The 70,642-nt window shown below is 34.2% G+C and overlaps 7 protein-coding genes across 14 annotated transcripts; 4 read left to right on the forward strand and 3 right to left on the reverse strand.

Annotated features, from left to right (window-relative positions):
• Window positions 1–3,090: 3,090 nt before the first annotated feature.
• Window positions 3,091–7,998, forward strand: LOC113706973 (binding partner of ACD11 1-like). Its single transcript, XM_027229093.2, has 5 exons — window positions 3,091–3,250; window positions 4,941–5,044; window positions 5,129–5,204; window positions 7,027–7,110; window positions 7,198–7,998. Exons 1-5 carry the CDS (start codon window positions 3,245–3,247, stop codon window positions 7,768–7,770), a joined length of 843 nt encoding a protein of 280 aa, XP_027084894.1. The 5' UTR covers window positions 3,091–3,244; the 3' UTR covers window positions 7,771–7,998.
• A 5,958-nt stretch (window positions 7,999–13,956) lies between these two features.
• LOC113705320 (uncharacterized) lies at window positions 13,957–15,334 on the reverse strand. Of its 2 annotated transcripts, XM_027227123.2 has the most exons (3): window positions 14,772–15,328; window positions 14,596–14,640; window positions 13,957–14,485 (listed from the first exon to the last, which is right to left on the reverse strand). In XM_027227123.2, the coding sequence occupies exons 1-3, from the start codon at window positions 15,070–15,072 to the stop codon at window positions 14,337–14,339; spliced, it is 495 nt and encodes a 164-aa protein (XP_027082924.1). In that variant the 5' UTR covers window positions 15,073–15,328; the 3' UTR covers window positions 13,957–14,336. The 2 variants fall into 2 exon arrangements, with proteins under 2 accessions (XP_027082924.1, XP_027082925.1); XM_027227124.2 differs by lacking the exon at window positions 14,596–14,640 and having other exon boundaries at window positions 14,772–15,334.
• A 3,290-nt stretch (window positions 15,335–18,624) lies between these two features.
• On the forward strand, window positions 18,625–22,431 carry LOC113706416 (uncharacterized). Its single transcript, XM_027228319.2, has 2 exons — window positions 18,625–19,015; window positions 21,606–22,431. Exons 1-2 carry the CDS (start codon window positions 18,885–18,887, stop codon window positions 22,075–22,077), a joined length of 603 nt encoding a protein of 200 aa, XP_027084120.1. The 5' UTR covers window positions 18,625–18,884; the 3' UTR covers window positions 22,078–22,431.
• Window positions 22,432–24,327: 1,896 nt separating this feature from the next.
• Window positions 24,328–28,515, forward strand: LOC113705394 (dolichol-phosphate mannose synthase subunit 2). 3 transcript variants are annotated; one of them, XM_027227241.2, is made up of 3 exons: window positions 24,328–24,462; window positions 27,905–28,033; window positions 28,129–28,515. In XM_027227241.2, the coding sequence occupies exons 2-3, from the start codon at window positions 27,944–27,946 to the stop codon at window positions 28,279–28,281; spliced, it is 243 nt and encodes an 80-aa protein (XP_027083042.1). In that variant the 5' UTR covers window positions 24,328–24,462; window positions 27,905–27,943; the 3' UTR covers window positions 28,282–28,515. The 3 variants fall into 3 exon arrangements, with proteins under 3 accessions (XP_027083042.1, XP_027083041.1, XP_071918444.1); XM_027227240.2 differs by having other exon boundaries at window positions 24,362–24,788; XM_072062343.1 differs by lacking the exon at window positions 24,328–24,462 and adding an exon at window positions 26,416–27,049.
• A 909-nt stretch (window positions 28,516–29,424) lies between these two features.
• Window positions 29,425–32,030, reverse strand: LOC113706582 (probable calcium-binding protein CML18). Its single transcript, XM_027228507.2, has 2 exons — window positions 30,894–32,030; window positions 29,425–29,830 (listed from the first exon to the last, which is right to left on the reverse strand). Exon 1 carries the CDS (start codon window positions 31,401–31,403, stop codon window positions 30,912–30,914), a length of 492 nt encoding a protein of 163 aa, XP_027084308.1. The 5' UTR covers window positions 31,404–32,030; the 3' UTR covers window positions 29,425–29,830; window positions 30,894–30,911.
• Window positions 32,031–34,013: 1,983 nt separating this feature from the next.
• On the reverse strand, window positions 34,014–35,706 carry LOC113707422 (plastoglobulin-1, chloroplastic). The gene is made up of 2 exons (XM_027229751.2): window positions 34,901–35,706; window positions 34,014–34,649 (listed from the first exon to the last, which is right to left on the reverse strand). The coding sequence occupies exons 1-2, from the start codon at window positions 35,560–35,562 to the stop codon at window positions 34,142–34,144; spliced, it is 1,170 nt and encodes a 389-aa protein (XP_027085552.2). The 5' UTR covers window positions 35,563–35,706; the 3' UTR covers window positions 34,014–34,141.
• A 25,424-nt stretch (window positions 35,707–61,130) lies between these two features.
• LOC113707415 (homeobox-leucine zipper protein HDG5-like) lies at window positions 61,131–68,107 on the forward strand. 5 transcript variants are annotated; one of them, XM_027229726.2, is made up of 12 exons: window positions 61,131–61,338; window positions 61,993–62,217; window positions 62,394–62,566; window positions 62,751–62,868; window positions 63,535–63,723; window positions 64,434–64,910; window positions 65,610–65,711; window positions 65,846–66,055; window positions 66,305–66,473; window positions 66,589–66,857; window positions 66,991–67,086; window positions 67,191–68,107. In XM_027229726.2, exons 2-12 carry the CDS (start codon window positions 62,074–62,076, stop codon window positions 67,707–67,709), a joined length of 2,466 nt encoding a protein of 821 aa, XP_027085527.1. In that variant the 5' UTR covers window positions 61,131–61,338; window positions 61,993–62,073; the 3' UTR covers window positions 67,710–68,107. The 5 variants fall into 5 exon arrangements, with proteins under 5 accessions (XP_027085527.1, XP_027085532.1, XP_027085531.1 ...); XM_027229731.2 differs by having other exon boundaries at window positions 64,443–64,910; XM_027229730.2 differs by having other exon boundaries at window positions 62,397–62,566.
• The last annotated feature ends 2,535 nt before the right edge of the window (window positions 68,108–70,642 follow it).

The raw sequence follows: 70,642 nt of genomic DNA on the forward strand, positions 1-70,642 counted from the left end.
GTTTGTTTCGGGTGAAAATATTTTTCAGGAAAATATTTTACTAATTTCCCATGTTTGGTTGCACAAAAGTTACTGAAAACATTTTCCTATGTAAAATATTTTAACTTATCTTATGGAAAACAACTTCCCTTCCAAACTTACTGAAGTTGTTTTCCGAAATGCATGCATCCCGCCTGTAGTATGTTTCAAACTTACTGAAAACATCTTGTAGTATGTTCTTTTTTTTTTTTAGTGTAAACAGGAGGATTCGAATCCAAAACCTCTTCCTTACACTCCCTCCCCCCGTACCACCCAACCCTCCCCCTAGTATATTCAAAATAAAAAAAAAAACCTCATCCTGCTCATCGTATGCTAGTAATTAATTATGTATAATAGGGACATTCTTTTCTAGAGAAACTTTCAACAGTGAGAATGCAAGATATATGTCACAATAAGCATTGCATGTGATTGATATTTGACACTAAATGACCAGTAATTTGTTTATTGCTTAAGGAGATATTTTTTATTCATATAAACATTTCTCCAAGATTTTTTAAAGTTAAACAATGAGATAAATTTTCTTATTTTGCATGGGAAGAAGTATATAGTTATAATGTGTAGAAAGTAAAGATAGAGATAAAAGTGAAAATATTTCAAAAGTTAAACAAACACCAGAAAAATGAAGTAAGAAAATATTTTCAATAAACTAACCAAACACCTAAAAATGATGAAAGAGAAATTATTTTCATGAAAAATTACTTCCACGGAAAATATTTTCCCAAGGAAAACATTTTATTTCCAACCAAACAGACCCTAAATGGGATATGTTACATTCAATAACAATCTATATTAAATTAAGTAATTTATACTAATAACAACCTACATTGAATAAGGATATTTTAGAGAAATTAAAAGATATCTACATCCTTCAATTAGAAAATGAATTATAATTTGAGATAAACAAAAAAAAATTATTAAAATGGAACGGATGAAGTAATAAGAAGGCTTTTGCCTCTAATTAACAAAAATTAAATTTGTATCGAATATACCACTTGTGTCATTGACCAATCCCAATGGTAGTCCCCTAAGATACGCCTATTGAATTTTAATCTGTTTACTAATGAGTAGAAGTTTAGAACGTGACCCTAATTGCGGAGTTACTCAACTTTCAACTTGCTTAACGCGCCTCCTTTGTTGACTTCTTGCTTTGGCGCTTCATTTAGTCGTAAACCACTTTTTAACTTACAAGCAGCTAGTCACCACTTGATTTCTTGCAATATTTTAAGAAAAAATTTTAATATTTTTCATGAATATATTTTTTAATTATTTTTTTTACTTTACTTATATCGAATCGCTTTAATGTAATTTTTCTATAAAAGAAAACTTTAAAAACAGCAAATCCAAACGAAAAGTTTCTTGAATTTCATTTAATTATACTTAATTATTGAAGTTTAATACTATTATAACGAGCTATGAGTGTTCTTAATACACGTTTAATAAGAAAAAAAATATTACACCAACTTTCAAAATTTGGCATATTGAACATACCTTTTTTCAAGTGTCTTTCAAGTATTGTTTTAATGTTTTTTTCTCTGAAATATATATCTTAATTATAAAGACATATGTATTTGTATCATATACAGGTCTTCTTTAATTTATCTTTGTTTGTTGAGCTTTTAACATTGTTAACCTTAATGATGCAATTTTTTTCCAAAGAGATCTTGATCTTGTCATCTTTTTTTCTTATTATAAGTTTTTGCATGAAAATTTTGTATTTTTCTTAACATTATTACTATATAATATTTTGGGGGTGTTTTTGTAATATTTTGGAATTTTGTATATTGTATTTTTGTAATACAATATATATTAAATTTTGGAATCTTGTTTTTTGTAATATTGGAATTATACTATATTATTACTATATAATATTTTGTAATTTCTTAAATCTTTAAGCACCTTTTTCCTTGTATTGTGAGCTTAAAAATGGATAGGAAGCGTGAATGCTTTTGACTTGCTTTTGAAGGGGTGTTATGTTTGTACGTTTTTTCTGATATATACAATGATGATACATGTTTTCTAAAACATAATAGAAAACTCTATACAATTCATTTTCTCGATTGGCCACATTACCAAAAATTGTTCCTGAACTATACAACAATGAAGAGCCAAACTAGTTAGCATGGACAAATTACACTAGACAAGAGAACTTACTAAAATTTATAATATGCTTGAAAAAGGTTCTGAATCACCAAAAAATGGCAAAAAATGTCTAGAGATCTTTTTCACATATTCGATTATAGTCATTTTCAATTTCCTCACTTTTATGACAATCAGTTTGTTTGGATTGGCATGATTTCAGACAAAATAAATTGCTTCACAAATTCCAATCACCTTTTTATCTCACATACATCACATCACAAAAAGCGCTACAGTAATTATCTCAAATAAATCATCCAAATAAACTCCTATCCAAACAAATTTAATGACTTTTAATTCAATCTCCTTACTTTTAAGACAATGACTTTTAATTATTAGAAATTTCATCTAATTTATTTCCTTTCCCTGCATTTTTTCATGAAAAATCTTATGGCCCAATAACACACACTAATAAATTTAGTTGCAAAAATGGCAAGTATACAACTTTTGTTCTTAAAAAAAAATAACAAATACACACATAGTTGCTTATCAGACGTTTGAAAAAAAATGGAAAAAATGTATGTCTATAGACAGCAAAAACTTCAGTAATTCTTTTTGAAGAGGAGTTTTCAAGCAAGAAAGTGGTAGAAAAATAGAAAATATTGCCAAATATCCTATGGGTTTGGGGCTCAAAAATGGTTATTCAAATATGAGGGGCTACAATTAGGATAATTTGCAAATATGAGAGCCATATGCCTAAAAATTCATAAAGGAAGAGACAAAGGGAGAAATCATGGAAGCAAATGAGGGGATCTCATCGGGACCAACAACGAGAAAACGTGATCAGTTGACCCCACGTCCCCACATAGAAACGTGTCGACCTTTAATATATATATAAAAAAATGTATTAAATAAAATTAAAAAAATCTTGGCGTCCACGTCAACGCCGTTACCGCCTCGTCGCCGGCTCTCCCAGCTTCTACTAAAAACCCTCTTTCTCTCATCTCATATAAATCCCCCTCCAACTAAAATCTTACCTCCAAATTCGGGGAAAACAAGAAGCAGAAAAGGAAAAAAATATTCAATTCTCGAATTCATATCATTTCTGATCTCTCCTCAGCAGATTGCGATGTCGGTGAGTATTTTCATTTCGCTTTCTACGTTGATGTGTACGTATAATTATACTCTCGTAATTGCGCGTAGTTCGTTTGACGTTGCTGAATTGCTAGTTTGCTTATTTGATTCGCTAGTTTAATTTAGGGTTTTGCTGAGCTATGGTTTTAATTTCTGAGTTGTTAAGTTGGATTATTGGACTTGTGATTTTTAATGCGGCAGTGGCTACTTGTGAAAGATTTTAAATTCATCCTCGTATGCGCATTTGCTGTGTGTTTTCACGTAGAATCGGTTTTTGCTTCGGTTTATTAATTTGTACTTGATCGTTTAATTAATGTTCGTACTTCTGGTCCAGCTGATTAAGCTTGAATCTTGCTCTTGTTACTTCGGATTTAATACTACTGTTTAAGTACAATGATTTTACCAAATTTATGCGCTGTCCTGCGTTTCTCACAAAAATAAGGTACATTATTTATGTGTATCTACAATATGCATATACGTACATAGATCCGTTAGAAACGTTTGATGGATGTACTTTCTCATGTAGCTGTATTTGATATGCAATGCATGATTTTGGTGGTGCCTTTGTGGCGAGATTGGAGAAATTGTCTCTGGAGTCAAACTATTTGCAATAAACTGGATTATGTAACTTATATTGTTGTTTCGGTTTATTAATTTATACTTAGTCGTTTAGTTGATGTTTGTACTTCTGGTCATTTTATATTCGTAAGGTGTTCAATTAAAAGGAGCAGTAGCACGTATATGCTTGCAGAAGGCAGTATTATGGATGAAGAAAGTATTCTTTTGAGCTTACTATGAAAAAGCTACAAATGACTTGTCTGCTTCCAAATTTTTGCTGTTTTCTATGAGGAAATTCTTCTGTAATCTGAAAATTGACTTTACAATTTCCCTTTCAGTTGGAACTAATTTGCTATATTTATAAATTCATGGGTTGTGATTCAGAAAGTTTAACCAAAAAGCATCTAAAATTTCACGCACAGTAATGGGTTTTTATAAACTCAAAGTGGGGCATTAGCACCTCTGCAAGAACATGTGGCTCTGTGCCTGCTTATGAAACTTGTCTATGGTAATGCTTTGAAGCATGGCTTTATTCTAATTTACAATTAGAAGACCATCAGATCAACACAACAACTTCCAGAAAATGCTATGGTGGAAAATTGTGAAAGAAAGTGGAACACTTCATTACGCATAATTAGAACTGGATAGAACTTTGGAAGACATGGTATGAAGTGCTGGAAATGGAGTGATTGCTTGGACATGTACTAGAGGCTATATTGATGCTTCAGAACTAATTTGAGTGCTTTTTTATCCTTCATTTTGATAGATAGATTCCTAAAGGCCTTAAGTGAGATACCTCAAATGATTGGGATATCTTGTCAATTGAATTAAATTAGAAAAATTTAATGCATGTATTGCCATTTTTTTTCTGCTATGGGGATCAAACAGAACATTTAATGACGACAACATATCTCCCTTTCCAAGCAACTGATATTTGGTAATGTTACTCATCCCATGCCATCCAAAGAACTTCCATAAATATGTTTATTGAACATTATCAAATGATAACCGTAATGATTACTTAACATAACTATGTAAGTAAATTATAAGAACTTCCATAACCGTAATGATCTTTTTTTGGTAGCATGTTTTAGCTACTGAATGATATCATGATAACCTGATTATCTGTGCAGATAAGAACTGTTAAAGTCAGCAATGTCTCCTTGGGAGCATCTGAGCGGGACCTCAAGGAGTTCTTTTCTTTTTCTGGTGATATTGAATATGTTGAGATGCGGAGGTTAGATCAAACTTACTTTTGCTTTAGCATTACATTGCTAAGCTTTCTGCGTATTGACACCAGTATCTTCCTATGATCATTTAGTGATACCGAGAGGTCTCAAATTGCATATGTTACTTTCAAAGACTTACAGGGAGCTGAAACTGCTGTTCTTCTTTCGGTGATTTTTCTTCTCATTGTCTCTTTTCATTTTGCTACACTTTTTTTGGGCTATTTTATTCATGTCATTGTTTACTCTGAGCACTTTTTCTGCTTGTCAACAATGTGCAAGTGTGTTGAATTAATTGCTCTAATTGAGGACATTAGGGTGTGAACCGTCGTAAACTTAGGTTGTCTTGGCCTCTGTTACTATCCTTAGGGTACAATCAATGTCAAAAGGTGAAAACTTTTGTTGTTCTTTTTTTGGTGTGTTTGGTATAGGCAAAAAAAAAAAAAGTGATCTGTTCTGAAAGTTAGTAATAGAGAAACCATTTTTGATGATTTTTTTCCCGAATTAGAATTTGGCTAAGGGACTCAAATTATGAGACTTGAAAAGTGCGAATTAAATACTGCACATGAAGATTAGAAACTTCTAGAAGGACACTGTCAGGATGGTGACGTGCTTTTACCGTAGTGAGAATCCCTTGGGATAATGAGTGATCAATCCCAGTCCGTCTAAAATTCAGAAAAATTAGGATGCAACCATATAACTTCCTGTCTATTGTTCTCTCAATGGGTATTCATTACTAGAGCATGATTATTTATCAGTACCTAGGTATAGGATTATTAAACAAATTTGTGAGATCTTTCCGGGTGGTTTAAAAAGGTGTATTGTAGCTTTTGCAGAACAGGTCCAATGCATTGCCCCACTGGTTCAGTGATTTGAGGAATTTGTAATATTCCTTCAACTACTTCAAGTCTTCTTTCTTTCATGATCCTAACCCTCTTATCCTTCACTATACTTGTCTAGTATAAGAACCTTAATGATCTGAGTTAATAACTTAAATTCAATATGGTGCGTGGGAACAAGATTGTGCTGATGCAGGTTGGTACTTGTAGAAGAATAAAGCTAAAATTGCACTAAAAGTAGGGCATTCCCTTCCTTAGATGTTCAAGTCCTCTAAAATCGTATCACTATAAAAACAGTAAAACTAGACAAGGCAGTTGAATTTCAACAAATCAAGAAGCATGGACGTGAATGAAAAGAGATGGAGTATATGTGGAATGTTTTGGTGTTATCTTTTGGAATATTGGATGTAATGGTAGCGCTAGTGAATTCTTCTAAATCTGTACCATGATTGGCTATGCCTCTCCAGATATGTGTTAGTAGCAATAACCTGAACTATTACATTAGGGCTCCTCTGCTTCTTTGGCCTATCCTGTTGTTTATTGCCTTGACTAAATAAGATATTGAATTCGTTAAGAGAGCTTTTTGTGGGAAAGCACAAATTGACTATCACCTTGGATTGGAATGTTCGTGAGCTAGAGATGCAGATTGTGGATTATTACATATTTAAAGTTCATGAAAGTACTCAATTTTGCGTACAACTTTTGAGTATTCTTGTTTCTCTTTCCTGTGGAACTATGCCATATGTTTGTCCATCGATCAAATTTTTCTCCCTTTGCTGTAAATCTAGTCATTTTGTCTTGGGTTGCTGTCATTAATGCTTAGACTTTGCTTGTTCAATATAGATCAATTAGTATGCTGTAATTGGGAATTCATGTATTTACAGATTTATATCTAAAGTAAACTGTTGTTTCCCTGCTCTTAGCATATTTGTTTTCCTCTTCCATGATTAGTGTTTGATCATTGTTTGAATAAGCTTATACTGGAATCTGGTTTTTGGAAAATTCTTTTCTTTCCTCTTTGCCGTCTTTATCTGTAGGAAGCATGTTAGGCTATTTGTAACTCTGATGCTGCAGAGTGCTTCATAGAACTCAACTTGAATTAACATCATGCTGCTGAGTAGCAATTGCATCAAACTGTTTAATTTTGATTTCAGGGTGCAACAATAGTCGATATGTCTGTCACCATAACTCCAGAGCCAGATTATCAGCTTCCTCCTGCCGCTTGTGCACCACCCATTGTGAGGATAACATTAATTAGTTTTTTTTTTTTTTTTTAAGAAACTGAGTCCAATATTTCTTGCTTAATAATTGCTTAATTACTGCAGACGGAAAGGAAAACTGCGGGTGGTGCAGAATCTGCTTTTAGGAAAGCAGAGGATGTGGTTAGTGGCATGCTGGCAAAGGGCTTTGTGTTAGGTAAAGATGCTGTCAACAAAGCCAAGACCTTTGATGAGAAGCACCAGCTGACTTCCACTGCAAGTGCCAAAGTTACTAACTTTGACAAGAAAATTGGGCTGACTGAGAAGATAGGCATCGGTACTTCAATTGTGAACGACAAAGTTCGGGAAGTGGATCAGAAACTCCAGGTTTCAGAGAAGGCAAAATCAGCTTTTGCTGCAGCTGAGCAAACTGTTAGCAATGCTGGTTCTGCCATAATGAAGAACCGATACGTTTTTCAAGGAGTTTCATGGGCAAGTGGTGCTTTTAGCAGAGTTGCTAAGGCAGCAGGGGAAGTAGGCCAAAAGACAAAAGAGAAAGTGGGAATGGCTGAAGAAGAACAGCGAAGGAAAATGGTAGATGACTTTGCTCAAGTTCACTTATCCGAGTCTCCTAAAGCCTCTGAATCAAGCGAGCATCAGCCTTCTAAGCCCCCACCTGCACAGGGTTTGATCCTCTGATTTGCTGCTTCTGTGGACCCGTTTGTAAAATGTCTGAGTTTTGCAGTCTTGGTTCTCTATTCACTAAGTCATATAATATGATGAATGTAGAACGTGTACATTATATGCCTTTGGGATGTATGATGCATTCCGCTTCTTAGTTGTCGCCTTGAGAAAATTCGTGACATGAATCTGAACTCGGATGTGGTTAATTGGTCTTTATTCAGTTTGGTCCAATTGATTGTTGCACCGGATTGATTGGCTCAGATTAGAAATCTGTTTCAACTTTGCATCATATTCTTCCCAGCAGTATTGAAGAGAGGGGGAATTTGTGCTCTGATGTCCTTGTTTCCGTTTTAACTTTATCGCGGGGGGCTGAATGCCCCCTTTTCTAAATGTAATCCCTTCTGCTCAATATTTTCTCGACAAGTCACATGCCTCGAAGATGAAACACTGTTTTCTTCTTGTCGGATTCTTGATAAAGAGTCTCCAAGAACAGGCACTCCATTGTCCAATGGTCAATTTGTTCATGAATTCCTTAATTACAGAAACTGAGTTCTTGCATTGCCTAGGCGGTCTTCTTTTCTCAAAGAAATGTTAATTCTGCAGGTAGTAAGTTCTTTTTGGACAATAAAAAGTTTGGGTTAGTTTGGGCAGGTCAGGTCACGACTCCAGACCACTAGTAATTAAAAAAAAAATTTTAATTGTTGATCACAATAATGATTTTTCATTGAAAATTAGTGGTTGCAGGATGCAGGACTTTTTTTTTTTTTTTTTTTCTTGTGATTAATGTCAGAATAACTTTTCCTGGATCCATTATAATGCTGACAGGAGCTTCACAAATATCGCATTTCCAGTTGTGTTTGACAATAATTCTTTACCATTTTTACAAGTTGCTAATGAGACGAATGGAATGAGGATTATCAGCTCTTGTGAATGGAGAGAGTTCTTGAAAGCTCATGAGCAATTCCAATTTCCAAATTATGAGATAGGAACCCCCCAGTGGATGCAGCCTCCAAGGTTTAAAGTGTGCAACCTTTATTGCTTCAAAAGGCAAAAAAAAAAAAGTCCAATTTTTGGGATATTTCAGTGTCATCATTTATGGGACTATCCTTTCCTTTCACTACAAGAATTGCTCCACATGGACAGCCTGGATTTGTATCATGCGGAGGAGTTTTGTGTATAGATAAGCCCTCCACAGGATTGCTACTGGTCCACTTCTATGAGGGGCTTTTCTTGGTGATTGGAAATTTATGCCGATAGCAAAGGTTTTCCACTTTTCCCATCCCCCCCCCCTCCCCCCCTCCCCTCCTTTTCCTCTAAATTTTGTGGGATGGGGGGATAGATCAATATGAAGGATAGTATTGGTGAAATTGGTGGCTAAAATGATTATTTTGGCACCAACTTGTATGACAAAATTTGTGTTAGATTGCTAACTCCATTATATACTTGTAAAAATGTTTAACCACCTTGGGCTCAGACAGACGAGTCACGTTTCCACAACCATTGGTCCCAATTTACAACATGACCTGAATTGCAGACAAAAAAGTAATGCAGTTGATAATTGCTTACATGAATGCCAGGAGAAAAACGTATAACTATGCACATTGGCAAGACAGCAAGCAATGGCAAATGAAAATGCATGATTCTTGTCTAATTTGAGCAATCAGAGTGGAATTGTGCCAATAACTTTATGTCAACCAAAAGAAAAAGAAGAAGGAATAGGAGGTTATTCAATCATCATATATATACCATCAAGTGATTATCAAGCAAAGTTTTTTTTTTTTTTTTTTTTTTGGAGAATATCAATCAAAGTTTTGGATTGAAATTCAATTCAAGAGTTTTTTTGGAGAATATATTGCTATTTTCAAGAGTTTTTGTTAAAAGAAAAAAAATTGTACTGTAGTCTGTCACGATTTGACGTAGATGAAATAAAAATGTGTTTACGTAAAACGTAAAAAAATTTTCTGCGGAAAACTACAATCCAACTCACTAAACAAGTAATTCCGGCAAATATCTTGAACTCGACCAAAATAAAATTTACTTCTTCTCAAGATTTTTAGGAAGAGCATTTATTGAAACGCTTGGAACTATTGCAAAACATGCTCTCCTCCATTTATAATACATACAATTTATCATGGCTGAGAAATTAAGAGACTAAATCAGTAGTGTTTTTCAGAACTTAGGGAACAAATTAATCAAGATCGAGAGAATAATATGCTAAATCAGTTTTTATCAAAACCACACAAATTGATAGGGGACTGAAATGGTGGTAATTTTTCCCTAAAAGTGTCTGCGAAATTCTTTCTTTCTTTCATTGGATACTAGTCCAGTTAAAAAGCAGGAGTTAAACTACTCTCCAATGATTGCTTTGAACTGTAAAAAGTTTTTAAACTACCACTACTTTTATGTCATGCTGACTATATATAACACCTCAAAAATTTGTACTAGAAAAGATCATATACTAGTACAAAACTAGGCCAGTGAACATCACCAAGAGGAACAACTCCAGAGCTTTTCAGTCATTCATGAGAACAACATTTTCAGTTTTGTGCTCTCAGCTCTTTTGCTTTTTGGCAAATGACCAAAATTCACTAGAGACCAAACTAAACCTCAATCTTGGGTTGGACCCCCTCCTTTTAGTTCTTGATAGGGGATGCAATTCTTTCTTTCTTTCCTTCTTTTTTTTTTTTTTCTCAACAATCTGCTTCATAAATTTGCTTTGTTGGAGGATTTTGAGTGGCCTTCAGGACACGTTACAAGTTTTGATGTTGCCACCTAATGAGTCTTTGATATTTTCTTTTGTATCATTAGCATGCTATGATGTGAGATTAAGGCACTGGATAAGATTGTAGTTGGATACATCATACTTCAATTATTAGTAGAATTACATCATACTCTTTTTTTTTTATATAAAATTTTTTTTTGGATACTAATACAACTTTCCAAACTTTATCAATCATTGTGAAGAATTTTCCCAAGTCTTCTTTTCAAGCACAAGATTACAAGTCATTTCTATGTGATAGGTTACCCAATCAATTGTTTGGAAGCATTTTTAGTAGTCTCAGAAAGTTCCAACATTTGCCTACGCGTGGAGGCTCAGCAGCCCCTGGTGGTGATGATTTAACCTTGTCATGGAAGTCCTCGAGTTTGAGTCTGATTATAACTTACCATATGTCATCGATGATAGGCGAAACATTGTGCGCCGATAATATACCTCGATCTTAAAATGAAGTAAACCTCTTCTAGGCCTAAATTTTTTTTCATGCCAAAAATGAAAAAAAAAAAGTTTTAACACTCGTTTCTTACCAAAATTTTTTTCTATAAAATTCGGGGCAATATCATTAAAAAAAAAAAATTTTCAATACAGAAAATATCCTAATCTTGCCAGACTAATCTCCCTGCGCCTGTGCACCTCGTTTTTCAAAGATACACAAGCGATAGAGAGATGACTCGAACACACGATTTCGAAACCTAATTAGACTACTCATCAATCTCAAGGGGCATATACATTTTAATCTTGCCTCTTGGGTAAATTAGTGCCACTATATAGTGGGCCAATGCCCTTAATGCAACTTTTGGACCCATGTAGCATTTCAAAGGCACCAAAAACAGGTGGATCATGGATGGTGGGGCGTTACATCAATGAGGGGGCCCTTCCCTTTTACCTCTTTTTGTATCCTCTACAATTACAAGAGCAATCCTCTAGTAAAGATTCCCAGTTTATGTATCCCTTTTTTTAAAAAAAAAAAAACTCAGAAATGCAATACACAAAAAGAAAATCAGTACAATATGGATATGTAGTTTAATACAATGCTGATTGCTGACCTATAGTAATGTGATAATACAATGATCAAATTGTCTTAGGCACAAAATCAAACTGTACAAGTATGGTCAAATTTTGAAAGATACTAATTAATCTCAATTATTTATCGTTTGGCAAACTACCCAACCAACCCTTAAAAAAAATATGACTAATGACTTGCAATTAGTCAGCTAATCCATGTTTTGGACTCTTTTAGTACGATTTTTACTTGTCCATAAATAGACAAGAATTCGATTTTCATTTTTCCCATTATCCTCCATTCTAACTTGTAATTCAAAAAAAAAGAATGATACTACTAAAATATAAGAGTTGCAGGGAATCAGGCTCCACGTCACGGAAGAAGGATGAAAAATTCTGGCTATGTTCGGTGAGGCCGTGAGGGAGGTATAATAGGGACCGCTCCTCGACAACACAAGAAGAAAGTCTTAAAGGACCACCACTTTTCGTAGCAGATTGTACTAATATTTTTTAGGATTAATTTTTATAATGTTGGTTTTATATGTGTTATAGATTTAACGGTGTATACACTACGAGTGTATATAAAATTTAATTTTTTTACTACTAATTATCTTAATCGTGCTACATTACAATTTTTCAACCAAAAAAAAGTTGCAAAATATAATGTTTGGATTGCCATTTTTCTCTTAAAATATTTTTAATATTTTTTTATGAATATATTTTCTAATTACTTTTTTAATTCACATATATCAAATCGTTACAATATAATTTTTTATAAAAATTTCAAAAAAATAATCCAAACTTTGGAGAAAAAAATAATTATAGATAGTACTTTTAAGAATGTGATGTAAAAAGATGGCGAAGAAAATTTGTAAAAAATATTTACTCTACTTTGATTAGCTGTTTTTGGAGGTATTTTTTAAAAACTTTCTTGTAGCTTTGTATACGAAAAACTTTTACTGTAAATGTTTTTGGATCGTTTTTAGAAGTATTTTTAAAATATATTTTTGAATATTTTTATAATTTAGAATTTTGTTGAGATTCGTTTTAAATATATACGGGCTTTGTTTCTATATATTAATATTTATTTATTTATATATATATATAATATTTTTATTTCAATTTTGTTTTTTAATATGTATATTATTATATATTTAATATACATATTATAAAACAAAGTTGAAATAAATATATTTACATATTTATATAAATATATAAATATATATAGATATATATATTTATATTTAAATAAATAAATATATAAAAATATATTTTAAACAAAATATTAATATTAATATATAAATATATATATAAATATATTTTTTATATATTTGGAGTTGTTTTTAAAATATTTGTTTGGATATGGTGTTTTTGAAATTATTTTTGTAAAATTTTTACTGTAGCATTGTAAGTTTTTGAAAAACTTTCAAATCCAAACGGAGCTGTAATTTTGTTTTTTACCAAAGAAAAAAAGCAATCCAAATAAGACCCTACAAGTGCACAATAAAAAAGTACAAGTGCACAATAAAAAAAATATCTTTTTTTGCGAGATAATACAGTCAGTTTCGAGCTGGCACTTGGGAAGCGGAACACGAGGGGCAGTAGTAACGGTCTCTTAACTTTCCAGCTGTTTTCCATCTCCTCGACTGGCCACTGGCAAAACTGGCACCCCCAATTTCCCGTCATTAACTACAAACCGCAAGCCTTCACCGCACCCAAGCCAAAACAAAAACATTTGGAATTTTTACCTTCTTTCTTTTTTGGTTCCAACAAAATAAGTTGAGAATCTAATTTTTAACCCATTCACACCTGAAATTCTAAGGTACACCCAACTTTTTCTAGGTTGTCTAGCATTGTTATTATTTTTTCTCCAAAGAGCAAAGAGCCCCCGTTTAACGAGCATTCATTAGATACTCGTTAAAATAGAATTCAAGTGTTAATATTTAAAAAAAATTAAAATTAAATAAAAAAAATACTATATAAAAGCGACGTTGGATAATAATTATTAATATGCATTTAGATGGTAGGTTAAATATGATTTAGGTATACCATCGAACGTCCACTCGATACTCGTTTAAAAAACCCTTCTCCAAATTATTCAAGGTTTATCCAAAGAATGCCCCTAGTCAATTAAAATCTTATGTGCTAGATTTCTGAAAATAAGGTTAAATATAGCAAGCTCTCGAAGGTAAACAAAACTGGATAGTAAGTGTGACATATTCTTTGCTGCTAAACCATTAAGCCCGTGATAGGAAGAAAAAAAAAAAGCTTACACAAAAAGAAAAAGAAAAGAAACATAACTGTTTCACAAAAAAAAAATTAATTTGTTTTAATATGGATAAGTAGGCCCCAAAACATTTTAATTTTTACCATCATATGCATAAATTTATTGTAAGACAGGTAGAAATTACGATAGAAGTAGATGCCCAATAAACCACATATTATTTGTGGGATTTACTTTCTCCAAATGAAATATGGAGAAGTCAGCAATCAATCAAAATATACAGCAGTGATTTTCAAATCTCTTTTTTTTTCTTTTATTTTTTTTTACAGTGAGAAAGCAGCACGCGCTAAGATTTGTCAACAAAACAACAAAAAAATAGTTCACGTGCTGGCACACGCGTGGTAGAAAGAATTGGCAGACGTAATATATCACTCATGACTCATCTTCTAATCGAGTTCCCAACTCAGCTCAGCTCTACCGACCGAGTCAACTCGAACCCACCGACGATTAAAGCCCAGTGACGATAGATAGACAGATATCTCCAAAGTAACGGATAAAAGCCGGGGAGACTAACTCGCCCTAAAAGTCGCCGATTTTTCTGTTTAGCCGATTTTTTGAATTCCCTCCTTCTCTATCCACTCCCTGCAGATTCCTCATGCTTCCAATCCCCAAAGCTTCGCTCTTTCCAATCTCCAATGCTCCATGAATTTGCTCAATATTTGTTGAATCTGTGAAAAAAGAAAGAAAGAAATATATAAAACAAAATGGAAAAATATATTGAAATAAACAAGAAAAAAAGAGTGAAAGAAAAGCACATGAAAATCAATGTGCATTGTACCTAGAGGATTGGACAAAGTCTTGAGCTCATTGAACTGAGCTAAATCTGAAACTCAAAAAAAATATATATATACTAAATAAAAAGCCGAGATAATATAATATAATATAACATAACAAATGAAAAAAAAAAGAGAAGAAAATATAACAAATAGGAAAATTGGGATGTTTTTGGGGTACCATTTTGAGAAGGGTCATGGGAGTTGAGGTAGAGGATGAAGATACAGAGGAGAGTGAGGAGGGGAATGAGATGAACGAGCTTTTCAGGGTGTCCAGACGGTGTCGTCTTGTGGTGGGGTTTCTTGTTCTGCTTTTCATCTTCATCATCATTGGAGATTAGTACTCCTAGCTTCTTCTTCTTCTTCTGTTGCTGTTCCGGTGATGAGGAAGAAGGCGAGGAGGAGGAGGAAGTATCTTTGACGATGACTACTCCATTGGCATGGAGCTTTGCTGCTGGTGACCCCAGCGACTGCCTGTGCATGGTTTTGGAGGAAACAAATGAACAAGAAACAGCTGTGTGTTGTTGTGTGTGTAAATGGGGAGGCACTTCTGTTGGTATATGGTTGTTTTTTTAGTAGTAGTTAGTAACTTGAACCAGTGGCAAGTACTGTGGAGTGTATTTTTTTTTTTCCCCCTTTTTTTGGGTCTTTTTTCTTCTCTATAACAGTGAATGATTTTGGTAGAAAAGGTGGCTTTGCTGACTAGGGGGATGGTGAGAGAAGAATAGAATAGAGGTGTTTTGTTGTTGAGTGGCCATATACTCCATTACTTTTAGGGATTTCTTTTGTTTCATTTGGAAAATTAATTGTTTTTTTTTTCGAGACGACGGCTATATAACCTATCTATCCTAGATTATTGGGAAGGGGGAGTCTAAAGAGATTTTATATTAGGGGCTAGTGAGCATACAAATCTTACTAGATCAAGAGAGTATTTTGGCATAATCTTTGGATTTTTTTTTACTGTAGGTGGGATTTGAACCCTCACCTACAGCTCGAGCAGGGTCTTAAGACACACCTTGGTGGCCACTGAGCTAAGCTCAGTGGTAAGCAAAGGTTTAATCTTTGCCTTCCGCCAATTTGCCACAATTAAATATGGTCTTACTTAAAAACTTCAGATGGATGTGTAGTGCACTCGTTTGATCTGGTGGTGATTCAGTTCTCTTCGAATTATTCCAAAATCTTTTTAGACCCTCCCCACCCCACAGTATAGAAAGTTATCGTATCGACAAAAAAAAAAAAAAAAAAAAAAAAGAAGTAATCAAAAGGAATTTGTGCGTGGACTTTGCTTGGGATTGGAAATGGGCCTTTTTGTGGCTTATGCTGGAAGCTGAAGCTAATGGGATTGTGCCTTTTTTGGCTTTTTAGATAGCAAGAAGAAAGTTGACATGGCTAATTGACTATGTATATGATTCTCTTGTTGCTTGTGCACAAAGAGAAAGAATATGTAAACAGATGATATGTTCAATGATGCAACTGTATGTTTGATTTGGTTTGGTTCTTTATAAAATAGCAATGGTAAAGATGTCATAACACGATTTTTAATTACCTTTTTTCGCACGTAAGCTTCAAATAATAAGTACTACTGCTTGATTTATTCAAGTATGTCACCAACTATTTGAATATTCAACTATATTGCCCATTCAAGCTCTAGCTTTGAAATCGACATCCCCTCCTCGTGAAATCATGGTCAATCCACTTTTTTGAGCTTTAAGGTTGGCTAAATTTTACAAGCATGTTTAATCAAACGTTTACGTGCATAAGCATCTTGCCTACATTAGTTGCATTTGATTTTTTCTTGAAAGTGAAAAGGACTGTGATGAACCACCAGCCTTTGGGCTGGTGGCCACCACCTAGGTTGGTCCCATCAAAAATGCCACATTTAAGTGATTTGCTTCAAAAAATTCAAGCGGGTGTGTTGTGCATCCGTTTGGTCCGGTAGTGATTCAGTCCCCTCCGGGTTATTCTTGGGTTTCCTTAGGTCCGCCCCCTCTCCCTTAGTGTATAATAGATTAGGTTATACAACTATTGTCGTTTCCGGAAAAAAAAAAAAAAAAAAAAGGACTGTGATGAGAGGTGGAATTTAACTCTTGGACTGTGTCATGTAGCTTCGATTTAATTGGTTCCTTTCGGTTGCGTCCAAATGATCCAAACACGATCACTTTTCACTTTAAGAGTCGACCCAATGGACTGAACTGGACCGGCCAGTTTGTTTCTTCTCTTTGTGGTGTTCAGACTTATTCAAGCCCAATAAACGTTCACAGCCGCATGGTTTCATATGAGGGAGATGGAATTAATGTTCCAATGGACAATGGACTTAAACTTAATTGTGCTACGAAACCCCAACACAGTTGGCTAATTATGCTACGAAAGCCCAACTTAACTAGAGTCGATCCAATGGACTGCTGGACCGGCCAGTTTGATCTCTTTGGTGTTTTAGATTTGTTCAAGCCTAAAAAACTTACAAAGCCACAGGGTTCATGAGTCGGAGTGGGAATTGCCCCTCCAATGGACACTGGACTGAAACTCAACTTGTAGATACTGAAAGCCCAACTCAACTGGTATATTCTGAAAGTTAATTGTGCTACAAAAGCCCAACTCAACAAGTAGGAATATTAATTAAGTGACTTTTTTTTTTTTTTTGTGTGTAAGTGAAATGTTTTAAATTTAGAATCTCCTAAAATTAGTTAAATTAGCTAAATTATTTTTAAAATCTAAATTAGCTGTTTAAAACATTAATCACATAACACTGAATTTTATGGTTCTACTTTAAAATTGTCCCGTTACTCTCAAATTCTCCTTTCTTTTTTTTTATTTTAAAAATTGGCATTTTCCTCTTATAGGTGCCTACATAACCCAAAAAATATGTATTTGTGTTTTTTGCATGATAATGCAATCTTATACGTATTAAATCAAGAATGTCCTTTTAGATTCCAACAATAACAAAGGCATATATCTCAAAAAAAGGATTTATATTTCGCATCAGATTTTTCTAATATCGTTATCTTGTTGTCCTCATCGATCCTTCTTCATCCTCCTTCCATTCAAGTTTTTTTTTTTACTTGGAATTCTAATTGTGGTGCAAGCTAAAATTACAAGCTAAAACAATACGAACATGTTAGAATTACTATAGGAGACATCAAATACTGAATCTCCATGTCTAAGTTTATGACTAGATACTAAAGTTTGATATGTTAAACATTTTTCCCCCCTTATCCGAACAACAAGAATATTATTTAGAATGATTATTGTATATTTTTTTGTGATGTTATATATATATGAGCTAAAATGTGGTTAATAATATAAAAAATGTTTGAAAAAATATATTCGTGACACAAACAAAATAACATTTGAAATAATTTTAGTATCCAATCAGACCAAAGTAACTACAAGCCTAAAATCCTATCAAGAAAGGGGGAAAAAAATCAAATGCGAAGGAAGGTTTCTAACCAATTGACTCCCATTAATCAAATTGCTTGCTAATAGAGTTTGCTCAACTGGTAAGGACTCATTCGCGTTCAATTCTCATTGTTGTTAGTAGTCTTGCATTAGTGGGGATGTCCAAGAATTATTTAGAATAAATTTTTGAAAATTACTATAACATTTGTTTGATATGATATATATAAAATAAAAAATAATTAAAAAATATGCTAATAAATAAATTTTTACAAATAATCTACTATCCAAACAAATTGTGCTTTAAATTTAAGGCCCTGTTTAACAAATGAGTTTTTTAGATATTTGTCTAAAACTTTACTGTAACTTACTATAGAAGTTTTTTAAAAAATTTTTGAAATTTGTAAATTTTTGAATATTTTAAAGTATATAGTTTAAAATTTTTAAATTTTTTTTTAAAATTACTATAGTTAAAATTTTTAAAAAATTTATTAAAGACAAACTTGACAAAAAACTTACCTTCCAAACAAGGCCTAAGATCGGACTAACTTTTTCGTCCTTTCAAACGGTCGAGATGACGTCTGTGCTAATCTCAGAATCCAAGAAAATAAATAAATAAATAAACAAATAAAAACAGAAAGGCGAAGGCTGCTTGTTCCGAAGGGAAGGAAGGTCCCAGCATCAGAAAATTCTGGCGGCCCCCAGTCCTTGCAAAAACCTCGGCTGGCTGACTTGGGACAAACGAAAAGCCAAAACCCCTCAATTTTTTTTTTTTCGAAATTCCCAAACAAAACCCACACAAAAACAGCATTTTCTACCAGGTGTAAAATGATTACTAGTATCTGTTTTGTAAAATAGGAACAAAGGAAAAGGAGTTGTTGTTAGGAACTTTAGTATCAGAATGGTGCTATGGGAGATGACACTGGCGACAGCTTATTTTCTGGGTCTCAGGAGAACTTACCGATTGGCTCTCAAGATCCAGCGCAGGCTAATCAGCCCCAAGTATCCCAGGATCCGCCAATTCGCTCACAGGCATGCATTTCTTCACCTTTCTCACTAAAATACCCTCCATTTATTTTTCCATTTTTCTTTCTTTAATCGCTTGTAAGTTGTCTTTATGATTATGTTTTTGACGAAAGAAATCTACTTTATTGCTGTGTTTTTGTTCTTTTTTTTTTTCGTTTTTTTTGTTGTTGATTGAGTAGTAAGCACTGTGCATTGATTATGGTGGTTCGGTCTTTTTCATTTTGGGCTCTTTCTGTTTGATTTTCTGTTTAATGATGTGTGTGGATTGTGTAAAGGTGAAATCGTATGTTAGACAAGTAATGTAGATTGAAATAGGTATAGAGTCAATTATGGAATTAGCTAATGTAGATGGAACAGTGTGTTAGGAGTCTAATTTTTGTATCTTGCATAATCTAAATGCGGGGTTTTGCTTACATCTTAAAATATCCTAAATCTGGGTTCAGGAATTGAGAATCCACTGCCCCTGCGCTTTGTTGTGCTACGCATGTTGCACTGTTGGATATGTGATGGCACCTTTCTATGGCCCACGCATTTTAGAATGAAAAATTAATCAGGGCCTTTTTTTTTCCCTTCATTTTCTCCTTTGTTTCAAAATGAATTGTTACTCCAATCTACTATTGGCGTTCTTTGTTGTTTGTGTGCTCTGGTAACAAAAAGTTAGCCGCATTTGTGCTTGGACTAGTTGCCGAATGAAGTATTGGGACCAGCCTTGTATGTTTATATAAATCGTGATACATAGAAGTTGTTGCTGCTCTACGTGGTAGGTAATAGATAATGGATGATCAATCTCGTGTTTTTTGTTTGCAAGTTCATTTATTGTTCTTAACTTTTACGGTCAATTTAGGATATTAATGATGTTATGATGCTTAGATCATGATTTTGTGTAACATTGAATGATTAAAGCTGCATGTTTGTATGTGAATGGTGATTCGCATGAAAAATGGATGGGCCCATGCTTTGCTTAAACATAGAATGTCAAGAATTGCCATCTAAAATCCAGGTACTTTGTCAAAAGAGATTAAACTCTTAATGTCTTTTATTTGGGATGTTTGTTGGTCTGCCTCTGAAATGCCCTACAGGGAATTTGGGGCAAGATTTTCTATTAGACTGTTGCTTTTATGACCTCGCACGTCTTAAGTTTGTGCTTTAAGGGAACTTGTTAGAAGTAACATTTAAACCTGAGTTGATATTGAAGAAAACCAGATTGCTATTCAGAACTTGTTGGTTATTGATGTTTGTTGCTGCTTAATTATCCTGGTGGACAATTGCTTCTGGTTGTTGTTTCTTAGAGATAAGAGTTCAGAAAATAGTCTAAACTTGTTAGTTTTGATGTTTCTTGGTTTACCTATAAAGAAACTCGGCCATAATTATCACTTCAGCATGATTATAGGTGTTCAATCAACCTTCTTTAACATAGCAGTTATCTAATGCTGCCCTGTTCTTGTTTAATGTGGACTTTGCTGGGATGATGAGTCCTCATTCTCAGGTTTAGTTCACAGTTTCGTGGATACTGTGATAGGGAACTTGTCCTGTAAACTCTCTGAATAATATATGGTGGCAATTCTGGTAAATGACTTACCTTTTCTTTTTTATGATAGACAGAAATACTGCTTGTGTGCGGTGGCATCTAGGGCATAATTAATGGGATGTCGTGTATTGCAGTACATGGGTGTTTCTCTCTTATTGCAATATATTGGTGTTTCTTTCTTAATGAAACAATTAGCAGGGGTTCAGAAAAGAGGTGATTATTTGTTGTAATGTATGGCATGCCTTGTACACCGCAATCTCATCACAGGGGCATGGATATCAAGGTGCTCAATGGAATCAAATTGAGTAAAAAATGTGTAATTCTTTTTTTTTTTTTGGTGGCTCTATCATCTTCTTTTTTCTTAACGGGTTAGTAATGTGGTGGTAGAGATGCCAACATTTGACAGTATAATTTTTCAAATCCAGATAAATTTGTTGATGTCAACATAATTTCAACTAATTTTCAATCTCATAGGAAGTCTGCTAGTTTTGATCTGCAGGCTTTCTTGTCAGTTGTCTGTTACATGATATATCAGGGATTTAAGCTGTTGAATTGTATCACAAGGCTTAGATTGTTTATAATATCTGATGTGGGAGTCTCAATTTTCTTTTAGTGCGTGGATAACCCTATTGAGCATCCAGGCTTTCTTGTCATAGGAAGTCTGCTAGTTTTGATCTGCAGGCTTTCTTGTCAGTTGTCTGTTACATGATATATCAGGGATTTAAGCTGTTGAATTGTATCACAAGGCTTAGATTGTTTATAATATCTGATGTGGGAGTCTCAATTTTCTTTTAGTGCGTGGATAACCCTATTGAGCATCCAGGCAAGACATTGATCAATGAGCGGAGAAATTTTTAATCCTAACTAATTTACTCTCATCTTTGACATAATGTTTTTTCTCATTTTTCCCTGCGGTACAGAGAAACAGTGTATACAGGACATTTCATCTACATTCCCTTTCTAGCCTTGTCTTACATGTATTGGATTCCCTATATCTTCTACTGTTAAAGAATGGAGAACGCCACGAAACAATATTGCTCATCCTCGTCTAGTTGTGTTTGATTACAGGCGGACACGTGCTGTGTTTGATGTTGCGATCAAGGTTCATCGTAATATACAGGAGAGAGATCTTGAAGTAGGAAGGAGTATTGGGAACAGGATACTAAGATGGCTTGACAGGATGAAGCCATCTGCTCAGATTCAACCAAAGCCTCCCCAGAATGGTAATGCAAGCGCAAGTGTGAAGAGGCATTTAACTGATTCAAGCCACCAGTCAACTCCCTCAAACTTCCAAAGAAATGGTGTACGAAGTGGGGCTCCTGATTCTGACAGACATTTATTTACCTCATCAAGGAATGTCTGGCCTAAATCATTCCAAAGCGTCGCTATGATGATGCGACGGACCAAGCCAGCTGGAGTTAATACTCAATACCGACATTTAAGCATCTATGGTCTGCAGGCTCTTAAGGTTAACTATGGAGGACTTGGTTCAGGTGGAGTGGTTCGAAGCGACATAATGCAGTGGATGTTACAAAACTAGTCCATACAGCAAAAGTTCTATTTTCTATATCCATCATGTCTGTGTTCATTGGTGGGTATAAGCAGTTTATGAAGGCTAACTTGACAACAGAAAGCGGATGGTTAGAGACTCCTTTCTGGCTGTGATTTCGTTCTTTGGGGATTAATAATATCTTTTTAAACTCTTTTCCCTTGATTCTGTATGTTGTTTTCATCCCTTTTACAATTTTGGAATCCTGAAGCTGTATTGTTCAGGATCATAGATACTATCACAGTTCTTTCTATTAAATTTTTCGCAGAGAACAATACATGTGAATGCTTTCTTTCTTTGGACTGGTTTGTTACTGCAATATCAAAGCTACATCTCTTTTTTTTCTTTTTGGTGGTTTCATTTTAAGGAAAGGAGAGGTTTAGGGCCTGTTCTCAGGTCATGGAATATTGTTGTATTGTATAGCAAGGCATCCCCTATTATTGTCTCAACTTTGAGAAGCCATTCGTTTTAGGGAATTTATCAGTTTATCCCCTTAAACCATACCCCAACTACCAGTTTAGTCTCTAACGTTGACTTTTAGTTACTTAAGTCCTTGGACTAACTGTTTGACCGTTAATTCAAGGACTTAAATGACTAAAAGTTAACGTTAGGGACTAAACTGATAGTTAGGGGTATAGTTTAAGGGGGTAAACTGATAAAAATTCCATTTTATAATTCATGTAAAAAGAAATGTTTAGATCCAACTTAATTATAATTGGACAAATATACCCATAAATTGCCCTGCTAACTAACTAAAGTTTGGTGAAAAATTTTATGACAAAAATACCCTCTCCTTGTGCTTTAAGTATAAAACAAGGATTAGAAAGCTTTTCTCCCCTCTATTTTCTTAAATTGTTTACAAAATTTTTTATTTTGCGTAATACCTTATCAAGACATTGCAAATATGATGATATCGAAGTGTGGAATTTTATAACTTGTTTGCACGTCATCGAGCAAAGACAATCTTAGAAGGAAAATTTTATATTTATTCTATTATAAGGTCTATTTTTTCTCAAGTGATATGTTAGTAAAAAAATTTTCCCTAGTGGTCCTTTTCTTTTCATAATTTTCCAAATTATAAGAACATGCAAATTTTGCCAAATTGAAGCAATTCTCACATATTAGCAGGGCAATTTATGGGTACATTTGTCCATTTATAATGAAGTTGGATCTAAACATGTCTTTTTATATAAATTATAAAATGCCTTCTCATTTAACCGTTAGTCCAAGGACTTAAGTGATTAAAAATTAATGTTAGGAACTAAACTGATAGTTGGGGTATAATTTAAGGGGGTAAACTGATAAAAACCCATCGTTTTATTTTAGAGTGGAAAATGATCCTACTGAAAAGGGCTGAATAGTTTTAGAATGGAAAGACTTGAGAATTCGGAATCATTTCTCATGATTTTACTTGAGACGTGAGAATAATAATGCAGCAAAATTGAAACTTTGGCTAGTGACTATCATTCCTGCATTCCAAAAAAAAAAAAAAAAGAAGTACTACATTAAATCTTTATTAGGTATTGATTATGTGATTTAGACTTTGAGGCTTTTCATTTGTTAATTCAAGATTGAAATGCAATTAAAAGTTTGACATCTTTAGTCATGGTGTAGAATTACTATTTTGTTTCTTAGTTTTGAGAAGTTGAAATACAAAATCAATTAGGGTTAAGAAAAGGAAAATGATATTTACACAACTTTAAAGTCATAGAAACTAAGTAAACAATATTTCACCTCACATTTATTTTTGATTATTACCATATTTGGATCTATTGCTTAGGCATCTTATATTTATTCCAATCACTTAATTATGATTGAACCGTTAAGAATATAGAGGAAAAGAAATTTAAAGAAAATAAGTGTGTCCGGATATTATTTTATTTGTAAAATATTTTTTACTTATATCATAAACACGTTTTTCAAACACATTTTTTATATTTTTAATTATCATTTTATTACAGTAGTGTTATTTCAAATAATTTTTCCAATAATCTTCTATCCAAAATACACTTATTAGGGTACGTTTGGTTCTCCATAGAATTGGAATTGAAACCTCAATTTCAATTCTTGTGTTTGGATATTATTTTTCCTATAGAATTAGAATTGAATTGCAATTCTAAATCCATCGAATTCCGTAGTTCCAATTCTTTGGCTGGACCAAAGAATTCCAATTCCAATTCCACGCTTGAACTCTTAAATCGGGTCAATACGCGGGTCTTTTACGGGTAAAATCTCAAAAATGGGTCAACTATAAAATTGATGGACAAAACTCAAACGTCTCTCTTCTCTTCCCATTATCGATCGCCATATCTAATGCTCTGTTGGAGCATTCCTGCCGCCGCCTCCTCCACTTGTGCTGGCCACTGCATAACACAGGTTGAAATTATGGGGTTTTAATTAGTTTCTGTCAGTCTTCCCCTTCCCTTCCAGTGAATGAATTGAGAATTGATTCGATGAGTGAAGAATGAAATTTCATTACCAATTTGGCAAAATTCATTGATCAATTCCATCTTAGCGTCCAAGGACAAACAAAAGTGCCCAACTTCTTCGTTATTTCCTTGAAGCTGATACTTGTTCAGGAGAGAACGAGGAATAGTCTCTATTATTTGCAGTCTCTCCCTAGCATCAGGAGAGAACGACATGGCTTTGTAATTTACTCCCTACTATTCCAGATTTTTCAGATAGAATTAGAGTATATAAAGGTAACTTCATAATTTTATTTTTTTCTATTAAACATTATTTTTTAAGGTATTTTTTTTGATAATTTGTGGTATTGATTGATTCTATGCGATTATTATTATTATTTTAAGCTTATAATTTACGATGTTATGAGAACAAAAGAACAAGTTGGTCTTTGGTTTCCATTTTGTTGTTTGTTTGAGTTTTAGTTAATTAGTCAAAATTTGACTTGGAACCCATTCGGGATAATGCCTGAACGCATAGGATTTGAGAGTACTTATTAGGAACTTGGACATTTTTTTATTGATTCTGAGGCTTTTGGAAAAATCAACTTTGATTAGAAGTAAACAACTTTCATGAAACTTGAGAAGAAAAAAGTTGATGGAAATTGTCCTGCCCCTGATCGTGGTGAATTCTGAGCTCTCTGTTTTTTGGTTTCTTCTTGTCGATAGTACATTGAGGAGGATAGGAGTTGAAGATAGGCATAGACTAACTTTTGTATTCCATTGTTGCTCTGATTGTCCACTGTCACTTGATTGATTATTTTCCCTTGAACTTTGATGAAAATTGGAGAGCTCATACTGTAAAAGTTGAAAGGATTAATCATGATATGAAAAGGGAACCTTTTTGTTAGTGTTTTCTTGTTGAATTTTTGGTGTTGTTTTGTCTTTAGACAAGTAAATTGTTGAATGAAATTCTGGTTGATCTGTATTTGAATGGAATTTTGTGATCCCTTTTGTTTCTTATGGTGGATGGTGTGTAATATGAAGAACATACCTAGATATTGATGAATAAAAGGTTGATCCTGGCAAAATTTTAAGTAAACAGCCTCTGCAACGACTAATTTTCTCATCAGAGAATTCATCGTCTTTGAGTTTGCTCAATATCAAGGGATGCTCATGACTGAAATGTTGGATCTGCTCCATTAATTCTCTCTTGTGTGTGTGTTGTGTGAGATTGAGGAGAGAAAATGAGGGAGTGCTGAATTTAGTTCTCTGAGCCTTAGAGCTTAATTATCAACTTTCCTGGCCAATGGCTGCTGAAATGTATATTAAGAAAAAAAGGTGAAAAATGCTTTACTTAAAGATCAACATAGCTTAAACCTTTTAGACTGCATATTCTTTGCTCTTAGTAGTAGCTAACAAATTGGAACTCACTTTCTTACCGAGGAAGTAGTCTTCATATTCACAAAAGTTTTAACACATCCTAATAAAGCATAAACAGTTTGCGTGAAAAAAAATGAAGGTTCGTTTCAGTAACACTATCTTCCTGTAGTCATAAGAAAATGAAAAATCAATTTTGCTTTTATGGTATATGATAGAATTCATCTCTTTAAAACTTGCTGTCAGGGCCTGAAAAATCTTTTATGTATCAGCTCAAGGCTGCTAAATTCTCGTCAATGGACATGGAATGTGATGAATGTTTGTAAGATACAAAACTCAAATATTTATAATAGGTACAAGTTATGACTTTCCTCCCAATTCATATCATAGAGTAGGCTTTTGATTTTCTAAAATTTAAAGTTCTTAACTTAAAAAAAGTATCAAGGTTTTAACTCGATAAATATTAACTACTTTTTAAGTTAGAATATACAATTAATTTTTATTTAATTTAATTTAATTTTAAAAAAAAAAAGAATTTTTTTTTTTTTTGCAAAAAAGGAACTAATTTTTTTTCTTTTAAAGCTTTATTAAAAATTAGTTAAATGCAAGAAAAAATAAATTATTAAAGGTACTAATTGGTTTTTTCCTTAAAGCTTTAGTAACAATTAGCTAAATATTAAAAAATTATTATATAGTAGAAAAAAGAAATTTTTTATGTAAGGAAATATTAGTTGGAAACAATTCTAATTTTTAATGAATTCTTCTCCCATCCAAACAAAGAATTTGAAATTTCAAATGAATTATGTATCAATTCTATGCATTATCCAAACAAAAGAATTCAAATGTTTTGGAATTCCAATTCATAGAATTCTAATTCTATAGAATTCCAATTCCAATGCAATTCCAATTCTGTAGAACCAAACGAACCCTTAGAAATCTCCCCAACCTTTTGACAGAGTTGGAGCAGACCAAGTCCAGGTGTCCAACTAAGCGTCGCTAGTCCACCTTACTCCAGTGGATATCAGAACACTTGAACTTAACCAAAACGTAATTGGGAAACGAAAACTTCAAAAAAAAAAAAAAAAAAAAAAAGAAGAAGAAAAGAAGAAAAAAGTAAGCAGAAGAAACTACCACTCGAAATCCTTGAATCAAACCCTAATCGAAGAATCCAAATCTTTCAGGTAACTGATTTTCCCAGTAATATTCTTTACTTTTATTCTCTGTTTTGTTTTTGGTTTCGGCATGATATGTTAATTACAGTCTTAATCGTTTTCTTTTCTGGAACAAGTAGATTCAAATTCTAGGTCTGTAAATTATGAGGACCTTGAATATTTATCCTTTTTTGGTTTATTTTTGTGAGAATCATAGCTTAGGTTGTTTGTAATTGTGAAAAGATATTGCCCAAGTGCCCTTTAATCTGCAAGTGGTGATAATTTTAATTGTTCTGGAAATGAAGATCATAAACTCACTAGGGTTCATAAAGAAAACGAAAAAGAAAAAAAAGTAATGCTGATCATTAATTGTATATTAAGAACAGTTTTATACAAAAAATAATTGGGAGTAGTATTTTGGCGTTTAAATTAAAAAACTGTTTCTATATCCTTGTGATGGAGCAATTATGTTGGAGAAATGCTTGTCTTCCTTTTTGGGGCTTGGGGGTCATGTATATGTAGTTTTTGAATTCAATGGCGGGTAATGAAGGTATGGAAAGTAGATGGATGTTTCACCAGCAGAATTTTGTGGTTTGTCGTTGAGGGAAATGGGTTATAGGTTGCTTAGCAACTACACTGGTTGGATTTTGCTTCCTACACGGAGGCACAAGGATGAATGTGTAAGAGTTTGCTTAGCAATTTCCCTGTTACTGCTTTTTTGCATCATGATCATTTGTGATTTTGTACTCTTTTTTGCAATAATTACACCTTCTAACCCTTCATTGAACTCCCTCTTTGGTAAATTAAGGTGAAAAACTATAAAAGAACAGAAATAATAATTACACCTTCTAACCCTTCATTGAACTCCCTCTTTGGTAAATTAAGGTGAAAAACTATAAAAGAACAGAAAAAAGGAAGGAGTAGATGGATTTAGCAGACAAGGCCGTGGGGCTGCTGTTATCGGGAATCAGCTTGTCAGTTTTCACTTACTATACATTCTGGGTGATCATACTGGTTAGTTTTTTCACTTCTGATCCTAAGAGCTTTTTCTTTTTGACTCTGGGTTTTTCCCTTTGTTTCTGACGTACATTTTTCTTTTGTGCTTTCAGCCGTTCGTTGATACTGATCATTTTGTGCACAAGTACTTTTTGCCTCAAGAATATGCCATTCTGATTCCGGTGTTTGCTCTTGTGGCGCTGCTTTGCTTCCTCTGCATGTTTGTTGGATATGTGATGCTCAAATCCAAAAAGAAGAAGGCATAATGCAAGATCTATAGTGTGTGCTGCAACTACCATTTTTTTGTCACATACAGATAGTTTTATTGCTGGGTTTCTCTTTTACTTGTAAATGGAGGATTTAGATGATTGCACTCAGTTCCTGTTAATTTGGTGAAACCTGAAACTGGTAATTGTCTTAGAAAAAAAGCTGACAAATTGCTGATAAAGATTATCTTCAGATATTGTTAGCCTGCTCTTGTAAGAGAGCAGTTGGTATCATTTTGTTTTGCAAGATCTAGCATTTATCTTTTAGTTGTGGAAAAACAATGCCATAATTTTGCTTATGTACACCAATGCTTGGCGCTCTGGGGTTCCATTTGTTGGTCAACTGCTTCATGCATGTTTGTTCTTTCAAATGTAGGTTGGGAGGAAATAATGATCTTCTTTAATTCGTTTTTGGTTTTCTTTGGTTAATGGCACGGCTTGGTAAGCCTGCCTGACTAAAGCTCTATCAGAGACAGGCTCACGTTGTTCGGCATTACTGGAAGAATTGCTTTTTGACCTGTACGTGTGAGGATGAAAGTTGGTATCTGCTGGAGTGATGAAGTAGCCTTTTGATGTGATTTTACCAATCAAAAGTCTTCTCATAAGATTCTTTCTTATTTCAATTGCTGGACTCGTTAATTTTGGCTGATTCTAGGGCTAAAGAGGATACCTAGATTTCATTGCTTAAGCAGTAGTTATACGAGTGACTACAGAACGAAATGATGCTGGTATCCTAGTTTGACAAGATAATATCTGAATTTACTACGTAAAATTGAAACTTTGTAACATGATTGAGATTGCTTGGTGTAACTAGCTTGTCATGCTTGACATATTCATACTTTTAGCCTCAATCCATTTGAGTTCTCTGCAGTGTTAGAAGCAAGTTTTCCTGTGACAACAGTTTGCTAGTAGGAATTCTACAGCATAAAATTTAGTAGTAGAGTTGCCTGTCTGCTGCATATCCAAACCCAAGTGTTACTGATAGCTTTGAGCTTCAGCTCCTAGTATGCAGTTATGTCTCGGCACCTACACGGCATGCAATTCCCAGGTTTTACTAGGTTTCACGCAACAGAGACATGCAGATTATATATATATATATATATATATATATTGCATTGCATTCCATGTTTATACACCAATCAATGAGCTTTCTTCAAATTTGCACTTCTTTGGCTTCAACATCTGGTAAAAATCCATTACAAACAGAACTTTTGCCAAAAGATAAGATGGATTGGTTGCTGAACATTGAAATTGCAAAATTCATACCTCTTTAGGCAAAAGCAGTAAACAAATTAAACTTTATACAAGTGCAGAAGCTTCTTATCTTATAGGAAATAGGAGAAGCACTCCATACATAAACAGAAAAGGGGAAAGAAACAGTAATGAACTGGCCTTGTTACAAAACAAAAGCCTTGCTATGCCTACGAGGCGGCCAGTGATATTCAGCTTTCAGCAAGGTTTCTACAAACTTATGACTGAAAAACTTCTTTCCGGAAGGGAACACACTCTCCTCTGAAAGCACAATCGGCCTAAGTACTTGATGTCTAACCTGCAAAACATATTTAGCCCAACATTTTACAGTCAGATTTTCAAATTCCATTGTAATAATCCACGATATTCCAATTCATAATAATTGCAATGCAAGGCTCCAAGTTTTGTTGCTATTCAGTTTGGACTAATGTCTACAAAAATAAGAAAATTGATATGCAGTAGTAGTAGAGATAAAGAAGCAGAAGCTGGATTATTGATGGGGTGAAGTTGGTAGGCACAGCAATTTTCTTGCTGGTCAACTCTGCTACCACAACCTAATGAAGTTGGCTGGATTGAATGTTCTTCCAAGTACATCCATCCACCTTACGCGTTTATACTTTATGGTTTGTTAATAACCACGAAGACTTTCTCTCCATGATTCATGATTACTACAACAACTACTCCTACTTTACTTCTTTTTTTTCGATAAATTGAGAGGATTTGAATTCAAAAATTCTTACTTACGAATCCTCCCATTTTATCACTCATCTCAACCCTCTCTCGAATCACCACGACTACTTCAATTGTCAAAAGCCAAATGTAAAAGTAGGTACAAGCCTCGAAGTGCAAAATTAAGGACATTCAAACTTGCAAAAGCACTTTGGAAGAGATGAGGAAATTTACAAAGTAAAGAAAATTGATCAAACATCATACAGTATATGCTTAAGAGCAAAATTACCAAACTGAAAAGAGCCTCGTATACAGAAAAAGAAGCCCTTTTGCATTAGGCTTTAAATAAATATGTATAGAAAATCCTAAATATACCTTTCGAATGTACAGTATTTAGCTTTTTCAGCAGACCAAAAAGTACAAATATTTAAAGAAGAAGAAGAAGAAGAAGAAGACAAGTTTCCTGTGTTTTCTAAACTGAATTTCCTTGAAGTTAAAGAGTAATCAGGCCGATATGATCAGGAAAATCACGGTGCAAGTTGACATATTAAATTGAATAACCATAGACAACATACTCGGAACAATATATAATCAAAATGCGATTATGTGGACAGAAAAAGGTTTTAGAAACAAAATCAAACACCATGCCCCTAAATATTTGACAATCTGCAACTGGAAAAGAAAGCAAATACCTGATAACATCCCAAATCTTAACTCCAAGAATTATCAAAAGCAGCAGAAGTAATCGCCTGCGAAAACTCCTGAAAACTAATCCTTCCATCTCCATCAGTATCAGCTTCTTTAATCATCCCAGTAAGCTCTTCAGCAGTCAAGGCATGTCCAAGCTTGGCCATGGAGTGAGCCAACTCTGCGGCAGTAATAAAACCATTGCCATCTCTGTCAAACATCCTGAACAACTGCTTCAACTGCTCCTCCGTGTACGGAGATTTGGCAGGTAGAAGTTCTGGCGCTACTAAAGCAATAAACTCTGAAAATTCAACTAAACCATTGTTGTTTCTGTCAGCCTTTTGGATCAAAGTTTCAAGCTGATCAGGGCTTGGTTTTAGGCCTAGCGATCTCAACAGCGATCCTAGCTCTAACTGCGTGAGGCTTCCATCGTTGTTTCTGTCGAATGATCGGAAGATTTCTCGAAGCTCTGCTAATTGCTCATCATCCAAACTTACTGGCTCTTTACTGCTCATTCTTTGCAGCAAAAGAAGGAAGAAACAAATCTAAATTTTCTCCAAAACAAAACCTGCTTTCTTGCTTCTTTCCCTATATGATCACTGCTCTTCTTGCTTTGACATCGATATTGATCAAGAAAACGGATCAGGACGTCTCTCTTCTCCTAGTAAAGCTGCACAAAAATGAGTTCTTGATTGATCACCAACATTAATCCCACCTCGGCAGTGTGTGTATGCGTGTGTGTAAAGATTTCAGACTTCAGAGCCTTAGTCAGTGATCCAAGTACAAAGGGTTTCTTGGATTTTGTTAGTGATCCAAGTCTTTCGCTGGATCCTTGGAATTCTGAGTAAAACTTTGACGAGCTAATAGGATCCTAACAAAACAGAAACTTTTGTATTGTATTTTCTTGGCAGGAAAACACGCAGTCACGCACTAGAAAGAAAAACCTGCGAGTAAATTACCATTCTACAAGCCGACTTAGGTAGGATTTGATTATATAGTAAAATAGATTACTAAGATTGTGAATAGTAATCAACTAATCATCAATAATAATGAATTATCATAATGTCCCGAATGCGTTTTTCTGAAGTTTATGCGTTTGACAATCTTTTTCATGGAAAAGGGCAAAAAGGGCGGCACAAATGGCGCGAACTTCGTGAAGACGCGCACGTCCTTTTTTGCTGATTGTGACCGTCAAGACTTTGTCAACCGTTTTTTAAATGGTCTCTAGTTTATTAAGTCTTTACACTTGGGTTGATTCATCAAATAATCTGGTGCCATGTTGGCATTTTGGGTGGGAACTTGGTCATGGTTGGTGATGTTGGCTTGTTTTGGTTGGATGGAGAGTTGGAGACCAAAAGAAGGGTTTGGGCCAGGTGAAGTACTGGCATTCTTCACTTCTTTCCTTTTATTATGGTTCTAGTAACCCTTCTTGACTTAATTTTGTTGACTTGAAGGTTTAATTTGGTAGTTTGGTGCTGGAAAGAAAGGAAATCAAGACCTTTCAAAAAAAAAAAAAACAAAAGTAAAGGTTCATGGGGTCCGTCAGACATTTTCTGGTTCCTAAAAGAACTAGGAAACTATCAACCATTTCTTCCATGGTAGACCATGCTGTTTTTGGGTCATTTTTCATTTGGAGAGGAGGGTTAAATCACACCTCTCTGTCTCACATTCACACACATCTTTATCGTAAATTCACACTTTTGATGAATTGATTGATGTCTTGTGCGGTTAATATTGAAACTTATATAATGTGCCAATTTTTTTTCATAGGATTTATGAAGAAAAATCTAATGATGTACCTCTTTTGAGGGTTGCTGATGCTGGTCCCGAATGTTCAATTATGAATGGATAAAAACACCCTTTAAATCCGGCCAAATTTATGCCTAAAGTCATCGAAAATGCTTAAAATGTGCAATTTTAATTGTTCAAAAATCAATCAGAAACAAAATTTAGATGAGAGGCCAAAAATAGATAATGACAATAGTTTAGGGTTCTCCAGGTTTGTTACTCTCAATAGTAGTGTGTCTCTGCAGTCCAATCAAGTCAAAGAACAAAAAGTCGCTGAGAAAAAGGGGGAAAAGGAAAACAAAAAGAGTAGCCAAGACTGATTCCCATTTTGGTTCCGAGGCTCGTCCTACAATCTCTTCTCCTCTAATTTTTACCTCTGCTCGGGGAAGAACAGGGTTTGTAAAAGCATTTTAGTTATTCGAATCAAAACTGTGAACGTAGACAATCTGAGCACTCCACCACATTATACTTCCAAAACCAGCACAACTGACAAAGAAAACAAATAAAACACAAGGAACAACTGATTGCAAAACTCCATAGCTTTAATTGTTCACTTCGTATAATTCAATTGGATGCAAGAAAACTACGAAGAATGTGCAGTATCTATATTCTGATACTTAAAATGTAACAAAACTATCAAACTCTGGTCGGGTTACCCTTTGAGGAGGCCAGGGCACCAATGCTAAATTGCAGAAGATATAGGTGGTGAGGTTTGAAGCAGCTTCCCAACAGCTATGAACAATGTAGGACAGGCCACCAAGTATGCTTATTCCCAAATCAAATCTTATATGCACTCAATCCACCTATGGGTAAAAACACTAACGTGGGGCCAATAAAGTGCAGCTAAACTGGAAGTGTAATAACAAAGCAGAATTGAGCACATTTTCTGAAACTATTGTGTCTTTCAGAGTAACAGAGCACACCTTCTGTTGTTAATCCAGAATCTATAGGACACCGGAGTTTCAGATATGATATAGTACTGCTGCATGTAGACATATCAACTCCTCATGCTCGCTCCCTTTTATTTCATCAAGTATGATGAAGCTGACAGCCTAATCAATGCTAGTAGCCTATGATCCTCCTAAACTCTGGTTGTTGCCATTAGAGAGCAATATCATATGGATGTAACTTGTCAAAGAGAAAAAGACACATAATGACTCAGTTGCAATGGAGAATACAGCAGTCGAAAGCACACATTACTAGAGGACGGATTAGAAGTCTTCAACTCTTCAGTGGCAAAATATAGACTTAGAAAAAAAGAAAGTATAAATTAGGGTTTGATCTCAACTTTTAAAGTGCCAGATAGCAATTGCGTATAAGTAAAAACGGAACAGCAGTGCCAGCAACGGGTGTGTCACACTCAATTATGTATAAGATGAAGTATAATAACCAAAAATTGTATCTACAAGTCTTCAAACTACAAGTCTTCAAGGAGGGAAGAACTAATGCTTAGAAGAACACCTGGCTACTGATCTAGAAGAGTACTCCCTTCCTTAGCCAGCACAAATAGACCACCATCTCCCCTTGATATACGGAGATCCTTGTCAAGGTATGTGATAAGAAGCCAAGATTTTGCCCTCTCACCAGGGATAGGAATCTTAAGAGGAGGCTGACCGGAAATAGCACGTCCAATCCCAGCCACAGCATTTTGCAAAGGATTCAGAGATTGTTGCACGGGTGATAAATTGATTTTTTGCCCGAAAATATCAACATCTTCTGGAAGATCTATGCTGGACTTGATCTCGGGAGGATTCAGGGTCCCTTCCTTAAATTGAACCTGTATTCTTGATGGACTCCTCACTTCAAAAGCAGCACTGGCACTAAAAGAGAGAGAGGCAACAGGACCTGATATTGTGGTGGAATTATCTATGGTTAAGCTGCTAGAATTAACTGATTGGGATATCTTCTCAACCTTCACCAGTGGTAAGCTGCCTGTTGCCAGAAGAGGCAGCAGCTCAGAAAATGCAGTAAACCTGACACAAGACAGAAACGATGTTCACCCTAAGCATTGATTTTTCAGAAATTAGCTGTGCTATCTGAAGAAAGCTCAATTTAACATCAAATTTCGCAGCGCAAATGGTGCTCTTTTCTGATACATTTCCCTAATTTGACTATATTGCAATGCAGAAAAGCTAAATAAATACTATTTCCTGTCTGGTATGATCAAATTCACACACCATTAGTGATTCAAGAATGACGAAAAGAACAGGGAAATAGAGCTTACAGCAGAACCCAATTGCCATCAAGCAATTCCGGGCTCTCAGTCGGAGCTGGATTGGGATTAGCAGCCTCCAGCTGGGCAATCAACTCAATAGCCTCGGCCCGAAGTTCGGACGAAGCCCGAAACCCGAAATCCGTCCCGTAGACAGTATCCACGAGAGCTCTTTTCAAGTCCCTAAGCTTCTGGCTCTCCCCATCAACCTCAACCCCAGGACTCCCATTCCCATACCTATCATCCTTAACCCCAACACCGCCCCACTCGTCGTCCGCTTCTTCTCCAGGAGGATCCGGGCCGGAAAACTTCGTCGGTGGTTCGGGTTCTGCCTCCCCTTTCTCGCCCCACTCGTCTGTAACTGTTTTGGGTTTTCTATCGGGTTCTTCGTCGTCGTTGTTGTCTTGGGGAGAAAAAGAGGGATTGGGTTTACTGGGTTCGGATGAGTCGCTGTAAGAATAAGAATATTTCGAGGAAGACAAGTAAATAGGGGAAATGGTGGGGTGGTGTTTCTTGAAGAATGGCGGGATGGAGAAAATAAGTGTTGGAAGCTGGGGTTTGAGTGCTGGAGTGGGTAGGAAGGGGAGGGTAATGGAGTGGTGGTAGAGGACAGACATTTTTGCGAGGGTCGATGGCGGTGGGTGGTGGCTTATGGCGGTGCTGGTTGCGTACATCGGTGGAGCTGGCAGAGCTGCTAAGGCGGAGGGGAGGTGGCAGTCGCCGTGGTGTTTGGACCGTCACTTGAACGACATACGTACGATAGTAGATATTGTGTTTGTGAATTGTGACTCGTGTTGGTAACTGCTACTCATATGATAAATTAGGAAATGAGAAAAATGAAAAATTCATCCATGTTGAACTTTTTTTGGCAACAATTTTTTCCCTAATTAATTAAAAAAAAGGGGGGAAGATTGCAAAATCTCAAATGTCTCCTCTACAATTTAATTGTAAGGAAAATGACACCATTTGTATATCATATATTGCTGATGTTAAATTTTAGTATGTCAAATTCAAAATAAGTCATTTTAATTACTTGCTCCACATAAAATAACACTAAAATGCTCTTTTTTTTTTTTTAAAGAAAAAAATCTTTAGTCACCACCTCACCATTCTAGTCAAATTTTAACCTTTAGCTTGCATATATTTAAACCTCCTCTACTTGGACTTGCTAACGTTTTTTTTTTTTTTTTTTTTTCCTTTTGGGTATCATTTACTCCCATTCAAGATAAAACTACCTCTCAATTATGCTGATTTTTTTTCTTTGTTCTCTTCTATTTTCTCTTTTCTTCCAAATTAGTTTTCTTTTTGCAAATTTTTATTTATGAGCAAATAAGAAATTTCACTAACAACAAATTTGTGATGTCTATTCTCTAATTTACAAAATTGAAGAAACTTATAGTTTTTCCTTCTAATTAGTCAATTACAAATTAATATCATCTATTCACCAATTTAAGAAATTAAAAACAAATTTAGATTCTATTTCTTTCAAAATCAATTATCTATTATTTAAAACCACACATTCACATGTCAATTATTTGAACATCTTTTTTTTTTCCTCTTATAAATCTTGATTATTAGGATCTTTCCTTTACCATTTCTTAAAAATAATAAATTGTTAGTATATTCCTTTATATATCTACTCCTCTCACATAAAACTTTACTATCATCAATTATAGAAGTAAAAAATGAACAGCATCTTAAAATTCATTAGAAAGAAGAAGAAGAAAATTTTAAAATAAAAACTTAGCATATAATAGAGGGGTATTTTTGTCTCTCAAGGCTTAAGTGACTCAAAATAAAAGTTAATGGGCAAGGTGAAAATTAGGGTATGTCTTAGAGAGATAAATTGTAATTAACCCCTCTTAACAGTATTTTTTTTTAAATTGACAAATGAATAAGAAAAAGATGCATATTTTTCATATGTTTCTTTGGTTTTAAATTTCTATTTTTGCTTTATTTTCTTTGGTTTTTTCTCTTTAAATGGTTTTCTCTTTTTTTTTTTTTGGGTTTGTAGAAGGTTCTTTTTATTGTTTTGCATTTCCTTTAAATTCTTTTTGTAAATTAGTTTTTGATGCATTTTCTTGGTTCAGAGCATTATTGTGGCCAATCATAGAAATGCCATTAATGAACCATATTGAGATATAACCAATCTTAAATTCTTTCCATAATCAAACTTTAAGTAAATCAAACAATTGTAATTCAAACGCTAATACCAATAAAAATATGCTCATCCAACTCAAACTAAAGCTCGTTTAGTTCGTAATTAACAATCGTTTGTTAGAAGAACAACTTTCTTTGAAAAGATAAACAAGTTTTGGTTGCACAAGTTTTGAAATAATTTCTTAATCGCGCTTTCAACTTACTAAGCATAATTTCCAGAAACATATAAACAAAAAATTTTTGGTTTCCAAAAAGGATTTTTATGTAATCAATGAAGTTCACAAGTAAATTGTTAGTTTTTAGTTTTGCACGCGAGACACTTTATTTCTATAAACACTATTTACAAATACATCACTTCTATGAGTATTATTTACACTATCTCTTTAAATTGACTAAGTAGGAAAATGATTTTATTTACTTAGTATGTTTAGACTAGTAATTTTTTCAAATAAGTATAACTTTCACTATAAAATAAACATTCATAATCAATTTGATTTTGGAATTATTCCACTGTATATTGGTGTTTGATGTTCACATAAAATTAATTATATAAATATTATATAATATTGGAATATTGGATATTAAGCAACGAAAAATAAATGATGTATCTAGTTAACGAAAGATAAAGTGAATGCAGAAGCATTCATTGCATCTAATGTTTTTTTTATTTATGTTTTTTAATCGCCATTAAACCCCCTTATAAAAGACCCACTATTGAAAATAACCTTTCTAATAAATTTTACAATCTGAGTTATTAGAAACCCAAGAAGAAAAAAGTACACCATCTGAAACTCTCTTCAAATAAAATATAGGGCAATTACTGAGCAAATATTGAATACATGATACACTAATTGGTTGAATTAAAAGAGTACCTCAAGAATTCTTTGTTTGCTATTCTTGTTTGATGTCTGAGAATTTTATCCATGTTAGCTATGTGCATTCAAGATCCAGTGTTAGTATTGTAAATGTTGTTGTTGTTTTTTTTTTTTTTTTTTTTTGCTGTAAAAAGGATAAAATTTATGTTTAAAGAATTTCTAGTTTGATTTATTGGGGCTTTCAGGCTGTTTATTTTGGAATGACTTCAAAAGTTGAAATGATTTTACGCTTTGGTAGTTTAATCATATGATAGTTGCAATAATCTTTTGATTATCCTAAATTGGAAGTATAGTTTTGGGATATTTCCAACTAATAGTTTAGTTCCCATCATCAGCACCAGTAACTTGCAAGAGGTTTGGAAGTATAGCAATGTTAATCTCTAAATCATGAACTATCAACTCTTCATTATCAAACAATCTTTTGTTGTGTTTGATTGTACTTTCTTATTACTAACATAACAAGTTAACAACGATCGTCAAAGATTTGGATTTGGATTTATGCATCATCATATAAAACCATACCCATAATTATTTCACAGGGTTTGTGTGACGGCTCAACCTTCCTTTCCTTTAGGGTGTATCCAAGAGTTTGGCGGACTACCTGTCCAACTCTCGTCAAGACTCACTATAATAAATTCTCAAAATAACCTTTCAAACCTTCAAATTTAACATCAGAGTTCTACAATTCATCCAAAGTTCAAGTTTAGTTACAAATCAAAAGTGAAATGTAAGATGCACCATTAAATATCAAAATACAATTTGTTTGCCAAAAGTACATATGCAAGAGGATCATTATACATTAGTTCAAGCTTATTTGCTCCGGTTCTCAACTCCTGTAAGGAAAATAAACTATGGGATGAGCTTATGCTCAGTGAGGTTCCCAAACAAGCATCCAAGCAAACACTAGTCAAATCACAGAAATATTTCATTTAACAATTTCACACACTTTGCACAATGATAAACAGTAATAAACAGTCTCAAGGCATTCAAGAAGTAAACACTCAATCACTTAAAGGATACGAGTTCATTTAGAGCCATTCATTTATTTATTCATTCAGTTTCTGCCCATCTCTTCCTTATAACTTCCGACATTTGAAAACAAAAACCCCTACATTGATCATTTCATTTCAGTCATTTCATTCACTGATCGGTACTCCACCTAACTTCATGGTAATACTCGAATATATCAAAATAGTGGCCCAGGGTTACCAACCTACCCGATTGAATCTGCTTCTGGCTCGAATAGGCTAGTGACGAAGGGCAAGGGCCCAATTCAGCCAATGCGATAAAGTATACATGACTTACATTCATGCACAATTAATATTCAATCATTTGACTATTGAAAATTCATATTCACTTAGGTCAAGTGCAGTAAAGTATACACTCACTTATTAATAGTAAAGTAATCATTGAAATACATTTAACAGTCAAACAAGCCAATAACAACACCATAAAGACATTTAATTCACAGAACACAAGGAACACTCACTAATGGATCACAATCATTTCACTTCAAACCCTGATTCGTCCTCTTGGACATGCTCAAATCCCGCGGTCATATAATATATCAAGAATCTAACTACTTGAGGCCAATATAAATGCAAAACTATGAGTTTTGAAACTTCACTTAACCAATAAACCGATTTGCAGGTTTGACCACCATTTAGCTTTCAAAACTGCCAAGATTTCATGTTCAAATCTAGGGAAAAACCCACGTGCATGCTAAACCAATACTTCAAGAAGAATATTAAGTACAAAGACAGTGATTGTATTAAAAAATTTAAAGAAAACATGACAAGACTTTCGAGGTACAAATTGAAAATTTCGATTAGAAAATAGTTTGGAGAAAACTCATTTCCTTTCGTTTAAACCTCTTGTTTTGGCAAAACTAACACACATACAGAGACTAAAATTGTAACAAGTGTCTCGAGTAAGATCATATGCAAAAAGGAAAGTAAAAACACCCTAAATTTACACCTCAACTCTCACTCTCTCTCACTTAATGAATAAAGGGAAAAATTTCAGCAGCATATCCCTTAATTTTTTCAAGTTAACTCTCTCATTTTCAACCCTAATTTCATGACAAAACCACTAACAATCAAGATCATATATTATGGGGTATATGGTCTTCGTTCTAGGTCAAGAAAGCTATCAACTTTGGACATATATAAATCTCTAACCAAACTACATCAAAGTTGGAAATTTGTACTTCAAAGTTGGAAGTTGCATACCAAAATTGAAAATCGCATATCGAAACTAGAAATTTCATGTCAAAGCTAGAAAACCTCATATCAAAACTATAAAATCCCATATCAAAACTGGACAAATCATTTCAAAGCTAGAAAATTCAATAAACTTAATAAAATCGTGAAATCTTCCATGAAATCCTTCATAATCAAATCATATGTCAATTAAATCGCAAAATAAGAAGAAAAGAGAGGTTTCTTAGTAATATACCTCAAAATCCCAAGATAAGATAGAAGACAAGAGCTTTCTTCTTCAAATAACTTCACTACAAGCTTACTTCCTCACTTGTTGTGACAATCCACGGAGTAGATGAAGATTTCTTGTTGGATTTCTCACTTGATCAAGCAAGATTTTGAAGTTTTTTTTCCTCCCTTCTCTCTCTCTATTTCGGCCCTCTTAGCAAGAAAATGGAAGGTTTTTGGTGTTAAATTTACAAGATAAAGACTAAGAAAGTCTTGGTCAATGAAAAATTAGATCGCCGACACTTGGCGGCCTCTTGTTCAAACTTATCTCTTTGTCTCTAATCACTAATATATTTTGTGTTTTCTAATTTACTCTTAACACTTCTAATCACATAATCCCTCTTGCACCACACCTCTTTTTCCACCGAATTTAGTACATACATTTTACTAGTTGGTTACACTACCATAATGCACTACGAAACTTAATATGCACTAAATTATAAAAGGGAAAAGATAAAAATCTTGAGTCAACCGTTCAAGTATCTAAGAAATTAAGACAAGTAAATTAAAATAAAATATAAATTAACGTATTCAAAAATAAGAGAAATATAAAATAATTTTTGAATCCTCATAGTTTGGATTATGATAAGGTCTGAGTTTAATAGTTTAGAGTCATACTGAAAGAAAAAATATGATAGGTCTGAGTTGAGTTCGGGTAATATCTCACTCATTGACAAATCTAGTCATAGACACATTATGTGCTCAATATCTACAAAGTAAATCGTGCAAAAATCGTGCAACTTGTGTAATTCTTGACTGAATTTGTTACGTGCAATTCATGCGTATTTATCAACCATCTTTAAGCATAAAAGTAATGGAGCAACCAACCTTAATCCTCTATTTTCCCCAATCTTTCTCCATTCCTAACTCTAATTAATATATATATTCAAGCATTCATAAATTAGTATATATTATCTGGCATTTATCAACGAATGGTAATGACCTTTTTCAAGACAACTTTAAAATGGTTACATCTTTTGAAAATTTTGTAAACAGTAATAAATATGTAACCAGCAAGCCATACAATTTGCTCTTAGTTAACATTCATATCTCTTGAAAATGGCACTTCGTTTTAACAAACATAATACAAAAGTGGCTAGTGATGTATACACAGTGCTAGAGGCGTTATAATAATGGCCATATTCTTTTCCTAAACATATTATCGTACTTTTGGATCATTGAAATTCAAACATATCCGAAATTAAAGGAAAAGTTTGATTTGATTTATCTTTGCAAGAAAAGATGGTTGTTAACCCAGTGCAAATGTGTTTCTTATATGCATACTCGGTAACTAAATCATAGGGAAAATGGCCATTCTGGACGATGAGCTCAAAATGGTAAAATGTTGAAAAAGCCACAACTGACATAGGCCTCTGGAATATCCTCCAATTACCGATGTCGACTGCCCACTTCAGGAAAACTCCAGCAACAATTACAGTTACTAGTTTCTCGGTCTGAATATGTTCAAGATGCTCCTCAAATGGCTTCACCATTTTAGTCTGGACTCTAGACAGCTTCCAAGGAGCTGTGCGCTGGTCGTGGGTGGTGGCGGGGGATTTGTGACCACAAGAAATGCTCTGAATTCTTGTTGACTTCCTACTATGCTCCCTTCTGTATTCTTCACCGTTCCTGCTTGGCTCCTTCACATTTGCCGCAAACTAGAGGAAGGAAGGGGAGAGGAAAGGGCGGGGGCGGCAGTGGAGGGGAGAGGGGTGGTGGTGGTCGTTGAGAGTGATGCGTAGTGTATGAAAGAAGAAAGGTGGGAGTTTCTTTTATTTAATTTTTCTTCTTGTTTTTAGGCATATTTGAGTTTGTGTATTTTTGAAATTGTTTTTAAAATTATTTTTAAAATTTATTACTGTAAATTCCACGAACAAAAATAGTTTTTGGGAAACAAAGGGAATTCATACGGAGCCTTAGATTATTAATTATAGATTATCTCATCATTTGTGAATAAGTAGACTAACTCCTTTCCAACAAGTAAAGAAAACATTATATAGGTCGTACTTCACAGTAATATGTACGTTAAGTAGTCTTAATATCTAAAGCTCTATTTTTTTATTTTTTGTTTTTTTTGTAAATGAGATGTTTTGAACCTAGTATCTAAAGCTTAATTATATATCACTTTGTATACATATGCATACATGACCCTTATCTGGAATTTATGAATAGTAACTCTAAGTTAATATAAATTAACTTAATAAATCACATGATATACTCTTTAGATATTAAACAAAAATAGTTTTTGTATTTCAATACCAAATACGAATATGGATAAAAGTGGTTAATTGATTTCAACATCAATTTTCAATCTTAATTCAATTTGATTTCAATTTGGTGAAAACAAATTCAGTTTCAATTTCAGTCGGAAGCTCAAAAGGATAAAAATATATTGAACAATTTCATTTAACCAATTAATCCACTAAATCTCACCAATAGTTAAACCACTCCTTTGTAAGGGTGAAGGTGATTAGTGATTATTGATGATCTCGATTGAGTCTTGAAGCTAGTATGTTGCGAAATTAAGGTTAGGGATAGAGAAATAGAGGATTAGCTCATTGGTCTTCTGGTTTTGTTCTTAAGGATAATTAACAAATACACGTGATTGCACGTGACAAATTGAGTCAAGAATTATGTATATTGTCAAATTTATACTTTAAATATTTAGCACGTGACGTGTCTGATAAGAGTATATTTTATGTATTTTTAGTGTGCTTTATTGGTTACTTTTAGTGTGTTTTATTTAGTTTTATAAATAATTAACTAAGATTCTAGTGAAAATATGCATTTTGTGGTTAAAGTGTGAAAATTGCATTTCTATGGATTTTTATGGTAAAAATTTCATATTTTACAGGTTTAATGATTCAATCATCAAATGGAGACCATTAAGAAGATATTTGGATGATTGATGATGATTTAGAGTGATGAAAATAAAATATGAAGTGTAAAAGGAGAAATGCAATTTGAGGACAAAAGAATCAAACAAAAGTCAGCTTTGGCATCTGTTGGTATTTTGGCTATATCTTGGGCTACATACATTGGATTGAGATGATCTTTATACCATTTTGAAGCTACGAGACGTATCTACATTTGGTACGAAGATATCAAAGTCCAATTCAGCCGTTTTCATAGTCCAAAAGTTGAAATACTGAAATCAACTCAGCTGTCCAAAGTTGAAAACAGAGCTCTGACCAGTCTTTAGTATTTTGGTCATATCTTGGTCTAGAGAGCTCGAAATGGGATGATTCTTGAGATATTGGAAAGCTAACTCAAAGGGCTACAACTTCTGTGTTTTACACAAGAGCTAGTTCGGCCTCCATCATCGAGTAAATAGTAGTTGAATTAATGTTAAATGCACAGAAGTGAAAACGTGGGTCAGTGAAAACGTGGCATGAAGCCGCGTTTTCACAAGTCGCGTAATCCTCAATTGTGGCTGCAACTTGCTCAGAAAATTATGTTTTATTCACACAAGCTTTTTGGTCCATTTTTCCTGCAAGAATATCGATGGAAACAGCCCAAGACAGCTGCAAAAGAAGCTTTACAACTCATTCTAACTTGTTTATGGGCTCAAGACATGATTTAACACCTTGTTTCTTGCAAGAAATTTCCCTATAAATAGCTGCCTTGGAGAACCATTTTGATAACTTTGGAAGCCTAGAGAAACTCCACAAAAATGTAGTTTTCACTAGTTTTTCTTAGTTCATTAGCATAGAGCAGTTAGTGTAGTTTATTCATTTTGTATTTGTAGTTAGATTTGGATGAAGATTGAGGAGCAAAGATGAAGAGGTTGATCTCATGTGACAAGGGTGATATCTCTTCTACTACTTTCTCTCTTGTATTGGATTTCATGTTTAATTATAATACAAGTTGGCTTTGTGTTTTTATTATGTTTAGTTAAAGTTTATGCCTAGAGTTATGGTTGAACTTGCTATATTTTGTTTGTGATGTTTACTTGGCTACTTGGTGATATTATTTTGAGCAAGTTATTTATCACTTTTGGTTTTCTAATCATGATTAACTGGCCATTAATTATGATAATCTTAAGGTGTTAAGTTTGCAATGAAAATTGGAATTTAACACTAGTTCAAAGAAGTGATAAGCCTAGGGAGTACACTTACGAGAGTAGAGGTGCACCTATGTGGCTTTAGTAACTTGTTTCATGTAATTTCATAGAAGAAATGAGTTTGTAATTAATATCATAACCACGAGAGTAGGTATGGTTTAGTTACAAGTATAGTTGATTCACTACGAGAGTAGGTTTCACATACATTAGGCAATTACGCCATAACTAGCCAAAATAATAGCATTTACTTAACCGGTAATCTCATTTGTAAAAGTAATAAGGAATTCCATATCTCTAGGAGCTTTCTAGTGTTATTTTCATTACTTTTATATGTTTATGGTAGTCTAGATAATAAAGAAGTCGAAAAACACTGGTAATTGCAATCTTCCTTGTGGAATCGACCCTTAATACCCCATACTTGCTCACGATTCGTATACTTGCGATAAATCATATGTGGGGTATTTAGGAGTTTATAAATGTAACACTTGATTGTGAATGAGCTAATTGTATATGTATACCCCACGCACGTCAGTGTCTTTGACTTATTATGGCTAAAATGCGAGTAAAATTGTAACTAGGAACCAAAAAGGTACATCTTTTATTCGCTAGGGATTAAAATGGCTTATTTTGAATTTGAAGGAAAAAATTTAACATTTGCAATATGTGAGCACGATTGCGTAGTTTTCCTTAATTGCATCAAATATGCATAGTCACATTTTCCTGTTTTTACATAATAAGTCAAAAGGTCACTATTAGTTAAGAACAATCAAGATCTGCTAATGTATACACTATCAGTGTATATAAGATTAATTCACTTTTTTATACCCTATTAAGTTCAGTGCTTTTCATTTGTTTAGGTCCCAAAATGTATACAAAATGTATACTTAGATTCATTTGGTTCATGGAAGTACAAATGATTGAATTTCTAATACATGTTATCCCATGTTTAGTTGTATTTTAGAAATTGAATTATACATTTCCCATTTAATCACATTAATCCCCTATTTATTAGATAAAGTATTCTATTGGAGATATGGTACTAGTTATTGCAGTATAACTAGAAGGTGGAATAGCAAAATTATGGACCAATTTACGTTTACTAATAATATAATGACCTACTCTCACAATTATATAATGCCACATTCTCAGAATAACATAAATTATTTGCCCTATTATTAAACATAACAATGTTTTGGACGAGTTTGATAGTACTAAATTAAGTAATGATTTTATAGAAGTTTAGCAGGTGGAGAGTACATTGAGCAAACAACCAAATCAAACGGTGCGAAAAAATGGAAACCACCAACTAGAAGAGTGATAAAGATCAATTCAGATGCTGCTTCTCAAATAGTATGAACAAGTGTGGAATAAAAATTGTCGTTAGAGGGATGGAAGGAAGATTGATGAAAGCTTGGGCTAGAGTTGAGATAAAATCAAGCGAACCAATAGTGGAGAAAGCTGCTGCAATCAGAATGGGAATGGTGATGGCTCTATAAGCACTAAGGAAGGAAGTGGAATTCCAATCTGATTGCAAGGAGGTGGTGGACTTGATAAAAAAGGCGAATGGGAAGGAATCTAGAATTGATATTATTCTGGAGGACATTGCCAACATCAGAGGCGTGTTTGACAAATGTAATTTTCTTTTGTGAATAAAATAGGAAACAAGTGTGCACATATTAGCAAAGTTTGTAGTCAAACTAGTTAAGAATGTTAAATGGGAAGGAAAATTTCTCATGCGACTTCATGAGAGTGTACAAAAATTGTCAATTGGGTCTTGTACACCGTGACGTTTGATAAGTTCGAGTTTGGCCCAAAAATCCTTACACGTGAGCAAAAGTCAAAAAGCTCACATGTATGAAGTCAATCTCGGCCCACTCATCTATATGAGCTTCCTGCTTGTCTTATCCACCACAAATGAATGAAAGTAAAGCCCATATGATATGTATATGAAAAGTATACTTTTAGTTCGATTGATGATTTGACAATTAATTTTTTTCTTCAATATTTATGGAGCAGTGATGTGGCAACCTTTTCTATTGAAAAAGAATAATGCTATTAAAATTTAAAATGGCCATTTATTGTTTCCAAAGTTAGGGCCTATTTGGATAGTCAGTTTTTTGACAAGTTTTTTTTTTCTATGAGTTTTTTAGTAACTCTAACTACAAAAATCTTAAAAAAATTTTGAAAGTTTTAAAAATGCACACTTCAAAACACTAACACATACAAAGTTTTTTTTTCCCTTCTTTCCTTTTTTCTTCTTCCTCCCCCATCTCAACCTAACATTGCCACCACCACTGCTAGACCACGACCGTTGGTGTTGACACACTACTCTTTTTCTTTTTTCCTTGTTCTTTTTCCTCCCTCTCATTCTCCCTCTCTTCTCTCCTCATCCCCCCCACCTTCGTTCCTTTCCTCCTCTTTCCTGGTCATGCAACTAGGGAGGTCATGCGACCAGATCTGGTGCAAATTTGCTGGTTGTGTGACCAAGAGAGAGGGGAAGGGTCGATGGGAATGGCAGATGGGAATGCTGGGGGATGTTGAGGGAAGGAGGAGGGAAGGAGGAGAGGGAAGAAGATAGGAAAAATGGTGGAGGAGGGGAAAGAGGTAGGGAGGGAAGGAGAGAAAGAGAGAAAGGAAAAAAAAGGAAAAAATACTAATAAAAAAAGAGGTGCTAGCGACCGCACCGGCGGTGGAGGTGGTGATTGCTAGAGTAGTGGGTGTGACAAGGAGTAGGGGGCAGAACTAAGTACAATTGAGGGTAGGCAATTACCCCCTCTCCTCCTTCTCTCTCTTAAATTAAGAAAAGCTCCTAAAGTTGCCTTAAAAAAATTTTAAAATTTCTAATTTTATCTTATATTTGCACCTCTTGAAATTGTCGAATTTCCCTTCTTCCGTTATATTGCCCCCTTCCCCTCCCCCCTCTCAAAATTTATAGAGTAATTGCATTTGTAGCTTATTTTAAGCATGAATACACCCAAAAAAAGTATTATTCTCTTATTTTCAAATAGTATTTATTTTCTTTTTTCAACCTAAAAGATAAAAATATAGCATTAATTAAAAGCAAAAGAATAATGTTTAAACTTTTGGTACATACAAATGAATAAATGGTCTTCATTTAAACTCCTTTTTCAAGCACTATAGTTATCTAGTGTATAAAGACATTAAATGTATCATTACTTCAACATTATTCTTGTAATTGAAACTCTTATATTGTTGAAAATATGACACAACTGTTACATGAATTATCTATGTTTTTTTTATACAATTATTTATGATATAAGAAAGTTTTTGCCTTTTGTGATATGACGTATATTGACATAGTTGAACCCCATAATCTTGGGGTCCTAATTCCGCCACTGGCAAGGAGGAAGGAAGAAAAAGAGAGGAAAGAAAAAGAAAATAAAAAGAAAGAAAAAAAGAAGGAAAAAAACTTCAATTTCTTCACAAACACTCCTCTTTACAAAAAATTTTCTACAATTTTTATAATAAGTTACAGCAAAATTTTATACAAACGCCCAAAAACCCCACCATCCAAATGGGCCATGCTTTAAATACTTCCTATTCAAGATCAATTAAGGTTTGACATATACAAAATCCTAAATTATTGCCTTGCTAATAACTTGCCCTTCCTTTAGTTTGCTACACAAATTGGCAAAACCTCCATCTTTCTCTCTCTGTCCTTTTTTAAAAACAAACGCACTATGTAATTTGCGCATGCACGGTGATTGCACAAACTTGACAAATCTTAAACATATGTTGTTAGATACTTAAATCACAAGTGCACAATTCGGCGCAACTTGGTCATGATTGTAGTATAACTGGAACTTCACAAATTAATATGAATATGAAATCATCAGCATGATATATATATATATATATATATATATATATATATATATATGTGTGTGTGTGTGTGTGTGTGTGTGTGTATAGACACACACATATATTAGAAGAGAGGATTGAGATATTTAACTTGAAGAAGAAAACATAATTAAAGTAGAAATTCTTACAAATACTTTTTATACGCGCACAAGGAAACTCAATCAACTAGAATTTTTCTTAAATTCAAAATTTCCAGGATTAAAAATTAAGTTGTATAAATTAGAAAATAATTTCGACGTGGGATTTTTTACGTGGACATCCATCTATAAAGTAGTTCACCGGTGATATAGAATCCGATGATACATATTATCAATAATTTATTTCTCAATATATATAGGGAAGGACAATGATATGTACAACTTTTTTCTTTTCTCAATTGTCAAAGAATTGACATTTACAACTTGCGAGACTACTAATCGCGTATATAATAAGAGAATAATTTATTGGTGAAGTTATTGGGCATGAGTCATGAGTCTTAATTCCAGGCTTCAATAACGAAACTAATAGGCTGTTCATCAAACTTGATCTTGACATATGCCAAAACTAAAATGACCAAACACAAGCAAATCAATTTCTTTCAACATAAATGTGGGAAAAATATCTAAACCCTACTCTTCTACGTTGATAAAGAATATAAACTAGGTTGTCATACTGAAAAATTCCATCTTCTGAAAGTTAACGCAAGTGTACTGAAACTTCTTCTTTCTTGTTTTGAATTGCTGAAGTTTGAAAAAAAAGAAAGAGAGATTTCATTTGCTTGTTTCGTTGTTTCTGGTGTGTCACTATCTTGGCACCCACCAGCCACGGTCAGACTTTCCCTGGACATGATCGAGTTCAAATCACCACGACTGCCACTGCGCCCCGGCCGGGGCAACGGTCGTTGCCAAGATAGTACATGTGACAATCTGGCCATGTGATCTAACAGTAGGCAATAGCCGCGATCGTAGCCAAGGATTTGGTGTAGGAAATTCTGGTTTACAAATTTTGTGATGGTTTAAATTTGAGAGTTTTGTTTTCTGAAATTTTCTGTAATTCGACTAAGTTTGGGGGCTTTAGGTCCATATGCTATGTTTCTATTACAAGTAAAATGTAATCTAAAGCTATCTTGGGTGTTTGTTCTTCTGTTTTTAATTATTTACTCACAAATTTTTTTACATTTACTTTTCCTAATTTCTTATACTTTGTAAAGAGTAGTCGATGGAAATTTTTTCCTTTTATATTTTAATTAATTATGTGAAGACATAAATTTCCCTAAATAAAATAAAAAGTATTTAACTGTGAAAATAGATAGAATGACCAATAGTTGATAGATTTTGAAATTGAGCGAATTTAAGGTAGTTGGATGAATTATTTGAGGCTATTAATAGTCGCATGTCCAAATTAGCATTAAGATCACAATAGTTTAGTGGTCTCATACATAATTTATCCAAAGTTGGAGAAAAATTTTTTTTTATCGACATGATAGATTTTATATTTACTCCTACTCTACACTAAGGAGAAGGGGTGAATCTAAGGAAATCAATGAAGAATTCGGAGGAGACTGAACTGCCATCAGATCAAATGTTGGCTACAGGAACTGTACCGTTTCAATAGGAGTGTTCATCTTTGTCCTTCATTACGGCAACTGTACCCCATCAATAGGAGTGTTCACACTGTAGCAAGTAAATTTAGAACCAACCGTGACCAACCTCGTGCTACAGTATGAGTTGGCTACAGGAAGTTAATTGGTGAAGTAAACATGAGAGTTCAGATTCTTTTGTTCGGCGCCTGGTTTTTGCTGCTACAGTATAGCATATTTGCAATTGGCAGGAGAGAAATAGAAGAGCTTTTCAACATTGCGCAACCTCTGCTTGTACGAGTAATTGGAGCAGTGGTTAAGGTGGTGCAATTCACTTGTCTTTGATCTGGAATGGTTGAGTAGTTAAAGAAAACTTAGAGCTAGTTTTGGAATGGGGCTTTGATCTGGAATGGTTGAGTAGTTAACATACATTGATTGCTGACATTTGTATACATGCTTAGATAGTATAGGACAAGTAGTTCTGTTGTACTAGGAGGTCTTGCTCCTGTGTACAGCTTTCTTTTCTGATGATCAACAAATTGAGATTATTTTGGCAAAAAAAAAAAAAAAAAAAAACATAGGTCGCAGTTTATTGGAACAGTTGCAATTCGCTCAAAGAGGAGAAAAAAATTGGTCTCAAGTATAGCAATATTGAAGTTCTAGCTTGACGGGCATTGTTGATTTGGAATGCATATTCAGGTTATAGGTTAAACTTCCAAATGTAAGTGATATTTGCACTCTAACAATAGTTTCTAGTGTTACAGTCTAGTATTTTATTATGAGAAGGAAAGTGGAGTACTACAAGATTATTTTCGAATGTTAATATCATTTTCCATTTCAAATCTTTAATACAATTAATATTGGAGGAATTGAATGAAGTTTTAACAAGTTAATTTTTAGAATAACATCGTACTACTTTGTGACGTGATATATGCGAGATAAAAATATATTTAAAAAATTTTAAAAAAATAATTAAAAAATATGTTTATAATAACACCACTACACTATACTACTTTAATAAGATATCTGAACAAGCCTATAGGCCATAGTTTTCACTTGTCAGTTCTAGAGGAATTTGGTTTGTGTATTAAGCGTGATGATTTTTTTTTTTTTTTTGCCGTTACATGTGAATATGTCTATATCAATGGAAATCTAGACAAATTTTAAGCTAAAAGAGCAGATTGACTTTAGTTCAATTGCACATTGGCATTTAGGTAAAGGATGTGACTTATGAATGACTAGTTAGGATAGGCAAATCTTGACTAGATGTCGTGCAATTGCTTCATCAAGTATTTTGGCCCGTCGGCCGTCACAGAAAGTTTGTACTGAAAGTGCAATAAAATTAGGAAAAAATGACACCAACTAACCCTAATTTTAGACTCTGTCATGCAAAATGAGCCATTTTAGTCGTTCACAAATAAAAATGTTCATTTTTGGTCCCTGATTATCTTCCCAAACATATTTTGGATGGAACAAGTTATGGACACATCTAAGTGCTCAATTATGTAAAAACCAAATCTGGTAATTTACTTAAATTTTGACCCAATTTCTCGCGTGCAACTCGTCCATCCCTAACCCTAATTTAATTTGTAGCCCGGAATTCTCTTTATGCAGCTCTTCCTTCAATTTCTACCTTCATGTCTCTCAATTTTTTTTTAGATAATTTTTGGAGTGCCTTATCAATTTTATTGCAGCTCTCAAACCAACTTGTGTCATGCTATTGGAAAAATCTATACATATCATTATGGTGTTCATGATGAAATTAAGTCAGTCCATGCAACACATACTCTTAAAATCTTCATAGGTATCCTCCAATTGCACATTATTTGTTGTTCCCAAAATTAAGGCCTCCATTTCTTTAAAAAAAATAAAAATTCAAGGACAACTTTGTAATAGGAGCACTCTTGAAACTTCTTCATTGGGTTCTTGGCAATCCATGAACTCTTCACTCTTGCCGGAACACCATAATAATGTAAAATTGGATTTGACATCATGACATGCTGAATTGAATTTTCTTGTTTACCCCTCCACAAGGTTATGGAATTAGGGTTGGGGATGGAGAGTAATTGGGGGGAAATGAAGGAATTATTTAGCCCTCTTGGTCCTTCAAATTTGTGTTTAAGATGGTTCACAAGTACACGTGATTTGCAGTGTAAGAAATTGAGTAAAAAATTGTGTGAGTTGCCTTATATACACTTTAAATATTGAGTAAGTAATGTGCTCGTAACTTGTTCTAGTCATAATTTATTTGGAAAGGTGCTCAAGGACCCAAAAAAGAGTTTTCTCTTTTTTATTTTTTAATTTGCAAAGGACTAAAATGCTTCATTTTGGACCTAGAGGGTTAAAAATTTAGCATCAATGATATTTGAGGGAGAATTGATGCCATTTTTCCTGAGAATTATTTAACATGTACTTTTGTCTTCTGTGCAAGGCATACTACTCGAAAGCAAATAGGGGAAGAAAGAAACAAAAAAAGAAAGAAAGTAGTTGGATACAAAATAAGAGTTGTACAAATCCTAGTAGTGTTATAAATGTTTAAAATTTTGATTTATCTCACATTTGTGTTCTCCATGCTTTGTATAAAAATGCAAATATTATTCATTATCTTTTCAAAAAGTAAAAATTACTACTTGAATACTATTCAAGTATCCCAAAAAATTAAAACCAAACATATTACATAATTGTATCTTTTACTAATATTATGTTGTATACCAATAATTAAAACTTAGGTCATATTTGGTTAACCTAAGTGATTATTGACTCCTTATTCCTTAATCATACGATCCTTGCTTTGCCATTGTATATGTGCACACATCTTAATGTGTGCTAGTATTAATGCATGGATTGGGGGTCTGTAAATCACATCTTAATGTAGAGGATTCATGATGAGCATTTCAACAAAATAGCAATCTAGAGTCCTGGTTTTCTCTCATTTTTCAGCTTTCCCTTTTTTCTTGGTAGGAAAATATCCAATATTTTGTTCGACAAAATGGTAATTTTCTTATCCAATTAATTTATGCTTAGTATCTTGTTTGTTTTATAAGATTATTGACACACACACATAGACACACAAGAAAATAATCATCCCTTTGCATAGACATATCAGATTTTGGAAATACTGCTTCTATGTGTCTCTCCATGAGCTGAGACACAACTCATCCCTTATATATCAATAATGTTAAATTTTAACTCCTTAGATTCAAAATGAGTCATTTTATCATCGATATGCAAAATTATTCATTTTTTGTTCTCTAGTCACCTTTCCAATAATATTTTGGCCAGAATAAGTCACTGATAATGCACACACTCAATATTATAAGAACAAAATCCAACTTTAATTGAAGCAAATATAACTGTTCAACCAACGTCTTCACTCTCCGAGATCATCATATCCCAAGATCAGCCTGCCAGACCTCCAACCCAGTTCATAAACTCTCTGAAGTCTAAACCTTAAACCCTTAATCCAACCGACCTTGATTTCACGAAGCCACCCAGAAATGGTCTCTTCACTATCGGAGGCCAGCATCTCAAGATGGACACCCAACTCTCTGTTGCAAAACTCTCCCTAGGCTGCCACATTGTCCTTGTTCTCCTCTGCCGTGCCATCAAAATGAAAATATTTCCGTGGCACATTTCTCTGCCGGAACTACTGGGGCTTGGGAGGGGCACCTAGTCCCCAAGAATTTCAAATTTCTTTAATGTAATATGTATTTACAGTAAAGGACTTCCTACGGTTTAAGATTTTACCCCAAGACTACTTCTTAGAATTGTATATAACATGATTTTTTTTTAACAGGTGCTCCAGAGATACTTTTTAGTACATCTAAATTACACATAACTTATCCAACTTAATTTCATTTTTGCCAAAAGAATTAATCTTTGATTCATTGTTAAACCCATATAATATAAGAATTTTTCTATGGAGTTCCTAGTGACACTCATTAATATAACTTATTTTGTCATTGTTAACATGTTCTCTCTTAACATGTTCTCAGAGCAGTGTTAATTGAACTCATAAAATAGAAGTTCGTCTTGTTTTTTATATGCTTGGCTTTGTGATAAACCTTTTATTTAAGTCACTGAAATTTTCGTTAGATACAATTCTTTTACATATCTTAACCCCTCTCCAAAAGTCTAAATCCTGGCCAGTGGTACAATTAAATGCCCATCTATCCCCACACAAAACATGATCTAAAACAGTTTGTAATTATGGTTTCTTGATAATTTTTTTGTTGTTGAACAAGAGGGCCATACATGAAAAGGACAAGTTTGAGCTTGTCTGAATCGTTTACTGAAATCAAGAAATGAATCTGCTATTGCCGACATGGACTTCAAAGGAGCAGGTGGGAGATCCTTTGAAGAGCATGGAAAGCTCAGAAAGGGAAATTAAGGCTGCTTATGGGGACATTGTGCTCAAGCATGGAGATGATGGGCCTTATTGCTAATTACGTGGCGTCCCGAATGCCGTCCTTGCCACTTACGAATTGAAATCGTTTTAATCGGATAATTTCACATACCTCCCATGAGGTTTTTGATAATTGCAAGAAGCTCCTCTCAAGTTCTAAAAATTACACATACCACTCCTATTTTCATTGTTTAAGTAACATTGTAGGCCCAAAAAGCTATGTTTTCCTCAAAAATCCTAAAATGCCCTTGGATTATAATTCACCACGGCCAAATTATCGCTAAATAAACTCTTAGCTTTGCCCCAAAGTCCCTTTTTTATCCAAAAAACTATCGGTGCAAATAATTGAATCAACTAAAAATGCAACATCAAATACCTAAAAGCTTACGTACAATCTTATATTAACATCAAATTTTACTTGACGTCTAGCAACATTGTATTCATCAATGTCGCTAAACTCCAATTCTATGTTGCTACCTTTTCAATACAAAATAGTCTAAGTTATCACTACTAATACCAATACCCAATATACTCCATTAGCTTCTATGAGGTACAGCTAGCGTTATTTTATCACTCATTGGGACTTAAGAGACTTACAATTAATATCATAGTTGTGTTTAAACCAAAGAAGGTTGAATTTTTTTTCTTATAAAGTGAATTTTTGTAGCATTTTGATATAAAGAGAGAATTTTTGAAATTTGAAGGAGGAGATATAAATAAATATTCAAACTTTTGTAAAGGGTGTAACATAAGGAACTTTACCAAATTATAAGGATGGAGAGGGCAAATAGCAAGTTTCATAAATTTGGAAGGGTGCAAATGAGGTGAAAAAATGAAAATTCTACAAAATGTCAAGCCTATTTTACAATTTCATAAAACTTGAGGGGAAACAATTTTTTCCATTTTCGTGTACATGTAGGGTTGCAAACGATCCGAGTCGAGTCGAATTTTGGCTTACTAGATTCGAGTCTTAACTTAGTTTTTTCAAGCTCGAAATCGATGAGGTGCCAATTTAAAACTTGACAAGCTGTCAATTTAAAACTCAAACTCGAGCTCGAAAAAATAAAAAAAAATTATTTTTTTAAAAATAAATAAAATATTTTTCTTAATAAATAATAAAATATTAGAGATATATATGTAATTTTATTATTATATATATATATATATATATTCAAGCTTGCGAGTTGACTCGCAAGTTAGCGAATTTAATATTTTGACCCCGAACTCGATCTCGAGTTCGATTTGGGTAGTTCGATCTCGCGAAGTCACATATACATAGGGCTGGCGGCTCGATTTGTTTGTAACCCTACGTACATGTGACTTCGCCACCGATCTTAGCAGTCTACTTTAGCAAGAGGGGTTTTCAATCATTGATCCAACTCTAGGTGTTCTGTGTTATGATGTAGAGAGATGCTAGTGTATACTTAGGGATGGCAACGAGGCGGGGTTGGGGCGGGGGCTCCCCCGCTCCCCCCGCCCCACCCCACTTTCCTTGAGGGTGCCTCCGCGGGGCTAATAAAAATTTGTTATATAATTTTATTATGGTTAAATTTTAGCAAATAATCAAGTACGAAAATATCAACACATCATCAAATTATTATTCATTGTAATTTTACAATTGAAACTTATAAAAACAATCAAACAAAAATTATTTGAATACAATCCAACATGATGAAATAAATATAACTAAAGTAGTCAAGTTTTCACTTTTGTTACAATCACTAATTCATTATTGTGCTTGTGTTTTTTTTAAGAAAAAAATGTTATTGTATTAAGTGTAATTAGGGATTTAGTATAAATATATTAGTAAATTTAGTATAACCAATTAATAATTTGTATTAGTACACATATATAAATATTAGTATAATTAATAATATCAATTATATTATATATACTAATAGACATCATATAATACATATAACTAATAATATCATTATCATAAGTTTGTAACTAATTAAATTATATATTATATATAATTATATATTTATTTTATATATTTATTTTTTTAAAGCGGGTGGCGGGGCAAGGGTACACTCCCCTGCCCTCCGCCCCGTTTCTAAGCAGGGGGGAAAATTCCCCCGCCCCATTAGCCCCCGTGGGGCGGGTGCGCACGGTCACCCGCCCCTATTGCCATCCCTATGTATACTTGGATGGTGCTGTGGACACTTGAGACCACACCCTATACTTTGGAAGTTGAACATGCACCAACAGAAATGAAGCTTACAAAAAATAGAGAAGAGAAACAGTAACAGGCGATCCCGTTTACTTATTTCACCTAACTTCAAATTCTAATTTTGAATTATCAATTTTTTATGCTGTCTTTTAGTTTTGCACCTATTCAGTTTTTTAATAGTGAAAAAGCTGAAATTTGTAGTCCATGCAAAAGTAGTTTTAACAAGCCCTAAATAAAAAAAAAAGAAACTAACCTTATTTACTAATTATACCAGGACATGATTACTGTTTTGGACATTTGTGATTATTATTTACATTATTAAGGGTTAATATTGTACACGGACAGCGTATATACTATTATCGTTGAGTATATATCACATATACAAAAAATAAAGCTTAAATTCAAATTAATATTAAGTGACTTGCATTTAAGGGTGTTAGTGTATATATTGATAGTGTATACCCACCCAACAAACTATCATCAGTAAACTTAGCTTACACTTAATTAGATACTTTCTCGGTTGAATCTTATTATTTTCAAAAGAATTAACACTAGGCCCTCTTTAATATTCAATTCAATAGTTAAACTTAATGGATTCAAACTTAATATGCTTAGATGTATTAATAAATAAAAATAGAATATCTTAATTAATTTAGTGGTTCAAAATTGCCTAGTCAAAACTTACTCAAAAAAAATTAATAAACTATTCACTTATCATTTAATACAAAATATGCTCAAATGTTAAAATTTCAATATTTAACTATTCAATAAGTTAAGAGATTTAGATTTTAGACTTCAAATTTCAATTTTATCAAATGCACCTTTAATAACCGTAATAAAGCCCCTTTTGAGTTCCTAATAAACATATCCTTTTCTCTTTTTTTTTTTCTCTTTTTTGGGTCCTATAATGGGGCAAAGGTCCTTTGTAGAGATATCGACAAACCCTTTTCACAGGCCACACAATTTCTAGAAACTAAATAGGTTGAAACAAATTTCTCCGAAATAAATCCGATAATTAAGGGAGATTAACCGATGGAAGCGGAGAGGTCTGCATTGAAATTTGAAATTGACACCTTTGGACTGATTTGGGTTTGCCAGAAGAGAAGAAAACCAAAAGTCAAAATGTCAAACCCATTGTGGTCACCTTACTTTGCTTTCCTTTGCGTTGCTTTCAGTGTTGCGCCAGCATCGTGCGAAGCCGTACCTTTTGCATCCTTGGGGTCCATGGAAGTGTGATCAACGGCTCAGATCCTCTTGCCACCTGATCATCTGATTTTTCCACCCTACATGCTTTTTACTGGTGCGTGTGATTAACGTGCTCAACATTTTATTTAGTTATTCATCTTTCGTCGGAACATGTTAAGAGTTAAAATTGGTAAAATCCCTACTTTTTTTTTTAATACTCTCGCTTATAGTGCTCGTGTACTACCATCGTGCTGGTTTTTTATTTTTATTGTACTGCTATCAAGAAACGTGGAGGGAAAGCTTTATACTAGTAAAAAAAAAAAAATCATAAGTCAGTACTAATTTGCCATTTAATTTTTTTTTACATTTTTAAGAGCACTCCGATGTTTTTTGAATCCTTTTAAGATTGTTTAGGAAAATAGATTTTTGACAAAATTCAAGTGATCAGATAGGAGATTATTTGGAAAAAATATTTAGAATAATACTATAATATTTTTTGTGATATAATGTATGTAAAAAGAAAAGATGGTCTAGAAGATAAAAATAAATAATTAAAAAATATGTTTATGATACAAATACAATAATATTTACAGATGCTTGCATTACTTTTCTACCCGATTCATGGATGGTTTGTTGAAATTCAAGCATTAGCTTTTTTACATCATATATATTGTGAGAGTTATCGTGGTACCGTTTTTGTGTTTTCATAAAAGATACAATCTAAGTATCTTTGATTCACCATGATACATAGCTATCCCCGAATAATAAATATTGACTCAATCTAAGTATCCAATACGACTTTGTGCATGTTGAAAAACGTATCACAAAAGCACTCCGAAATTATAGAATCCTTCTTGTTGAAAAACGTATACTTCTTGTTAGAAGTTATAGAATCCTTCTACTTTTCAGCATATTGTGCTTGTTCTCAATGTCATATACCCGTGGAAACTTTCGCGCACCTGTTCCTAGCTAGCTCATGAATGAATTAGAACACTAAAGAACTCCTTTAATTGTGGTTTCATATCTTTGAGATCAATTTAATTTGGTTTTCATAAGCATGCAGCTTTTGATGACTATTCATAACGGGAGGCACAGATGAGGATTCATTTATTGCCAAATTCTTTGTGAAATTTATATCACATGTACCCTTACTAGTGAACAAAGTCTGAGTGAAATTTATATCACATGTACGTACCCATATTAGTGAACATTCATTCAACGTAGAACCTGCATTGATATGTTTCGAGTTTTGTTCAGCCTTATAGGTTCATTACGATAACTTCAAACTCATCAAAAGGTCAGCCTAGAGTAAAGTCTGTTTATGATATAGCCCTTTTTAACCTAGCTAAAACTACAAAGACCCTTGTCATATTTTCCCCTGTTCTATTTAAACTACCTCTAGCGAAACGTTTATTATGGCACATGATCTCCTGCATTGAGTGCATGCATTCGACTAATTAATTATAAAGTACGCAATCACACGTCTATCTGACAATGGAGTTAAGTTTAACGTTGAATATTGTGTAGAAGCCATGTAAAGGATATACCTATTTCTTGAATAGAGTTAAGTTGAATAGTATTGTGTAGAACCTACGTAAATGATATACATATTTCTTGACTAGAGTTAAGTATGGCGTTGAATATTGTGTAGAAACTACAGAAATGACATACCTATTTCTCTAACCAGATCTTCACATCATACAACTTATTTATTTTTCTGGGTAAGTACTGCTTCTTAATTTCTTGGCAATAGGAAATTTGTTTTGAGTACTCCATCACAAGAGTTCTTTGCGAGATTTTTCCGAGTGAAATCTGGCCGAATTCCGTGCAGGATGCTCTCTACTTTGCTATTATTTGCGTCCTCAAATTAAACTATGTTTGATAAAATAATTGACACTAATATTGGACCTGCATGTTAGTTTATAACAAATTGATTTATCATATTTGAAAATATATTATCATTTGCAGTTACCAATGAAGAATAATTTAATCAGAGAAAATAATGTTCAATCAAAGAATACGCACATTGCAATTCTTTATTCTACTATTTCTCATTGTGGAAGTTGGTCTTAACTCCTTTTTTTTTATTACATAGCCTCTCACAATTTATTTTTGAAAGACAGGTTTTACCCCATACTTCAATTGTTTGTAGTCAATTGCATAGGTCATCTTTCCATAGTTATTGACCAAGAAATAGTATAAGCATATACCTGCTTTTGTCATTGCCATTTAAAGCGAAATATCTACCCTATATTTCTTTAATACAGGGTTATGTATGCATATATCTTTTGGAAAGCGAGGACATTCTTTCCTTTATTTTGAAGCTTAGAGGACATTCATTCCTTGGTTGATGTCTCAACTTGTTTTCTCATCTTCTCAAATCCTGCCCCTTTATGGATCTTGGTGTTTTCTATTCTTTGGGAAAATACACTAATTCTGATGTGATGTCAATTAAATAACCTGTACTAGAGAAATAGTAAGACATGTGAATCGGTCAGTCAACCAAAGGTTGACTGCTGAGGGTTCAAGAACATTGACAAAGTTGCTTTCATTAGAGTCGCTTACTGTTTTAGTTGAAAAAGTATGCATCAAGCACCATATATTGCCTTGAATTTTCTTCTCAGTCGACTAATGGATCCGCTGTATAGAAAACTTAATTCTTATTCGTTGAAGATGAGAGGGCAAGTGTCATATGCATGCCTTGAGTATTCTTTAATTCAAGTGATTAATTCCACATATCCAACACTTGAAAATGTCATATGAAAAATATAAATTTGAGATAATCAAATTACAAGATCACCGTTTTTAGGGAATTAATTGGAAAAGAAAATCTCATATTAAGACTTGTGGTTTTAATTTTTTTTTTTTGGTTGAGTTCCTAAGTCTCTTGTAGAGTTAAAAACCTGAATTTACTTTGGAATGATGATTTCTCTCTAGTATCCAATTATTCATTGTTAGATGCTAAGGCAAAGTGGTTCGTATTCTTTGAACTACTAATACTAGCTTCTGCAATTTTCAGTTCTTCAATTTTAACGTCTAATTACTTCTTGATCAAAACTTATACACTTAATCACATATAGTGCTTATTAATTTCTTTATCCATTGGTGATTACTAATTCTCCTTGATTTTTACTTACTAATTGCTCCTTATATGCCAATCACTTCATTTGAAAATGGAAAAGAAAACGGGGAAGACAAATATCGCCCTAATTTCTTACATCCCCATGCAAACAAATTATCAAAAGGAAACTAGCGCCACGCGCGCTTATTCCTGACCAAGCGTTTCAATTGAAGAAAGAGAGGTTTGACTTCCATGGGAGCTCACTCAGCGAAACGGATATTTGTCCAATAATATCGCTCCACGTCTACACAATAGCCGACTGTTCAACCGGCGGTTTTTCTTTCTAGCCACCGTAGTTAAAGCCCCGCATTTACCACCCCTCACTCGTCCTGTAAATCCCACTTATTACAAAAGAGAGAGAAAAATTGGGAAAAAAGAGAATCAGGGTTCTTAGAATCCCAACTAAAAGTGAGAGAAAAAGACCAAGAGAGGAAGAAGAAGAAGCCAGAGTGGTTGAAGAAAATAACAAAGGTAGCTGAAGAAGAAAAGGGAAGAAGTTAAATCACACCGACACACTAGAGAGTAGATAGTGGAGGGAGGTATATATATTGGTAGTAATAAATTTCACTCGTTTTTTCTTGGCTAACATGTTTAAGATTTCTCATTAAATACTTTGGTATTGCATCTTTCTTATTTTTTGTGAAAGGGAAGAGGATGGTCTACAGGACTGATGACTAGGTAGATAAGTATGAAGATGTTTGAGATTTTCTCTCTTTCTTTCTTTCTCTCGAGGTGTGAATTTGGTTGAAAAACATTAACTTTCAAATGTTTTACGTATAACTGATTTTAATGACCTCACTTCCCCTGAAATCTTTACCCTTTTCTGTCTTCTTCTTCCTTGTGACGCTTATTTAACTGATCCTTGCCGTTCAGTAGACTAACCAGTCTTCCTCAGTCCTCATCCTACCTTCTCCTCGTTGTTTTCGCCAAGTCCCTTTGTGCCTTGTTTTCCTTGTGGTTTCTTTTCCTTCCATCCTTCCCTTTTAATTTTTCCTTTTAAATCCCTATCAACAGAGTGTTTTCATCAGTGGTGTGATTGTGATAGTCCGTCCTTTTTGGTAAGGGGCTTGGTTTTGTTACCATTTTCGAAAGCATCCCTTGTTGGGGTTTTTTTTTCTTTTTTGTTTGCCCCCTTTTGCTTATCTTGTAATGGTAAATTTTGTTTTGAACTTTTTCTCTTTGTTCGTTTTCAGTGTAGCTAAGGAGGAGGAAAGGAGACAATCGCTGATAATCTCCACCGCAGAATTTTCTTTTTGAAAAGGTTTCAAGCGAAGATGTTTGGAGATTGCCAGATTCTGTCATCCATGGGAGGGAATGGTGTTCCTTCAGATTCCTATTATCCCTCCTCCATCCAGAACCCTAGCTTCAGCTTCATGACTAACCTCCCTTTCAACATTTTCCCTCCAGCCCTTATTCCCGTGAGCCCTCTTTCAAATGCCAGCTTTTTTTCCTTATTGGAAATGCCATTCCTATTTCACTCGCTTTTGATATTTTACGTGATTCAATTTTCTTTTCTTGATCATGATTTTTTTTTTGTAATAAAATGGCTAAACCAATTTTTTTTTAAAATTTTTTTAAATAACCTTGCTTTTAGAAGGAGGAAAACGGGATGTCAAGAAGCAAGGAGGAGATCTTGGAAAGTGGTTCTGGAAGTGAACATGTCGAAGGAGGAGTATCCGGGAACGAGCAAGAAGCCGAACAACAGCAGCCCACAAAGAAAAAACGCTACCATAGGCATACTGCTCGCCAGATCCAAGAAATGGAGGCGTATGATTTTTTTTTTTTTTTTGGTTTTCTTCCTTATGATCACATTTCCCCTTTTCTGTCAAGCCCTTTTTCACCCTAATCAGGAAAATGGTTAAGGATTCATGTTTTTCCCCCTTTGTTTTCCTTAAACTTATCGATCAGTTTCATCACTAATACATGCATGTTAATGCTTCGAATTATACAGGTTGTTTAAGGAGTGCCCACATCCAGACGACAAGCAAAGGCTGAAACTTAGCCAAGATTTAGGCCTGAAACCGCGTCAGGTCAAGTTCTGGTTCCAAAACCGTCGAACCCAGATGAAGGTATAGATATCTAGCGTTTACCTACATCATTAATTACTCGTATTAATTTCTTGGTGGAGTTTCCTCTCAATTTTCACTTTCACCATCCACAGAGGTTGAAAATCGAAATGAATCGTAAAACCCTAGCTAAAAACTGAGGGTTTTCCAGCTGTGAAAGAAACACTCGCACAATCTAACACGATTTCCAAGACATACTATATTTTTCACCCACAGGAGTCAAGAATCGTTTTGATGGCCCTAAGCTAAAGGGCAAGAAATCGTGACAGATAACCACGCGGAAGGTTGAAAAGTTCTAACTAGGGGAAAGGGAAAGGGTGGAAGAGGGAGGCATGACATTTACTTCCGGTTGCTTTCGTGGTCTGCAATTCCATTAATATACACTAGTGGGGTGTGCAAGGTGAGTGGGGTGTGCATGCAACTGTGCAGTCAACCCCCACCTACTAAGACATAAGGATCCCAAAACAAACAGGGAATTTATTGCATGCTGTATAGGGTTAATGGGATGCGTATGTACGGATCCCATTTTATGATCATTTGGTTTAATGATTATCATAGGATAATTTCTTTAGGATTATTGTACGTCTAAGCTAGGACTTTAATGTATCTCCTGTTACTTTAATGTTGTACGTACTTAATAAGGATTAAATGTGGTATTATTTTATGTAGGCACAACAAGACCGGGCAGATAATGTTATACTTAGAGCTGAGAATGAGAGCTTGAAGAATGAGAACTATAGGTTGCAAGCTGCCCTTAGGAACGTCGTTTGCCCCAATTGTGGTGGTCCGGCGGTGCTTGGCGAGATGGGCTTTGATGAGCAAGCTGTTCGTCTTGAAAATGCGAGGCTCAAGGAAGAGGTATTCTTTTCAATTCTCTATTTACTTTACTTTAAATTGGTGTTAGTTTTATTGATAGGAATGCTGTCTCGATTTTATCCATTTGCATTCAATTTCGTGCCTAAAGGTTTATGGTTATCCATTTTTCGTAGATTGGTCAAATTTTTCATAGTAAATACGAAAAGTCTCTAGTACATTGAACTAGGATATTAGTAGTCTTATTTTGTTTAATAAGCTTATCATTTTCACGTACACCAAGCGAGTGTGGACAGTCCATTTTTTTTTATTTTGCAAAAAAAGTTTCTAAATCCTGTGTTTGATTTAGTTCTGCATTAATTTCATAAAGTACAAAATATTTGTTATGTGCAGAAATTGTGCTATATTCTATATTCTATTTTTTGTTAAATTATTTCTTTTGTGCACACTTTGTTAAAAAACAATAGGTTACTCTTTATTTTGCAAAATAATTTTTTTTTCTTAGTCTAATGGTTAATTTAGTTTTGCCATTGATTTCATAAAGCACGACCATTTGTTAAACAACTTGTTAATTATGTGCAGAATTTGTGCTTCATACTATTTTCTACTTGTTGAATTATTTCTTCTGTGCAAACTTCGTGCTATACGTTATTTTATTCAGTTTTTCGCGATTCCCAAACCAAATTGGTTCAAATCCATGTAAAAAAAAATCAAAAGAACTATTATCAAAATTAGATTCACTAACCCTGTTTCAGTTAATGCAGTATGATCGTGTCTGCGCCTTGCTTTCGCAGTACGGTGGGAGGGCAATCCCAGAAATCGGGACAAGTTCCCTTTTGGCTCCTTCCTTGGATTTGGACATCAACATGCTTCCAAGGAAGTTTGAAGAGCCAATTGGTGACTGCCCAGGCATGCTATCTATGCCGTTCATTCCAGAAAATCCCAACTTTTCTGGCGGAGTTCTGATTCTAGACGAGGAGAAAAGCATTGCAATGGAGCTGGCTATTTCATCCGTGGAGGAGCTCATGAAGATGTGCCAAGCTTGTGAACCCCTTTGGCTAAGAACCAGCGATGGTTCAAAAGAAGTGCTAAACGTGGACGAGTACAGAAGGTTGTTTCAGTGGGGAGTGGACCTCAAGCAGAATCCAACCCAAGTCAGGACCGAAGCCACCCGCCACAATGCGGTTGTTATTATGAATAGCATCACTCTGGTTGATGCATTTCTTGATGCTGTAAGTCATCGTATTATTTCTTGATGCTGTGAGACGTGTGCTTGGGGTGGGGGGGGGGGGATGGGTTCCATCCCACATCAAAAGATTGTGGGGTGGGTTTAGGTTCTCAGCCGCACTTCCAACTATCAATTGGCTGGATGGTGTTGGTTTGTGGACTCCACCTTAGATTGTATTTTGCACTAGAATTTCGATTATCTTTGAGTGTTAATCTAACTTTGTTGTATTTTTTTCCAGTAATTCCGATTGTTGAGAAAAAAAAGAAGTCGTCTTCGTATTATTTCTGAGTTGTTTAGCCAAAGATATACCTAATTTGTAGCACTTGCTTTGCACATAGTTACATATTAAAGCCTAATAATTGTCCACAGTTTTCTTCCGCTAATGTTTGATTTGATTAATTTTTTAATTTGATAGCACTTGCTTTGCACGTGATTACATATTATAGCATAATAACGTCACACTTAGATAGCCTAATAATGGTACACTTAGATTAACTTATTGCCATAGTTTGAGAATAATTATCCAATTTCCGCTAATGTTTGATTTGATTATTATTTTTTTTTAAATTATAGCACTTGCTTCGCACGTGATTACATATTATAGCATAATAACGCTACGCTTAGATTGCTAATTGCCATAGTTTGAGAATAATTATCCGACATCCGCTAATGTTTTGTTTGTGTGCATTTTTTGTTATTTCAGAACAAATGGATGGAACTGTTCCCATCAATTGTCTCTAGAGCAAAAACCCTTCAAGTCGTTACCTCTGGGGTTTCTGGTCATGCTAGTGGTTCTCTTCAGCTGGTTAGTAGTTAATCCTCCAAACAAATTTGTCTTTATCATTTTGTAATTCAAGTGTACAGGACTTCACAACTCGTAGATCTCTGGCATAATTTGGCTTATTTTGCGGTTTAATTGCAATTTGGTTGGTGTTACAGATGTATGCTGAACTGCAAGTCCCATCTCCATTGGTGCCCACCCGAGAGTCTCATTTCTTGCGTTACTGCCACCAGAATGCCGAGGGGGGAACTTGGGCAATTGTGGACTTCCCCCTGGACAATTTCAACAACAGTTACCCTACAATTCCCTACTACAAGAGAAGGCCTTCTGGGTGTATCATCCAAGATATGCCCAATGGATATTCAAGGGTAATTTCGTCTTCAAATTACACTAAACCACTAAAAACCAAGTCCCTTAATTAATCTTGTCAAGTACTAATAATTAGATTAGATTAATAACCTAAGATGTTAAAGCATATTCTTTTATGCACCCAAGTGCATGCATATGATCTGTCCTAGGTCAACAGTTTTTAGTATTTACCTTAAAAAGACTAGGTCATCGTACAAACCATATTACAACGTAATACTTATCTAACAACCCCTTGTTTACATGCAAAGGTTACGTGGGTGGAGCACGTGGAAATTGATTCAACCCCTCTCAATCAAACAATTAACCATTTGGTCAGCAGCGGCAATGTTTTTGGAGCAAAACGTTGGCTATCTGTTTTGCAACGACAGTGTGAAAGAATTGCTAGCCTAATGGCCCGAAACATCTCTGATCTTGGAGGTATATATATGTGTGTGTATATATCTATTTTTTTCTTCTTATTATTTTCTTTATATTTAGTTTTACTCTTTTTATTTCTGGGATTTGGCTGATTAATTTGTGGAGTAATCAACAGTGATACCATCTCCAGAAGCAAGAAAAAATGTGATGTATCTGTCGCAGAGGATGATAAGGACTTTTTGTATGAATATAAGCAATGCATGTGGGCAATCATGGACAGCCCTTTCTGATTCTGCTGAGGACACAGTTAGAATTGCAACCAGGAAAGTCTCAGGACCTGGTGAACCCAATGGCCTCATTCTCACTGCTGTCTCAACCACTTGGTTGCCATATCCGCACTACCAAGTCTTTGATCTCCTCAGGGATGAACGACGCAGATCTCAGGTTTATATTAATACATAAGCTAGAGCTTTTACCAAAAAAAAAAAAAAAAAAAAATTATTGTTTCTTTGTTTTTCCTGCCAGAAAAGTATAAATTAGAAACTGATACGTATGCTTTGTGATTTATCTGCAACAGCTTGATGTGCTTTCCAATGGGAATGCATTGCAAGAAGTGGCTCATATAGCCAATGGCTCTCATCCTGGAAATTGCGTTTCTCTTCTTCGTATTAATGCAAGTCCTACTGTATTTTTCAAACTGATCAGTTTCATTTCATCCAAGTTTTGGAGCATTGGACTAATAATCGTTTTCAAATGGTGAATCATGAATAAAATCAGGTGGCGAGCAACTCATCCCAGAAGGTGGAGCTGATGCTGCAAGAGAGCTGCACCGATGATTCTGGAAGTTTAATTGTGTACACCACAGTCGATGTTGATTCAATTCAGCTAGCAATGAACGGTGAAGACCCTGAATGCATCCCTCTCCTGCCAGTGGGATTCGTCATTCACCCCCTTGAAAATGGCAGCAGCAGCCATGACGGCAGCAGCCTGGACAATGATCAGACTTCTGAAAATGGAAACAATTTGCCTGCTGATCTCTCCGGTTGCTTGCTCACTGTGGGACTCCAAGTCCTAGCCAGCACCATCCCAACTGCAAAGCTCAACCTTTCAAGTGTCACCGCCATCAACCAACACATCTGCAACACAGTCCAGCAAATCAGTGCTGCATTAGGCAACCATGGAAGCAACATTGGCACTACTAGTTCGAATGACAATGACAACATCATCATCGCCTCGTTGGGCGAGCCATCGGCACCTGCACCACCAGTCCAACCTGATCAGGTCTCCACTCCCTAATTACCCTAAACTGCCCTCATCTCTTCCTCTATAGTATTTTAACAAAATCATTATTTTTTGCGTATATAGCTAGGAAGAGATGGGGCAGTTTATATGTAATTAGGGAGGGTGTTAAGAGGGTAGTTTTGCCTGCAATCAGGTGATAAGAGACAGGAAAAAAAGAAAAGGGATGGTGTAGGGAAGTCAAGAGCGCACCAAACATTTATCCTTGCTGGCTGGTGAAGCTAAGATAAATACATATCTCCGGTCCAGCGGTGTGGCTTCACCTGCCAGCAAGGGTAGTGGTTCGGGCATTGACTTCTTCCCTTGTTTAATATGGAGTACAAAATACATGGATGTTATTAAGAATTTATGGTTGAATGCTGGTTTTGTAATGATTTTGATCTCTCGTTTTCTTATCTGTTTGTCTTCTTTTGGTTTTGTGGTATTAATATCCTCGAAGTGGTTTGAAGTATACTTTCAAGAATCTAGTGTCTCTTTCTAGCACATAAGCACGGAGTATTAGTACGTTAAGAGAAATATTAGTTGCATTAACTTTATACACAAATTGGCGGCAAACTAGGTTAAACGTAGAAAAGACCTTTTAATCTGTAGGTCACAGCAATTCCATTTGTTTTAGAGGCTTGCCATTTTCTTTTTCATTTTTAAGGTGGTTAACGGTAGAAATTATCTCATTAAAGGGAAGAATTATACTTTTCTTTGGTGCCTTTACTAGAGTTTTCTTTCAATATATATATATATATTTTCCAGGGACAATCTATTATCTGGAAAGGAAATCCATTAACCCAAAGAAAATTATGCGGTAATCATTCTTACACACATGAAGAACTGGTTTTTTTTTTTGGGAAGACCCGGGGGGGGGGGGGGGGTGGAATGGAGCAGAAAAAAGATAAGGAAACAAGCTAAAATGAAAAGGGTTCTCCTGAGGTGAGCTGATTTGCACCCTTTGTCCAGCCAAAAAACACACACACACACACACACACACACACACACACACAAGATGGGGTTTACAATTTAATCCTGTAGAGCGTCGTGGAAGAATGCATGCATCACGTCATCAAGGCTGTCATTTAATACCGGTAATGTATTCCAAAGCAACATTATCTCGAAATAGAATTAGTTGCTAACAAAATTAAGTCATCCACTCATCCCAGAAAATTAGTCCACCAACTATTGTATAAAAAAATGCCCAAAAAACGTAAAATTTAGTCCTTCAACTTAGTATTTAGTGTTAGAAGAATATATATATTTTTATACAATAGTTGTTAGACATGTAACTATCACATGACTCTTTTTAATTGTAATTTGGGAAAAAAGCGTTAAGGGTACTAAGGACCTGTTTGATAATTTAATTCAGTACTTAAATTTAATAGATACAAATCTTCATATATTCACATAAAAATTGAACATTTGAATTAATTAAATGGCATTGAATTTATTAGGCAAAAGTTACTCTCGAAAATTAGTGATAGGTTATTCACTTATCACTAAATATGATATATACTCAAATATATTTAATTTAATATTTAACAATTGAATAACTTAATGGATTCAGATTTAAGATTTCAATTTTATCAAACGCACCCTAAATGTGTTCAAAAGTTGAAAGATTGGATACCAGATTTATTTTTATTCAAAAGTTGGGAATTAAAAACGCTTGTATGTCAAAGTTTGAGTATCAAAATTGTATTTTTCTCTAACCAAATTATAACTAGTGATCCCTCACTAGTTTTACCATAAAATATTTGTGCTAAATATTTTTCCCCGAAACGTTGATCATGATATTCAGACATAATTAAAAATACTAGTTTTACCATCAACTTGATTTCATCCTTGAATAGCCTCTGACGTCCGTCCACTCCTAGTTCTTAAGATCAGCTAGTTATGTTCATCCGAGGCCAAGAAATATTTGTGATGTTCTTAAACTTGAGACGGTTTGACCGCATATTAAACTTAAGAAAATTATACTATCCCACCAAAATAATACACACACACACACACATATATATATATGGTTTTATTTGCTTGAACCCTTTTGAAATTCATTAAAGAAAGTGATTAGTGAATGGGCTTTTAATTAATATAGCAAGATATTGTTTCTTGGAATAAGTTCTTTTCTGATATATATACATATATATATAATTAGTACATCTCGATTTGATTGACTTCTCTAGTTTGGCATAACAAATTCCACATAAATAATTAATAGGGTTTGGGTCAGACTGGACGTGGACCACTGCTTGATCAAATATATGGCTATTAAACTTTTGCCTGCAATTACATAGTCCGTTAACACTTTGTGAATCCTTAAATGCGAAAAACCTGTTTGGCAGCAAGCAAGATTGAACATGAAAAACATCATTTCATTCTCTAGAGAGCATTTCCATTATTAATAATTTAAATTAAAGAAGTTTTAGTCAAAAAGTAATGCTAGAAGGCTTTTTTTTTTTTTTTTTTTTTTTTTAAGGTGATTAGAGGCTTTGGTTATAAAGCTTATAGTATATACACTTGTGCTGTTATGCATCATCACTTCGCAAAAAGAGTACAACGTTATCCATTGAGTTTCAAAGTTTAACTGAGTTTCCACAGATTTCCATGACCGGGTATATTTTGTTGTCAATGAGGTGTAAATCAAAACCTAGAAAATCAGTATAACGCTAAGCACCCTTTTATAATCTAGAAAATTTGCACGACAAAGTGGTAAAAGTTGTCCACATCTTTGGTGCACTGGAACTTTGATTCATTATGTCTTTTCTGAAGTCAAAATTTTTTTAATCTGGAAAGGAAATAGATTGACCCACACAAAACTACGATGCAATCAAACTTTGGCTTGAAGCACTACAAATAAGAAAAGGGAATAAATCAAAACCCCTCAAGAACACTAGGAAAACTATTATAAAAGAGCCCAAGATCTTTGGTTCTTTTAAGATAAC

The sequence above is a fragment of the Coffea arabica genome, chromosome 8c (assembly GCF_036785885.1).
Source record: "Coffea arabica cultivar ET-39 chromosome 8c, Coffea Arabica ET-39 HiFi, whole genome shotgun sequence".
Taxonomy (NCBI): domain Eukaryota; kingdom Viridiplantae; phylum Streptophyta; class Magnoliopsida; order Gentianales; family Rubiaceae; genus Coffea; species Coffea arabica.

Excerpts from the sequence above, each read along its gene's own strand:
- LOC113705394 (XM_027227241.2), top strand. The coding sequence starts at position 27,944 with ATGGATTTAGCAGACAAGGCCGTGGGGCTGCTGTTATCGGGAATCAGC. Across the intron at positions 28,034-28,128 it reads CATTCTGGGTGATCATACTG|CCGTTCGTTGATACTGATCA; the intron begins GTTAGTTTTTTC and ends TTGTGCTTTCAG.
- LOC113706973 (XM_027229093.2), top strand. Across the intron at positions 5,205-7,026 it reads AAACTGCTGTTCTTCTTTCG|GGTGCAACAATAGTCGATAT; the intron begins GTGATTTTTCTT and ends TTTTGATTTCAG. Across the intron at positions 7,111-7,197 it reads CCGCTTGTGCACCACCCATT|ACGGAAAGGAAAACTGCGGG; the intron begins GTGAGGATAACA and ends TAATTACTGCAG.
- LOC113707415 (XM_027229726.2), top strand. The coding sequence starts at position 62,074 with ATGTTTGGAGATTGCCAGATTCTGTCATCCATGGGAGGGAATGGTGTT. Across the intron at positions 63,724-64,433 it reads ATGCGAGGCTCAAGGAAGAG|TTAATGCAGTATGATCGTGT; the intron begins GTATTCTTTTCA and ends ACCCTGTTTCAG. Across the intron at positions 64,911-65,609 it reads TTGATGCATTTCTTGATGCT|AACAAATGGATGGAACTGTT; the intron begins GTAAGTCATCGT and ends TTGTTATTTCAG.
- LOC113707422 (XM_027229751.2), bottom strand. The coding sequence starts at position 35,562 with ATGTACGCAACCAGCACCGCCATAAGCCACCACCCACCGCCATCGACC. Across the intron at positions 34,650-34,900 it reads GATGGCAATTGGGTTCTGCT|GTTTACTGCATTTTCTGAGC; the intron begins GTAAGCTCTATT and ends GTCTTGTGTCAG.
- LOC113706582 (XM_027228507.2), bottom strand. The coding sequence starts at position 31,403 with ATGAGCAGTAAAGAGCCAGTAAGTTTGGATGATGAGCAATTAGCAGAG.
- LOC113705320 (XM_027227123.2), bottom strand. The coding sequence starts at position 15,072 with ATGCACAGGCAGTCGCTGGGGTCACCAGCAGCAAAGCTCCATGCCAAT. Across the intron at positions 14,641-14,771 it reads CCATGACCCTTCTCAAAATG|ATTTAGCTCAGTTCAATGAG; the intron begins GTACCCCAAAAA and ends TTTGAGTTTCAG. Across the intron at positions 14,486-14,595 it reads GACTTTGTCCAATCCTCTAG|ATTCAACAAATATTGAGCAA; the intron begins GTACAATGCACA and ends CTTTTTTCACAG.
- LOC113706416 (XM_027228319.2), top strand. The coding sequence starts at position 18,885 with ATGGTGCTATGGGAGATGACACTGGCGACAGCTTATTTTCTGGGTCTC. Across the intron at positions 19,016-21,605 it reads ATCCGCCAATTCGCTCACAG|GCGGACACGTGCTGTGTTTG; the intron begins GCATGCATTTCT and ends GTTTGATTACAG.